Source organism: Lissotriton vulgaris, chromosome 10 (assembly GCF_964263255.1).
Source record: "Lissotriton vulgaris chromosome 10, aLisVul1.2, whole genome shotgun sequence".
In the NCBI taxonomy this organism is placed as follows: Eukaryota; Metazoa; Chordata; class Amphibia; order Caudata; family Salamandridae; genus Lissotriton; species Lissotriton vulgaris.
The window spans coordinates 1,123,270,888-1,123,342,976 of NC_141698.1; positions in this window are offsets into that span (position 1 = coordinate 1,123,270,888).

The following is a 72,089-nucleotide window of genomic DNA, read 5'->3' on the forward strand; positions in this document are numbered from 1 at the left end:
GCCAGGACTCAGTGGGGCCCCCTGGTCTCAATAAGGACTCAGTGGGGCCCTTGATCTCAAAAAGGACTCAGTGGGGCCCCTGATCTCAAAAAGGGCTCAGTGGGGCCCCTGATCTCAAAAAGGACTCAGTGGGGCCCCCTGATCTCAATAAGGACTCAGTGGGGCCAGGACTCAGTGGGGCCCCTGATCTCAATAAGGGCTCAGTGGGGCCCCCTGGTCTCAATAAGGACTCAGTGGGGCCCCTGGTCTCAATAAGGACTCAGGGGGGCCCCTGATCTCAATAAGGACTCAGTGGGGCCCCCTGGTCTCAATAAGGACTCAGTGGGGCCCCCTGATCTCAATAAGGACTCAGTGGGGCCCCTGATCTCAATAAGGACTCAGTGGGGCCCCCTGGGCCCCCTGATCTCAATAAGGACTCAGTGTGGCCCCTGGTCTCAATAAGGACTCAGTGGGGCCCCCTGATCTCAAAAAGGACTCAGTGGGGGCCCCTGGTCTCAATAAGGACTCAGTGGGGCCCCCTTGTCTCAATAAGGACTCAGTAGGGCCCCTGATCTCAATTAGGACTCAGTGGGGCCCCTGATCTCAATAAGGACTCAGGGCCCTCAATAAGGACTCAGTGGGGCCCCCTGATCTCAATAAGGACTCAGTGGGGCCCCTGATCTCAATAAGGACTCAGTGGGGCCCCCTGGTCTCAATAAGGACTCAGTAGGGCCAGGACTCAGCGGGCCCCTGATCTCAATAAGGACTCAGTTTGGGCCCCTGGTCTCAATAAGGACTCAGTGGGGCCCCCTGGTCTCAGTAAGGACTCAGTGGGGCCCCTGATCTCAATAAGGACTTAGTGGGGCCCCCTGGTCTCAATAAGGACTCAGTAGGGCCCCTGATCTCAATAAGGACTCAGTGGGGCCCCCTGATCTCAATAAGGACTCAGTGGGGCTCCTGGTCTCAATAAGGACTCAGTGGGGCCAGGACTCAGTGGGGCCCCTGATCTCAAAGAGGACTCAGTGGGGCCCCTGATCTCAAAAAGGACTCAGTGGGGCCCCCTGGTCTCAATAAGGACTCAGTGGGGCCCCCTGATCTCAAAAAGGACTCAGTGGGGCCCCCTGGTCTCAATAAGGACTCAGTGGGGCCCCCTTGTCTCAATAAGGACTCAGTAGGGCCCCTGATCTCAATTAGGACTCAGTGGGGCCCCCTGATCTCAAAAAGGTCTCAGTGGGGCCCCCTGATCTCAATAAGGACTCAGTGGGGTTCCTGGTCTCAATAAGGACTCAGTGGGGCCAGGACTCAGTGGCGCCCCTGATCTCAATAAGGACTCAGTGGGGCCCCCTGGTCTCAATAAGGACTCAGTAGGGCCCCTGATCTCAATAAGGACTCATTGGGGCCCCTGTTCTCAATAAGGACTCAGTGGGGCCCCTGATCTCAATGAGGACTCAGTGGGGCCCCTGATCTCAATAAGGACTCAGTGGGGCCCCCTGATCTCAATAAGGACTCAGTAGGGCCCCTGATCTCAATAAGGACTCAGTGGGGCCCCCTGATCTCAAAAAGGACTCAGTGGGGCCCCCTGATCTCAATAAGGACTCAGTGGGGCTCCTGGTCTCAATAAGGACTCAGTGGGGCCAGGACTCAGTGGGGCCCCCTGGTCTCAATAAGGACTCAGTGGGGCCCTTGATCTCAAAAAGGACTCAGTGGGGCCCCTGATCTCAAAAAGGGCTCAGTGGGGCCCCTGATCTCAAAAAGGACTCAGTGGGGCCCCCTGATCTCAATAAGGACTCAGTGGGGCCAGGACTCAGTGGGGCCCCTGATCTCAATAAGGGCTCAGTGGGGCCCCCTGGTCTCAATAAGGACTCAGTGGGGCCCCTGGTCTCAATAAGGACTCAGGGGGGCCCCTGATCTCAATAAGGACTCAGTGGGGCCCCCTGGTCTCAATAAGGACTCAGTGGGGCCCCTGATCTCAATAAGGACTCAGTGGGGCCCCCTGATCTCAATAAGGCCTCAGTGGGGTTCACAGATGTCGAAGGTTCAGAACCGTGGCCCTGGTGCCACGCTCGTTTCACGGTGCCCACCACACATACTTAAAGCCCACTCTCTGTGGGTCGCCGCGTGCATTGATTGATTTCGAGCATCTTTTATCAGATGATCTTGGGGGGAGGTGGGAGGGGGGTGGGAGCGGGGTCCAAAGGCGGCCATGGCGGGGCTGAAGGCTGCCCTGGCACCACGAGCAGATCTGGCACCAAGAGAGGCCCAGAGGGTGTCTTGTCGGCCGAGAGCATGGCACGAGCAGGCATCGGAAACAGTGGGTGTTGCACGGTACAACAAGTTTGCAACTGAACATAAAAACACACCACCAAGCAACAGCCGAAAATAAAATATGATCGTACCTAATTGATAACACTGCATGAAACTGTAACAAAAGTCAGCATAAGGGGGGCCGGTCTCTTGGGTATGAGTCCGCCCTGATGAAGTGCGCATGCCGCCTCCTCGGAGCTGTGCTCCACTCGGGCCGTACTGAATGTGCCTCTGTAGTGACACGCCCTCGGGACAGGTGTGATTGGGTTCTGCTCATCCTGACCCCCTCTTCATTCCTTCCACATACCAGCTGAGTGCTCTGGGCCCCGCCGCCCCCGCCCCGCCCTGTAATTATGCAGCGGGCCCCTTAAGTCTGACCTCAGCCCGGTACTAGGAGCTAATCCTCCCGTGACAGGGCAGCATGCAATTTTGAAAAATACAGGTCCCAACATTCCTCCCCCGGCACGTGCATTCCGCCCCCCAACAATAAAGCACATACAGAGCGAAACCCCCTCCAGCCACCTATTAACTTCCTAATAATCCCCTGTAATAACATACGGCTCCGCCTGGCCTCCAGAACTCAAGGGCCAGGCTCAACCGGACCGAGGGCCCCGCGGCACCGCGGGGAGAGGGGCCACAGTGTCCCAAACTCCCCACCTCAAGGGTATGACATGTCTCATCTCCTTCCTAAGGGGTCTACCTTACCCACCGGGGAAGCCATGATTATAGCGCTTTGATGCTGCGCTGCATCCCTCACGTGCAATCAGCTAACTTCAGGATCGACCATATGCAGCACCCCGCGGAGAGGGGGCCACCATGGCCCAACCCCCGTCTTATACCCTTCCTAAGGGGTCTACCCCACTCACAGGGGTAACTATAACTATAGCGCTTTGATGCTGGGCTGTATTCTTCACCTGTGCTCATGTAACTTCAGGATCGGCCATATGCAGCACCCTGAGGAGAGGGGGCCACCATGCCCAATGCCCCTATCTCATACCCTTCCTAAGGGGTCGTCCCGACCCACTGAGGTAACTATAACTATAGCGCTTTGAAGCTGCGCTGTATTCTTCACGTGTGATCATGTAACTTCAGGATCGGCCATATGCGGCACCCCGCGGAGAGGGGGCCACCATGGCCCAACCCCACCCCCACCCCCCATCTCATACCCTTCCTAAGGGGTCTTCCCCACCCACCAGGGTAACTATAACTATAGCGCTTTGACGCTGGGCTCTATTCTTCACGAGTCATCATGTAACCATATGCAGCACCCCGCGGAGAGGGGGCCACAGTGGCCCCATCTTCCCCATCTCATATGCTTACTAAGGGGCCTCCCCACCCACTGGGGTTACTCTAGCCATAGGGCTTTGATGCTGCGCTGTGTCCTTCACGTGTGATCATGTGAAACTTCAGGATGTTTCTATTATGCAGCACCCCAGGGAGCGGCTGCCACCATAACCCAACCTCCTCCATTTCAGGGGCGTCCCCTTCCTAAGGGCTCTACCTTACCCACCGGGGTAATCATATTTATAGTAGTGTGTTGAGGCTGCGCTGTATCCCTCATGTGTGATCATCGAACTTGCGTATGGGTCATGCAGACCCGTCAGTAGGAGGAATATCTACTGTACCCAACTCTACCTGCCTTTGCATGGGCTTGATATGATAGGACCCCTCCTGCCCTGTTCCGGGAGCATCCTGGGGTTTCACCTTCATCTTCTGAGACATTATCTAGTTCTCCTCTACCACCCATGGCCCCTTCCACCCACCATCCGAGTCCAGCTTCCACCTCCACCTTCCTTCTAGTCCCATAGCCCCCATCGGCTCCCTCTCTCTCTGAGCGGGTCCCCATCTTCTGCTATTTGGGGGCACACTTTCATCCTGGTTCTTTTAAGTAGCCCACCTTCTCCTCTGTGTGACGTCTGCTCCTGTGGTCCGTGGTGCTCTGTCAAGAACCACCCATTCGCATCAAAAGTTTCAGCTTAGCTGGAAACATCAACATGCACTCAGGGCCACTGGAAGTGGAATATGGGATCATTAGACAGGGTTGGCTGAATATGCAGCCATAAAAGTAGGCCTAGTCGCCCTATGAGGACCTCAGCAGAGTGGCTAAAACCTCTGCTGCTGTACACGGAGTTCCGCGGGCGGGCGGAGTTTTCCCGTGGACCAGTTTGTGTTTCGAAATGCAATGCGGAGTGTGTCCTCACGTTCCAATTCGTGCGCAAATGACACCAAGCAGTTCGCATGCGCGCGGCCATCTTGTTTTTCTTCTCTGTTTATGGTACTGGGCCGAATTTTCAATTCCTCTTTTATCTTTTTAATCCTTCACCTATCAACCTTGTCTACCCCTCATTTTTATTGATCATATTGGGTCATGAGTAGGTGGCAAAATAGCGGTCGGTAACGGCCGATTTCGGCCGTTACCGACTGGTATTTGTAATTCCAGATGTAGGGGGCCTGAAAATTACCGATTCTGTATATTTACCGATTCGGTAAAGTACCGATTCGGTAAATGTACAGAATCGGAAATTTGGGATGTATGTGGCACTGGAAACAGTGCCACAGGCCCTTAGAAATTCGTTATTTACCATGAAATACAATGGCATGGTAAATAACGAATTTCTGTGTACATGCACATCTGTGCATGTACACCTGTGCCATGTGGCACACATACATGCCCTAAAGGCATGTATGTGTGTCGCATTGCACACAAGCCAAAATCAGGGGTGCAACAGGGTGTCAAAGTGACACCCTGTCCCCCTTGACAAATCGGTAAAATTACCGAATCGGTATTTACCGATTCGGTAATTACCATTGATTCCTATGGGCCTCGAGGCCCATAGGAATCAATGGCAATTACCGAATCGGTAAATACCGATTCGGTAATAACCGCATATTACCGATTCAGTAATATTTAAAGAATAATTACCTACATGGCATTTACCGAATTGTAAATACCAAATCAGTAAAATTCGGTATTTACGATTCGGTAAATGCCATTTACCTACATATGGCCTATTATTGGGTGTTTGTGTAGTTTATGTTTTGTTGTAATTTTTTGGGTGGTTTTTGTGACTTTTTGTATTTTGTTTATTTTTCCCCTTACTGCCTTATTTCTTTTTTTCTTCCTTTTCTGTGTCTTTCTTTTCAGATCTTTCTTTATCCCACCCAGAGCCATACCAGAGGGTCACCTACCTTGCGGGCGGCACCGCCACCCAGATGTGCAGCCCCACACTATCTTTAGCAAGGAGGAGGTGGCTGCACTAGTTTTTGTTTGTGCAGTGCCACCCCTCCATGCTGGCAGCAGGCCCGGCACGGGATTTCCCCTGTGGGAGTGTCAACTGCACTTTTGGAGGGTGCGTCGGTGTGGGCTGCGCACCAGCCAGGTTCAGCGTACCGTCCAGCAGCTGACACACTCCTAGGCAGATATTCTTGACCAGGAGCAGGACCTGCTCGACCTGCTCGTTGTCGAGATTCCGGGGCTCAGTGAGTATTAATTCAGCTGTGTTTCTATAATGCTAAAAAAAAATTCTCGAATAACAACTCACACTTACAGATAAGTTATGTTTAGTTTATGTTAAGAATATTATTATTATGTGATCCAGTTTCTAGTTCCTGTTAGGCGTGTGCTCAGTGCTACCCAATTGCACTCATCATTGGCTCTCGTTTTGATTTAATTAAGAAGCCATTGCAGACTGTCCTCCTGTCACCACAGTGAATCAGAGATAGCAATGAGTTAGCGTTCTCCCTGTGACTTTGTTTATGTAGCTCGTACAGTTCCAAGCTATTTCACAGTGATGTGTAGTATGCATGTATGCTTTACAAACAAGCATTTGCAATGCAATAGGTCTCGGGTTAATTAAGTTTGAGCTATTGGCATTGCTAAATATTGCAACACAAACTGCAACAAAAGCTATTGGTGTTGCATTATTTAGCAATGCCAATAGCTCAAACTACCTTGGAGAGTGCGGCGCCGATGGGGCTCAGGGTAGCCATGGCACACAGCGCAGCTGCAGCAGGGCCCTTTTCCTATCCATCGCATGGCAGCCCAGGAAGTCCTGGTGCCCTACACTATGCATAGAAGGCAGCACTCGGCGCATATCACCCATGCCTCGTGCCTTCTGCGCTGTTCGTGGTGCACAATGAGAGGATTTCTAGAGGCAACGAAACTCAGGGCATGTGATGTCCCTGGCACTATATCCAACGGGCAGCCCTGGCACAGCTCAGCAGGAAGGCACTGGCATTCAATTATCACACCTGCACACTCAATGCAGAGGAAAAAGCACTGTGCCTCAATCCGAGAGATCTGCACTCGGAGGCAGCGGCTGCAGCTCCCAGTATCAGCGCAGAACTTCACGATGAACAGCAAACAAGATCCAGGTGACCGCCCCCTGCTCCACCTGAAAGCACTACACGGTACCGATGAGCACAGGACATCCATCCCCGCATCTCCCCGGGTGCACAGAGCAGCAAGGAACTAGAAGCACCACTTGCCCCTGCTATGCCCAGAATGCACTGCACATTGAGGAAGTTCTAGTTCCCGGTTCAAGCCCTGCTTCACCCCAGAGCGTTTTGTGCGGACCCGGTCTTCACTCAGCGGACCTATCTGGCAGTACCCAAGCTGGCTATGCTGGTGCGGCCAGATGTGCACCTTCCTCCCCTGCCACCAACGGGCCTCGGGATCCCAGCCCCCGGGGAAAGTGCTGATGGGAGCTCCGCTCCTGCCCTGTACCCGCCGTGGCACCTCCAGCTGCTGCTCTGAACCGCTACTGCCGCCGGCCTCTGACGTCAGCGGATGGCTTCGCCACCCCAAAGCGCTGCATGGAGTTGCTGTGCCTTGCTCCATTGGTAGAGAATGTTTTTATCCCCAAGAGAGGACAGGCAGCCGCTAGCAGTTTAGTGAGACCGAGAAGACGGGCGCTTCGTGTAAGTTCTTGGCAGGTGGGCTTGTTAGTTATCCGGGGATATATGTTTTGCAATGTCCTAAAATAGAAACATTGGCTGGTTGTGAAATTAGCATTAAGTCCCCCAGGGTCTACTCTTAGTCCCCTGCTTTTTAATATTTACCTGACCCCTTTGATTTATCTGGCGGAACAACTGGGGGCCAAAATGATGGCCTACGCCGACGATACCCAACGTTTGATCACCTGGCCAAAGGACAATTTGGATACGTCGGCGGTCCAACTCTGCCTCTCATCCGTCTTCCGTTGGCTAGCGCTTGCTCAGCTCAAGTGCAATGAGGACAAGTCTGAGGTGATCTTCTATGGCTCCTTCCCTGATAATTTTAGTGACCTCTTATGGCCCGCGACTTGCCCTGCCCAAAATCCATCGGTGGCCCAGCAAAAAACCTAGGAGTCTGGTTCGGGAATGACCTTAAGTTTGAAGACCATATTAAAAAACTTACGGGGGTTTGCTTTGCCACTCTCAAGGCCTTCCGCAGGTTTTTCCCCCTCCTTCCGAGAGAGGCTAAGGAGACGGTGCTGCGCGCCCTAATATTTTCGAGGCTCGACTATGCCAACGGTCTGTTTTGTGGTCTCCCAGCCTTCCTGATCCAACGTCTCCAGGTCATCCAAAATATGGCCGCCAGGCTTCTGTTCAATCTCCCCATCAGTTCTAGTGTCCGCTCTTGTCTCAAGACCCTTCACTGGCTTCTGGTTGCCCACCGGATTATGTTTAAAACCCTTGTTCTGGCCTTCCGCGCGGTCCATCTAACCGGTTCTGCTAACCTGAGAAAAAGGTTTGCCCTGTACATCCCTAACAGATGTCTTCGTTCGGCCAATCAGTGCCAAATGAGGGTTCGCAGATTTAAGCTCTCCCGATTAGGTGGCCAGTCCACCTCGGTCAGGGCCTCTAGGGCCTGGAATGCTCTCCCTTTCCATCTTAGAGTTGCTCCGAACATTGGCCTTCAAGAAGGGGCTGAAAACCCATCTGTTTAACATCACCCTCTAACTCTGCTAATTTCCATTTGTCCTCTGAATCTGCCCTCACCTTCCGCGCCAGGATACTATTCTAGTAACAGAGCGCGCTACAAAACCCTTTACATCATATCCTTTATATCATAATAGTGCATTATACCACTTAGTACTAGAGTTATACCCCTCTAACTATATACAAACTATATTGTCTACAACAACCTAAATAAACTTGCAGTAAGTTAGTTACTTACTTACTTACTTAACTAGTTCACTTTACTCCATAGTTGTCTTACCTGAATTTAGATGAAGCAATAACAGGGATGGCATAAGAGCTTCAAACCCAGGTGAGCTCCAACAGTAGGATTAATCGGAAGTAATATCCATCGCAGGCAACTAAATTGAAATAAAAACACTGAGTTAGTGGGTTATATCAAAGCTTTACAAAGAATTGAGACCAGGCTACCACATGATGACACATCAAGAATTCCTGATAGTGATAAAATACCTATACATAACAATAGTAGTAACTTGAGCAATGGGAAGCTGCTAGTAGTTACAAAATCCTTGAGTCACAAAACATTAGCTCAAAGTCTGGAGTGGACAAGCTTAGGTTAGATGTTTATGGTTATGCTACACAAGGCCTGAATGAAGATGCTGACGACTGAGGTTCTTCATTCTAGGTCTAAAATATGGATCACTTTTATGCGCAATTGGGTAAATGGGGTCAGTGTGGCCTTTGCTTAGAAGATCCTGCAGTGAGCTGGTGTTGCTTTCATCACATCGGCCACACCAAGAGTGTGATCCATTGATGGTATAAATTAAGCCACTCCTCAATAAATCACACAGCCCTGGGGACAAGGGTTAGGGGTTTGATGAATGGATGGGAAAGGGGATTTGGAGGAAGCTTAGACAAAGACAAACACTACACAAGGACAACATTCACCTGGGTAATGAGCAGCACATCATTCGTCATCAGTCTGTTTTGGAAGGAAATAAAGGAATGACTAAGGCAAAGTACAGTGAAATGCAGTGTAAACAGTCCGTCTGCCCGAGACCAACCCTATCAGATATCTACATGTTCTATTTTCTAGTCTTGGGAGAGAACCTGCCCCTCCAGTTCTCCAAATAGGATTGCTTAAAAAAATGATATTGTATTGCAAAATTAAGTGGGGCATCTGCATTCTCATTGGGAATGTACATCACTTTTGGGTGCCTGTCTTGACTGGTCCGGTAGGTATGAAGGAGTGTTGAGCTCAACTTTTGTATTTTGTTTGTGCCTGAGACTAGAAGGCCTGCTTATTGTAAAATAGAAACTGTATTTTAGAGTCAAGGAGAAGGACACAAGGAAGGCAAGATTCATGAGGAGTGGATCAAGAAGACTCAGAGGCAAAGCAAAACAAAAATAGGGGGACTCAGAGTTCTACTTTTGCCACCAGTGCAACACACACACATCAGCATTTCACAAATCAATGCACCTCTGTCCATTCCACATAGATGAGTACTAGGCCTAAGATTCTTAGTTTCCCTTTGAAGTCAATAACTTTTTGCTTCTAGCTGTTGATGAGGTGGTCCTGTTGCCCCCACACTGAGTTCTACCAGCCTCCTCCTGACTCCAAGTGGAGAAGTGTGGCTCAATGGTTAGAGCGGCAGACCCTGATGCAGAGGTCTAGCCCGGGACCAGGGTTCAATACCCCGCCTCGGCGGGTCTTGAGCTAAAAAATTCCACAGACCTGATAATTCTCACCTTGGTGCCTATTCCAATCATGGAGTCCCACTCTGCAACTCTGGACAATAGCTTGCTTAATCCCCACAACACTAAGGATGCCTGGCCTCTACCTTGGGGGTGCCCAGGAGTGGACGCCTCACAGGGAAAGACAGGATGGGTTCCACAGCGGTATTCGTACAAGCGCCTTGAGACCCTAGCGGGTGAGTAGTGCGCTATACAAGTATCAATTTACATTTACATTTACAAGTAACTCCGTCCTAGACCAGTCATGACATGAACAATATAGTTGTGTAGTGCACTGCTGTTGAAGAACAAGTAGAGAAACAGGTTTGCAGTATTTTGAATAGGTTTTTGTTAACTAAAGTAAATGTACTGATCTCTGAAAAACCAGAAAAAAGGAGATGACCCTGCAAGTAAGTCTGGCTAAGTGTCAAAGGGCCAATCACTGGCAGGGAAAAAAACTACTGCGCATCATTAAGGCACCAAACATTGCAAATAATTTCAGGCAAGTACCCAATTCACAGTTCAACACCCTCCCTCACTGTCGGCCAAAACATGAATCTTCAATCATCACTCACAAGCACTCAATAATCACAAATTGGTGCAATGGCTACCTGTTCCAATACGAGCATGGCCGTAGGTACATTATCTCCCCTTTGATGCAAGCAACATATTGGAACTTGGCAGTTTTATAACTCACCATTGCAATAGTTGTGATTACCTCTTCCAATCCAAGCACGTGTAGGTTTGGTGGTAGGTACACAAATCATCTTTGACACAGGTAACACATTGGAATTTGGGATTGACACTCTTGTAAATCAACGATGCTGAGGGGCAGCCCTGCTAGTGCTAAGTGATGCAAAAAAAGATAGGCATGCAAGTGGGGCAGGCATTGTCTTCAATGTCATTAAGGAATTTTGGAAGCTTCTTGAATAGAAACTTGGTAAACTGCAATCTGGCAATTTATGTGACTAAAAAGGTGGGGCAGCATAAATCTGACAAAAAATAATAATGTTCAGCTAGGTACTTTTTTGTTTTTTCAAAGATAATTCAACAAGAAATAATTCAAACATTTTATGGGGGCACTGGCATACTCAGCCTGGGAAGTAGTGTTTTTCCTCAAACTCAGGGGGTACACCCAGATGGTGGTCAGCTAACACACTTGATTCTGACCAATCATCCCCCCTTCTCCTGTTCTGTTTTAGGAATGGTGTAATTGTGTGGTTTGAAATGTTGGTTCATTTTGATCATAGTCAATCTCTCCACATTTTAAGGGAAGACTCTGGTCTTTCTCACTTTAACAACTGTGCCAGCTGCACTGAACACGTGCGCAGCAGACACACTGGCTACAGGACAAGCCATGCATTTTTATTGCCCGTCTGATGAGCTATGACCATTGGCACATCTTCCCATACCAATGCATCAATGGGTTTTGATCCACATAGACCACTTCTGGTCTTCTTCTGCCATTGTGAAGTCTCTGAGGTGGGTGATTCTGCTGGTACACTGCTAGAGACAGGGCGGCTTTGTGTGAGGATGTCACTCGCTTGTTCCTCATCATCACCTCCCACCATGATTGGACTTGTAGCTAATGTTCCTTGGCTTTCCTCACCACCACAACCTCATTTAGCAATTATTTAAAGGCGCTCCTCCCACCGGATTCAGTGGTGTTTTTTCAAGTGGATTCTTTGGCCTCCAGTACCATAATGTGAACCAGGCTTAGCTCGACGAACATTTGTGTTGCAAATGCTTAATACTGCAATGTGCTCCCCCTGTGTGCTAACAGTAAAAAAGTCCCAAACTGGGGAGAAGTACTTTTTGGGTCGAGACAAGCGCAGCGTGTATGCACTGCTCTATGGGAGGCTTCTTGTAACAACTCTAAACTACTCTGTGTGGGTCTGACTCCCCCCACAGATAGGATTGGCTTTTGTGTGTGTCTTTCAAGAATAAAAGCATGCAAATGGCTAAAGGTGGATGCATGTCCTACCTCTTTTAGTAATGTTGACTCCCACTGCGTTTTGCTCTCAGGAGCAAGCAGTGGCGCGCAGGGTGGCAGCTGCATTCCTGTGCCCGCCCACCACTCCTTTTGAGCTGCTTGTTTTCATTTGCAGCCTGCGCTCCATGATTGCACCCCCTCCCAACTTTCTTTGTTTTCTTAGTAAGTATCTTGGCTGACGGCTCCTGTGACCTTACTGTTTACTTTTCACGTGGCCTGTGGTGAATTAGTTTTGGATGGTCTCGGGTTTGTGTTGTATGTGCGTGTGAAATTCATGCTGTTCCCAGGCAAGCAATCCGAAATAAAAACCGAGGTGGTATCCTGCAGAACTCAGACTCTAATATGTTTCTAGATGTCTAGCGACTAACTGCTGAACCCCGAGGTCGATTCAACACGTTTTTTATCGTCCTTATTTTATTTAGAAATTTACCATGAAGCCATGTGCCAGCATTGATTGTTTTTTTTTCTTTGATGGCAAATGTGAGAACTTACATTCTGAAAATCACCATTCACTCAGCCTTGTGGCTTTTATGTGATTTGTTTTATTTTTAACTTCATTAATCTAAATTGATACTTCTGAAGATCTTGTTGCTGATGACGTGATGACAAAGGCTTGATTACGACAATGAAATGGCAGGCCTGCACAACGCATACACAGAAAATGCACCATTATATAAACTTTAATGCACCTGGAATACTAACTATCTGAATTTGCTTCAATTGTTCGTTCTGTGAGCACCAGCGCCCAATCATAGGCCTACTCACTAGGCGCACGCGTATTCCTGACATTTATTGTTGCATGCCAGTGACATGCAAGGAAGCAGTGATAAATGTACCCTGGAGTGTAAACAAATGCCGCGGCCCCCCCCATCCATGCACCATTAAACTGACCCATTTATTCTCCCAATACACCACTGATTAGTTGTCCTGCATTGTCCTGTGCAGGAAAGGGGAATAATGAACCCAGTCAGAAATGGCTCTCCGTGCTAACGAGGCCTATGGGCGGCATGTCTCCTCAGCCTTCAAGAATGACCTGGTATGAGAAGAGAAACCCAGAAACACCATTAAATCATACTGTAGTTGTATGCATTCAGCTCTCCATACTTTCAGATGAGGTACATTTGAGAATGGGGAACAGGCCTCCGTGCGGATCTGCATGGATGGATGAGAGTGAGGGTCTGTGGTGTGTGGTCTGTGTAGGCAGTGTTTCAATGTTGTTGATAAAGACCACTGTTGTGCTGGGATCATGGGTTTTTCCCGACTCCTAGGCGGGCATTAAGCAAAAGAGCTGACCGCTAAGAGGCTGTTGAGGCTTAACAAGGTGTTAGGTTGGAGGAAGATGTGTGAAGCCATTGAGGAATATGTGGTAAGTGTTATATTAAAGTTACTCATACCTTTTTTGGACCCCAACACCTCCAAAGCGTTCTCCTGACCCACACAGTTCCTCTTTACATCCTGTGTTAATCACGCTCAACTTTTATCTCAAGTTTTCTTTAAAGTGACAGCTTTAATGTTTCCCCTCCCCAAAGCATCAATACGGTGTATAGAAATATGGATGAGAAAATGGTCTCCGTAGCTTTGCTCTGTGCTTGTATCTTGGGGTGAAATTCAGAGATACAGCTGTATGGAAGTTGTGTAGACGATGTGTACAAGATTAGAGGGGATCTGTCTTTACTGCTGTACAGCAATAAAAACAAAATTCAGATCTGCACAGAAGCAATGGATATGGAACTAACAGAAATACATCAATGAAAAATGTGATTTTTTTGCCCCTGTCCGACTCTACTAGCGGCGTGCTCTATTCTCGCATTCAGGAGCTGGCCGTGCTTTCTTTCTGTGGGAAACCTGTATACACCTGTGGGGATGTTAACTGCCTTAAAGGTCAATGCTGACGAAAACTCACACTGTCAAAATTGCCAGCTTCCTCCTGTGGTCGACCTTGTTGTGCCATATCTGCTTAAGAGAAGCATGCACCTATTTGAGACTGAATAGTTGTGCCCTAGAAATATCGATTGTCCTTCTATGTCCCTAGACCGTGGGGTTTGAATTTTTGTGTTATTTGTGGATTTCCAAGTGGCATACAAAGCTAACCAGGCAGTGCAATCGATGTCCGAGTGGCAATGTGCCTGCTTCTTCTATGCTGCCGGCTTGCATCCCTGTCACTCTCTGTGTGTAGCTGTCGGTCTCCACAACCGCCTGCCTACTGTCCCTTGGACAGAGGCAACAGACCACGACCAACTTCTGGGAGCAACAGCGCAACTATCTGGAAGCACTTGAATACATTTATCTGGACTCCTTTAAAGGTAGGCGGAGAGTCAAACTACCACATTTGTTGCACTTCGCAAAGACAGCTTAAGTTCGCTTAATGAACTCCATAGAGCCTGACTCGCAGTAAATGTTCATGCTTTATGTCTTCCTGCATTCTTTCATGATAAGCCACAAACGTTGCAGTTCATTATCGTTTTATTTCCCTCAGCCATGCCTCTATTTTACCATTATGGGAAAACAGAGTTTCAGGCAAAGATTAACTTTAATGGTTTGTTTACATGCCCAGGACTAGTCATGTGCATTTTGGATTGCTGATAGTAGTGCTAAAGAGGGAACTGGGAATCAGATGGATTGTACTTCATAGAGGTAACATGAATGAACTTAGGTGGTTGCATTTACATATATATATTTTTATACCATCACTTACGTCGTACTGTATTTGTCCCAGGACAATGTGCTGCATAGCTAAACACTTATAAGGCCAAAAGGCGAGACCTATTGGATATGCCAATGCTTGTTTACTGTGCCACTGCCAATGCCTGAAGAAGAACTAGAGCTAGGTGGGCGTGTCGTCGATTGCCTCTCCACAGTAAACAGGTGTCCTGAGGTAGGGGTAGGGGTTGGCTCAAGTCTCAGCTCTCGTTTGCAAATATGGGAGCTGGTGGCGGTGCTACCTGTGTCACATCCCTCGGAGCAGGTTAAATATCAATGTCAGACTGCTCTGTGGCACCGTCCACAATGACTGCTTTATCATCATCATCTTCCTCATCGTCCTCTTTCATATGTCTAAGGCTTACAGGAACTTTTCTTTTCCCTTGCGTCTCCTGTTGTCTCCTGGACTCTGCCGGGGTCCACTTCATGTCCCTATCATCATCATCAGAAGTGGTGCTTGGAGAAGATGGTTCAGTAGTACCCTTCCTTTTCCTTGCTGGAGATCTGGGAGCCAATGATTCTAAAAGAGGAGGCTCTTGCTTGAAGGAAGAACAATCTCCTGTTCAGCTCCAGCATTAGGAAAATGTACTATTGCTGGATGCTGCGGCATTCCCCTTTGCTCTGTTTCCTGAAACGATTGGGTACTATTTTGCGAAAGGGACAAATCTATTCAGTGTCACTGCTTGTCGGGTTCATCAGGATTACAGTGGCCCATTCACTGACAGACGTGGTCCTGGGCTTAGGTTGGGGTGCTGCTGTTGATGCGGGAGTGCTGCTCTCAGCTTGGTCTACGGAGGCTGGTGCGGAAGGCACACAACGTGGGGGTCAAAACAGATTTGGGGCAACATGCCACTGGTGGGAGGCTGCTTCTTCTCACTGACCACTTTCTTGGAAAAATGTTTCTTTAGGGCCATCTTGAAGTTCTCAGTTCTCTATTGCACTAAGCTGAAAAACTGGAAAAGATTGGAGCACTGACGTGTGACTGCACAGGCCTTCCGTTTGGCCACACTGCGGGTGAGGTTTCTTCTCTTGTGCATCTAAAGGCAAACAATCAAGAAAAACATTTAGTGTGAAGTGTCACATGGCATTCCTTGCAGTTTGAATTAGTGCAGACAAAGGCAACATTAGTGTGGTAATAAATATTAACCACATTAAAGTCAAACCACACCACCATACCATAAAATGTAATTCCCCATCAGAATAAGACACAATATACAGAATGGTAGAGCTCTTTCCATTATGTCCATGTATTCTACAGGAGACACCTGTGGCACTCAAGAAACTGCATGAGTAAATGGAATAGTAATCTTCAAAAAAATAAAAGTTAGTGTGCGCCTATGGCAGGCAATGTGGTCTGAGGAAAATGAAATAATGATCAATACACAAATGGATGACGCTGATGTGTCTAAAGTGTACCGCAGCCAGGGTGTCCAAGAGAAAATTGAATTATATATCTAAAAAACTGAATGTTGTTTCACAGCTGTGCACCTATGGTTTATGAGTTGGTGGATGGATGCATGGATGAGGGATCCACTGAGGCAAAATGGGGAGAGATTAAAAGAAAAATATTTTATTTACAGAAATTAAAATAAAAAGAAATAGAAATGTAAAAACAATTGAAAACAATACAACAAAAAATATCAAAATTAAAAAAGAACATTACAAAATGTACATGAAAACAATTGAGAACATTACAACTTAAAAACAATTCAAATTCCAATTTAAACATTAACATAAAAAAAATTAAAAATAAATAAGCAACATTAAATATGTAAATATATATATATATACCAGGACTCTTGCAGTTCATTTGTTTCACCAGCGGTAGCTTGACAGGCTGGCAGTCCGCCATCAACACCGGGGAGAAAAGAAAGCAGTTTTGGGATTATCAATCCCATGCCGGGTAGAGCACATTGTGGTTCATCCCCTGCTCAATTGGCTCTCTGGTCGAGGTGGCTGCGGTGGTATAGGGGGACCGGAGGTGACACTGGACAACTGGCACACCAAAGCGGGACTTCCACACTAGTTTCCTTGGGGCTCACGCTGTTCCCTGCCCCCCCGGAATGACATTTTCACTAATTGGTGACTTACTCCTGCACCGTGGGTCCCGGATCTCACTACGTTGCATTCTGGGACTTGCAGTTTTGAGCCACACTCAGGACTGCTCACAGGTGCGTGGAGTTGATTACTGGGGGTGGAGCTGGCTTGCAGCAGCAAGCATTCAAAAGAGGGACTGACATGCAACGTGAGACTCCACTCACGGATCGTTTTGGGCGCTGAAGAAGGCAGAAGGCTGCCGAAATGCATTCGCATCTGTGCTGATTAAAGGTGTTGCCTACCGTTTCCTCCTGGGTCTCTGTCTCTTCTGTTTGGAAGGTTTGGTGCATATATATATATATATATATATATATATATATATATATATATATATATATATATATATATATATATATATATATATATATATATATATATATATTACCTACTGGCGGTCGCCAGTAGGTAGTTATAGTTAGGATTTTTTTCAATGTTAAATCTCAAAATTCTATTTGGAATAACTTTGGCACCGGTTGACGAATCTGCCTGAAAATTTCCTGAAAATGGCCTCGTCGAGCTCGGGTCCTTCCTTGAAAGTTTGGGGGGGATACGTCAAGCGGGGGCCGAGATAAAAGGGGGGTCCCAAAACACGTTTTCCCCATGTAAATTTCCATAGGGCGGTCGATTTCACTTTTAGCCCGAACGGCTGAATGGATTTCCAGCAAACTTGGCAAAATTGAAGGGACTGGTAGCCCGATGTGCCTTTGCTATGTCTCAAGATATGTGCTGCAGTGGATTTTGAGTAATTTAGGTTCAAAAAAATATATATATCTATAGGCGCTCTCCGGTGCGCGCACCGGAGTGCGCTCCAGGCGCGACACGCGACTTGCGCGCAGGAAGCTGATTGGCTCTTGGGTGTCTGTAAACATTCTAAACAGTCTGGAGCGGCCGCCATCTTGTGTCTCGGTAAAATCGAGACACAAGGGATTTGAAAAAAAAAGGGGCAAATGACCATAAGGGGGAAGAGTAGACCCCCTCTGACCCCCTAGGTTTGATGTAGGGGCTAAAATAGGGTCCTGCAGGGCATTAAATTATTTTTTTTTTTTTTCGTTTTGCGCGGGGGAAGCGCATGGTACGCGCACCGGCGAAGCACGGGGAAAATCCAGGACCATATTTATGAAGGCCTTGCGCTGCTAGTTTTGCGCCTCCTGTGCGTCAATTTTTGTGACGCACCAGCGGTGTAAAAAAATGCGCATTGTTATGCAAAATTTAAAAAGTGACGCATCTATCTAGATGCGTCACTTTTTAAATATAGTGCAACGAGGCACATTTTTTAACACTGCTGTTGTGATGCGTCACTTTTCTGTGCGCACTCCTTATGACATTCCAGATGTGTCATATTTAATGTATGACGAATCATGTTGCAAGGAGTTACAGATACATCAGTATTTCTGACATATCTGTAAACATAAAAGTGATGCGAGGCAGGTGCAAGATTTTGACGCAACAGCATCCTAAAAGTGACGCAGAGAAATCTTATAGATTTCAGTACGTCGTTATTACCAAGCTTTTTGCGGGGGAATGCCCCCTTTGCATACATTATACCTGACGCAGATATAATGTGGCGCAGAGTTTTAAAAAGTGACCCATGTACCTAGATGCGTCACTTTTTAAAAATAGCGTCAGGTATAATGCATGCAGAGGGGGTGTTCTCCCGCAAGAAGCTTTGTAATAGCGACGCAGTGAAATCTTTGAGATTTCACTGCGTCACTTTTAGGATGCTGTTGCGTCAAAATCTTGTGCCTGCTTTACAGCAGGTGTTAGACTGACGCAAGCCCTTTCACATGGTGCTTTTTCCATGTGAAAGGACACATTACTGGAGTTGCATCACTTTTGTGACGCACTCCAGCAATGCGTTACTTGGAATGTCATAAGGAGTGCGCACAGAAAAGTGACGCATCGCACCAGTGGTGTAAAAAAATGTGCCTCGTTGCGTTATATTTAAAAAGTGACGTATCTAGGTAGATGGGTCACTTTTTAAAATCAAGCGCCACATTATATCTGCGTGAGGTATAATGCATGCAGAGGGGGTGTTCCCCCGCAAAAAGCTTTGTAATAGCGACGCAGTGAAATGTTTGAGATTTCACTGCGTCACTTTTAGGATGCTGTTGCATCCTTTAAATATAGTGCAACGAGGCACATTTTATTACACTGCTGGTGTGATGCGTCACTTTTCTGTGCGCACTCCTTATGACATTCCAGATGTGTCATATTTAATGTATGACGAATCATGTTGCAAGGAGTTACAGATACGTCAGTATTTCTCACATATCTGTAAACATGAAAGTGACGCGAGGCAGGCGCAAGATTTTGACGCAACAGCATCCTAAAAGTGACGCAGAGAAATCTCATAGATTTCAGTACGTCGTTATTACCAAGCTTTTTGCGAGGGATTGCCCCCTCTGCATACATTATACCTGACGCAGATATAATGTGGCGCAGAGTTTTAAAAAGTGACCCATGTACCTAGATGCGTCACTTTTTAAAAATAGTGTCAGGTATAATGCATGCAGAGGGGGTGTTCCCCTGCAAAAAGCTTGGTAATAATGACGCAGTGCGTCTTTTTTAGGATGCTGTTGCGCCAAAATCTTGCGCCTGCTTCACAGCAAACCTTTCACATGGTGCTTTTTCCATGTGAAAGGACACATTACTGGAGTTGCGTCACTTTTGTGACGCACTCCAGCAATGCGTTACTTTTGTGTTTACAGATATGTCAGAAATACTGACATATCTGTAACTCTTTGCGAATTGATTAGTCATATATTAAATATGACATATCTGGAATGTCATAAGGAGTGCGTCTAGAAAAGTGACGCATCGCTGTTTTCACGTAGCGATGCGTCACTTTTCAGAAATGAGGCCTCCAGTTTATTCACTGTGTCATAACTTTCTTTTCTAACACTCACCTTCTTTCATTCCTCCTACTTCACTTCCTTTCACCTCTCATACCTTTCTGTTCTTTCTTACTCATTCTCCTTTCAATTATCAATGCACTATATTCCACTTACTCTTCATTTTTTTAAGAATATAGCTCTTTGATGAGAATTGGAGGTAGTTCTGAAAAGAACTTTTGGTTTTCTTCTTTTAACTGAACAGGAACAAAAACAGGGAATGGAAACTGCTCAACAGGAGCAAAAAGAAAAGAAAAAAATTAGGGGTGGGAAGGGCAGCGATGGTTCTCCAATGCTCGAACCATGAGCAGGACACTTTGCTCCCCATAGGTGAGGAGTTGATTGCAGTATCTGCATCTGACGACCCCATGGTTAAATGCAGGTTGTATGTTTGCCACCTGCTCCTGCGATTGTTCTCTCCCAGAAGAAGTTGCTCCTCCTGTTGATGTAGAGGCCCCATCTCTGGGAACCTCTTGTGCCAGAGCCCTGACACTTTCCCGGGCAAAATTCTGGGGGTGCCTCCTCTCCACATGGCGAATCATGGTGAAGTTGCCAAAAGAGTATTTTTTTGGGGGGTTACCCCGTGACAGGACCTGTTTGCAGATCCTGCACTCTACTTTTGGTGCATTCACCTTCTTCTGGTCTGCTGGAAACTTAAAAAATTTCCAGATGAAATGCTCTTTGACCTTCGGCTGAGGAGGCTCTTCATCAATGAAATCATTGGAGTCATCTTCACTGCTGGATGGTCTGGCAGCCATGATTAATCAAGAAATATGGAACAGCAAAAAAGGCAGGTCTTTCAGTCACAAAAGTGAAAGAAGAAGTGAAGGAAATGGGTGGGGATTTCATTCATTGTAAAAAAAAACTGTTAGCAACCAATGAAAAGTGTTATTTTAGGGTCACATGACCCGACGCGTTTACGCTGCGCGCTCCGGTGCACTTCCGGTGCGTTTACGCAGCGCGATCGTAGGCGCTTCCGGGGCGCAAATGTGGCGCGATCGTAGGCGCTTTTGCGTGCGTTTATGCGCCGCGTACGTAGGCGCTTCCGAGGGCACTTACGTTGCGCGCCGAAGTGACGTCATCAAACTTTTACAGAAATGCATAATCATTTTCCTTATTAAAAAAAACTAATTTTATTTGTATGGTACGAAATGTTTTGCATTATTATTAACTTTTCATTCATATTTTTTTTCACGAACGACAGTTGCGCTCTGGGTGCGCTTTCAGATGAGCTCACGGAAAAGCTTACCGGAGAGCTTTGCTGAAAGCTTCCCGGAGCGCGCACCCAGAGCGCAAAAGAAAAAAATTATATAAAAAAAACATGAATACTTTAAAAAAAAACAGCAAATTGTAAAAAAAAAAAAAAGGTTAGAAACTCGATATACAAAGGAATTAGCATTTAAAAAACCTATGAAATTCACTGAAAAAACCATAGGTTTCACACCAGTTATAGTTAGGAATTAGCATTTAAAAAACCTATTAAATTCACTGAAAAAACCATAGGTTTCACACCAGTTATAGTTAGCTGGAAATTTTACTGATATAAAACCATTGAAATTCCCACGTTATAGTTAGATGGACTCACTATAACTTGCGCGTGCAATGCACTGCTGATGATGTCTTATTATGCCAGTTAACCAATCAATTTTTAAAAACCATCCATTTAGACACTTATTTAAACATTTATTCTTCCATCAACTTTTACATATACATATATAAAATATATTTATTTTTCAGAAAGACACACATTCACTGGATGGTGTCATCAGTGATGTCATGAGTGATGTCACTGACCATGTCATGAGTGATGTAGTATGTGACATCATCAGCAGTGCATTGCACGCGCAAGTTATAGTGAGTCCATCTAACTATAACGTGGGAATTTCAATGGTTTTATATCAGTAAAATTTCCAGCTAACTATAACTGGTGTGAAACCTATGGTTTTTTCAGTGAATATATATATATATATATGAAGAACTCTGTTTCACTCCCCCAGTTTTCCGTCGGTAACAAACAGACACGGACCCAATCAGGTACTTTGCGTTAGTTTATTCCGTGTACAACACAATTGCCGCCATGACGTGTTTCGGGCCCTTGAGCCCTTGATCACATGACGTTAGTGAAAAACCCTATTATACAGTGCAAGTGCTAGTCACCTGACCCTGGGCCTAAGGACATAGAAAAAAGCCTGTCATTTTATCTTTTTTCATTCCTCTTGATCCGCTATAGTGCAATCATATGTCAATACATTGCCACTCATTTAAGATGCCACGATTATTTCTAGCTTGACATTTTGAATGTTTCATATAGTATGTGCAAATTTCCGCAAATATAAAAATGCATAATTATTTCGGTAAAACACATATATATAAAATCTGATGTACAAAATGTATAAATAAGTATAAATACTTTTTGTTAAAAACATTCCTATTACACTCTTAGTACAGAAGTGTGCAAAATCGCAAGATATTCAGTGCAACATGGCATTCTAATTTAGTGCAAAGTGGGCAACAATTAGCAGCTTTAAACATGTCATATTGGCAGTTTGGCATCCTTAATATAGCCCCAGTGGGCAACATTGTTTGATTTGGCACTATTGGTGTTGCCACTATCGGCACTAATGCGCCACCTAGAATTGTCATGTCCCAACTGCCCCTTACTTTAGGTCAACTGGTGCTATGCATTCAAATCATAATGAATACAAACAAAAAAGAAGAAAAAAGAACCAAACCCAAATGTGTACCCTTCTACGTGATATACATACATTTTTATGTTGTTAAAAAGTAATCTAAAGGGCCTTCCTTAGTGATGTTATCATTTCTCCCTTTTACCCTTTAAAAGAACTCGGTTTCATGTTCAAAGAAAATTTGTGACTCAGTAACAGTTACTACTCCCCCAGATGATATGAGGTCCCGTAATTAATTCGCGGGTACACCGTTCTCAATGATAGAGCTCATCCCAGGCAAGTATACATATCTTCCCCCATGTTGAGCCCATTTGGAGTCTTGGTATTAAGTTCGAGAATATACTGTGTTTCCAATGTCCTCAACTGGTCCTTCCTGTCACCTCCCATGCGTAGTGGCAGTAATGTGTCGATGGCATAGTACGTCAAACAACTCATGTCATTGTTGTGACATGAGTTGATATGCCTCGCAACCGGATAGGACTCATCCCTATTAACTACTGCGCGCATGTGCTGGAGTATGCGTTTGTGGACCTGCAACTTCGTGCTGCCCACATATCGCAGGCCACACACACACTCCAGCACATATACCACAAAATCTGTTTTGCAGCTTGTCTTCTGGGTTATCGGGATGGGTAAAGCAGATGCATTTTAGGAGTCTCACCAGCATTACTACAACTGACATTGGAACAGATTTTTACATTTGTTCCTGCCTCCCACACCACCGGCCCAGCAACACGATCATGGTGAATGCTGGGAGTTGGAGTTCTCCTACCTTCACGTGACCTCCAACAGGTGAGCCTATTTGTTAGGGGAGGAGTCCAGTGTCGACCGCAGCACACAGCGAAGCAGTAATGCTGAAGCCATTGCAAGACTTTTGTTTTCTAGCTTGGGCACTGAGGAAGGCATTGTTATGCAGAAATGCATTTGCCGCTACCAGCTGATGTATTCGTGGAATAAAGGGCTTCCAAAAGACTCCCCTCTGACCTTCGCGCTTTTCTTTCCGAGGGAAGTGGTTCTTCATATATATATATATATATATCCATCACTACCAGTTCCCAAAAAGTGAAGGGACCACCAGGAAGATTCTTGAGAAAACACTGGTTTATTAACAGCATGCTCGTGGCAAGGAACAGGTAACCATTCCGCAAAGTTGTGGCAGCCAGACGCGTTTCGGGAGGAACCAACTCCCTTCTTCTGTGGCTAAAAGTGCTTGTCAGGTGAACCTGCTGGTTAAGTTGCTTGCTGCCCACCACGCCCCTGGGCGGGGACGCGACCGCTCCTGAGGCATTGTGGGTGTTGTAGTTTTTTGCACTATAAATCCCAAGTGGGTGCAGGGTTCAATTGTTATGGCACAAATGTTTGTCCCAAGTGGGTAGAGGGGGTGACTTGCTTCATGCCACGCTGCTTTATCGCTGTCAAAAGTGTCCGCGTGAGCACTTACTGGAATTGTGCTCACACGTCTCCCATCCGATGACGTCAGACATCCGGGTGGAGCTGACTCGAATCCAGAAGCTGGGGGGTCACCTTCGCGACCAGGGCGGCCGCTAACATCCATCACTACCAGTTCCCAAAAAGTGAAGGGACCACCAGGAAGATTCTTGAGAAAACACTGGTTTATTAACAGCATGCTCGTGGCAAGGAACAGGTAACCATTCCGCAAAGTTGTGGCAGCCAGACGCGTTTTGGGAGGAACCAACTCCCTTCTTCTGTGGCTAAAAGTGCTTGTCAGGTGAACCTGCTGGTTAAGTTGCTTGCTGCCCACCACGCCCCTGGGCGGGGACGTGACCGCTCCTGCGGCATTGTGGGTGTTGTAGTTTTTTGCACTATAAATCCCAAGTGGGTGCAGGGTTCAATTGTTATGGCACAAATGTTTGTCCCAAGTGGGTAGAGGGGGTGACTTGCTTCATGCCACGCTGCTTTATCGCTGTCAAAAGTGTCCGCGTGAGCACTTACTGGAATTGTGCTCACACGTCTCCCATCCGATGACGTCAGACATCCGGGTGGAGCTGACTCGAATCCAGAAGCTGGGGGGTCACCTTCGCGACCAGGGCGGCCGCTAACATCCATCACTACCAGTTCCCAAAAAGTGAAGGGACCACCAGGAAGATTCTTGAGAAAACACTGGTTTATTAACAGCATGCTCGTGGCAAGGAACAGGTAACCATTCCGCAAAGTTGTGGCAGCCAGACGCGTTTTGGGAGGAACCAACTCCCTTCTTCTGTGGCTAAAAGTGCTTGTCAGGTGAACCTGCTGGTTAAGTTGCTTGCTGCCCACCACGCCCCTGGGCGGGGACGCGACCGCTCCTGCGGCATTGTGGGTGTTGTAGTTTTTTGCACTATAAATCCCAAGTGGGTGCAGGGTTCAATTGTTATGGCACAAATGTTTGTCCCAAGTGGGTAGAGGGGGTGACTTGCTTCATGCCACGCTGCTTTATCGCTGTCAAAAGTGTCCGCGTGAGCACTTACTGGAATTGTGCTCACACGTCTCCCATCCGATGACGTCCGACATCCGGGTTGAGCTGACTCGAATCCAGAAGCTGGGGGGTCACCTTCGCGACCAGGGCGGCCGCTAACATCCATCACTACCAGTTCCCAAAAAGTGAAGGGACCACCAGGAAGATTCTTGAGAAAACACTGGTTTATTAACAGCATGCTCGTGGCAAGGAACAGGTAACCATTCCGCAAACTACTCCTTAGTCACAAGGGAGAAATCTTGAGAAGAGTCTCGAATGTCCTTTCGTAGAAAGTAGTTCTTGATTCAAAGATGATCTCCCTTGTGACTAAGGAGTAGTCACCCTGCATCAGCGGGCACCATCTAAGAACTCTGCGGTTTGCTGTAAGTCCTTCCTCAGGAATCTGACGGCCCAGCTCGACGAGAACCGGCTTCCCTGGCACCTCTGACTTCTACCCACGTCATCAGCTCAGCTGTGATCTGTGGGTGCGACGAGACCTCGAGGGACCGGCCATCATCAAAACCTGCACGCTTTCTTAATCAGCACGACCATCGAAGTAATTCTCTGGTGAGTGCTCTGGGGTCCGAGAAGCCCCGACCCTGAGCCGCTCCAGCACCGAAGTGCAGTCTCCCAGCATCTCCACGATCTGCGTGGGGCCCTTCTGCTCGCTGCTCAGCACGTTGTCCGGTCACTAGCCGCTGGCTTGTGCCCTTCTGTGACGACATCCGACAAACCAACGCTGCTGGTCTGGTTGCTCCAGACTGGCCTTTGCTTCCATCTTTGAGAGAAGCACCCCGGACCCTCCTGGTCCACTCAAGACGCCATTTTAGGCCCACCACGTGGTCCTGAAATCTGCCAAGGCTTGTTGCCCCAATCCTGGGCCCAGCGACGCCGACAGCATCATCCTTCGTGGGACAGCTCGCACCTCCACCTTGGTCGCCGACAACGCCTCCTGGTCCGTGAGACTGCAGAACCTAGCGTCGCCCACTCACCTAGTCGAGGTGACGGCCAACCGGTGCCCCTCCTGGTACCCTCTGACTACTGGCTAGTAGTACGAACTTGGTCCCCTCTGCTTTCAGGTGTCAACGATCTCTGATCCAGGCTTGGATCTCTACGAACTATTCATCACTGGTCGCCGGCCAGCAACTCCTTTTCCTTCCGGCTCCTGGCTCGTCAGCGAAGACCCCGACGCCTGTAAGACTTGTGCAGCCGCAGCCCTCGTGGCTAGGTAACTCGGCATTTCGGTGCCTGCATAGCCTCTTTACTCTAGGGTCCTGAGTCCCTCGCTTCCGACTTGCCTTATCGGGTCCGCCCGAGACCACTAAACTTTCCGTGTCCTCGGACACTTGTGTTAATTGTGCACTTGAAGTATTTTCCTAAGAGATTTGGTTTGTGCTTAGTACCCTGTCCTCATAAAGAGTACAGGGCTGTTGTGAATCTTAATAAATATCCTGTTTATTTTCATAACACTTGTGTGGTGTCCTTTCACTTTGTGTTCAAGGGGTACATGTGTGGTAAACAGCTGGCTTAACACGCCCTCTCGAGTCTTTAGCCTTAGACTGCTCGTATCCACGCTACTAGGATAGCTGGTCTATAGGTTGACTTACAACCAATCATCATAAGGGTCGCTTGGAACGATACATAGCGGTCGCTAGAATAGCGAACGCTGCATATCGGGCCAACTTCTCACATTGGTGGCAGCGGTGGGATTTGAGCTTGCTGTTGTTTTACCACACATATCCTAAGAATATCTTGTTGAAAGATCACATAAGTACTATTAGTACATATAACTAAGCTTAGAATACTCTGAGTTCTACTGAACCAGCTGTTGCAGCTCCTCAAGGCCTAGCACACCTTGGCTGCAACTCTTAGCAAGGGATCAGTAGGTAAACACATAGTGTAGGTAGGTGCATCACTTACACCACACTAGAAACAGTATGTCGGACAAAGGAGGAAACTCTGAGTCTCCCCTTGTGTCAGTTGACCCTCCACAGGTCATCCCTTCAAGATATACTGTGCTTAGCTTCCGCGAGTTACGACAAGTATGTAACTCTAGGAAGATTAAGCAAGGGGCTAACCCCACCACCTCCTTTCTGATTGGTCTCCTAAAGACTTATGATGCCAGAAAGGCTGAGAAACCTCTTAGCCCTTCTAATCCAGAAGGAGACATGCCTCCCCCCGAGGGAACCAGAGATGACCCTGACCTAATCCTCCTCGCAGCCGAGAATGAGAATGTGGAGGAAGATGAGGATGAGGATCTCTCTGGGGATGAGGCAGATAAGGGACAGGTAGAAGTCGGTAGACTAACCAGGTCCAACTTAAGCAAACATGATAGCGGTACTGGGGGACCCCCAGGGCTACTGTCAGGTCAGCTTAACATTGGGAATGGACGAGCCAGATCTCTGTCAAGAGGCTCTGGCAAATCCCTTCAAACCAATGGCTCTCACAACTCTTCTCAAAGAGGGATGACGTCCCCTCAGAGGAGAGTGTACGAAGCTAAGGAAAGGGCAGCTAATCTGAGGATTGAAAGGGAAGAACTTGCCCTGGCCAAAGAAAGGCTTGCCTTTGCTCGAGAGCAACAGTTAAGTGGGGAAGTCCCCACTGGTGGCAGCATTGTACCTAGCAATAGGGAAAGGAGTTTTGATACAAAACACCTTGGAAAGATAGTGCCCCCCTTTAAACAAGGGGACGACATCCACAAATGGATTACTGCTTTGGAGAGGGCCTGCACTGTGCAAGGTGTTCCCCAGAGTCAGTGGGCAGATATCTTGTGGCTCTCCTTTGAAGGTAAAGGTAGAGACAAGCTCCTCACCACAAGGGTAGAGGATGCTAATAATTACCACGTCTTGAAGAATACACTGGTTGAAGGGTTTGGCCTAACCACTGAGCAGTACAGGGTGCTGTTCAGGGATACCCAGAAAACGCAGTCTCAAGATTGGTCTGACTTTGTCGATTGTGCCACTAAGGCTTTTGAGGGCTGGTTGCTGGGCAGTAAGGTTACTGATTACAAAGGATTGTATAATTTGATGATGAGAGAACAAATTTTAAACAATTGTCAGAACCATTTGTTGCAACAGCATCTTGTCGACTCGGATCTGACCTCTCCCCAAGAATTGGGAAAGAAGGCAGACAGATGGGTTCGAACAAGAGTTAAACAGAACCAGGGCCAGAATCAAGGTGGTCAGAAGAAAGCAGACCAGAAGGGTAAAGATTCTAAGGGGGAACAAAATGACCAGAAGTCTTCGACAGGTCCCCAACAACCCAAAGAGGGTGGGGGTCAGGCTCCCCAAAAGAAGAAAGAAGGCCAATCTAAAAGATGGTGCCAATACTGCAAAAGTAAGTCTCACTGGTTTAGTGAGTGCACCAAGAAAGGAGGAGGGCAGACTCCTGCCACTGCAGCCCCTAAGGCACCTGTGCCCCCTAGTACAGTCAGCAGTGGTAGTGCACCTCCCAAGGGTTTAGTAGGGTTAACCCTGGGTTCTGAGGGGCGTGACAACTTAGTTGGTACACTCACTCAGGCTGTCCTTGTCAGTACAGGGGATATGGATATGTCCTCTGACGTAAGTCCCAATACTTTGGGCAAATACAGACAGACACCTTTCATAAATGGAAAAATGGCTCAGGCCTATAGGGACACTTGTGCCAGTGTCACCATGGTGACACCTAACTTTGTGGACCCTGGACAGATCATGCCAGGTACAGAATTCCTGGTGACCAATGCAAGCAATGTCACTACCAATCACAGTATGGCAATTGTAGCTTTCTCCTGGGGAGGGGTAACTGGCCAAAAGAAGGTTGTAGTTAGTTCGGACCTCCCAGTGGATTGTTTGTTGGGCAATGATTTGGAGTCATCACAATGGTCAGAAGTGGAGCACCGGACTCACATGGAAATGTTAGGCTTGCCAGCGCATGTGTTCGCTGTGACCAGGTCACAGGTCAGGAAATGCCCCACTGAACAGGTGCTGGATCCTGGAACAACGGACCAGACACCTCCCAAGAAAAAGAGCAGTAGGGTTAAGGCTGTGCCTTCCCCCTTGCCCCAGGTCGTGGATCAAGTCTCAGAGGAGGCTGACCTACAGGAATTGAGGGAAACTGAGCCTAGGGAATTCGAACTTGATCAAGTTGAATTCTTGGGTTCAGGAGGACCCTCAAGGGAAGACCTGGGGAAGGACCAGTTAGACTGCCCTTCTCTTGAACCCCTCAGACAGCAGGCTGCTGCTGAGGCTGCTGGGAACGCCACAGGTACCCACAAGGTATACTGGGAAGATGGACTCCTGTACACTGAGTCAAGAGACCCCAAGCCTGGCATGACCAGGAGGCTGGTTGTACCCTTGTCTCAGCGAGGTTTCCTACTTACCTTGGCCCACGAGATTCCCTTAGCAGGTCACTTAGGCCAGACAAAGACATGGGACAGGCTTGTCTCACACTTTCACTGGCCTCATATGAACGAAGATACCAAGGAGTTTTGCCGCTCCTGTGTCACTTGCCAAGCCAGTGGTAAGTCAGGTGGCACGACAAAGGCCCCCCTTATACCAATGCCTGTGGTGGGGGTGCCCTTTGAACGGGTGGGGATTGACATCGTCGGTCCCATGGAACCACCAACAGCATCAGGGCACAAGCTTATACTGGTGGTAGTGGATCATGCCACCAGGTATCCTGAAGCTATTCCCCTTAGGACCACTACAGCACCTGTTGTGGCAAGAGCCCTTGTTGGAGTATTCTCCAGAGTGGGCTTCCCTAAGGAGGTCGTCTCCGACAGAGGTGCAAACTTTATGTCGAGCTACTTAACTGCTATGTGGAAGGAATGTGGTGTCAACTACAAGTTCACTACACCCTATCATCCACAATGCAATGGGCTTGTTGAGAGATTCAACAGGACCCTGAAAGGGATGATTCATGGACTACCTGAAAAGCTTCGGCGTAGATGGGACGTCCTGATCCCCTGCCTTTTATTCGCTTACAGAGAAGTCCCACAGAAGGGGGTTGGCTACAGCCCTTTTGAACTTTTGTACGGGCATCCTGTAAGAGGACCCCTGTGTTTGGTGAAGGAAGGATGGGAGAGACCTCTCAAAAAGCCTGCAACCAACATAGTGGACTATGTGCTTGGCCTCCGCTCGCGGATGGCTGAATACATGGAGAAGGCGTCTGAAAACCTTAAGGCCAGCCAAGAACTCCAAAAAGCTTGGCATGACCAAAAGGCTGTCTTGACTGTTTACCAGCCCGGACAGAAGGTGTGGGTGTTGGAGCCAGTGGCCCCAGCAGCACTCAAGGACAAATGGTCCGGGCCCTACACCATCCTGGAGAAAAAGGGAGAGGTCACCTACCTGGTCGACCTGGGAACTCCCCGGAGCCCCCACAGGGTGCTTCATGTCAACAGGCTCAAGGCATATGTCGACAGGAAGGACATGAGTTTGCTCATGGCCCTAGATGAGGGGCAGGAGGAGGAGAGTGACCCTCTCCCAGACCTGCTCACTCAGAATCCTGACGATGGATCGGTAGATGGTGTTGTCTTTTGTGGCAGCCTCTCCGAACATCAACGGGCTCGACGGGTCTCTGCCCCCTGGTTCACGGAGGAACTAGCCCATGCCCGTAGGCAATGTAAAATTGCGGAGCGGGCTTGGAGAGCCCAGTATGAGCCTGAGGCCAAACAACGGTATAGAACCATGATGAAGTCATACCATGATCTAGTCCTTCAGAGCAAGAAATGTTATTTCGCCAAAAGGATTGACGACGCTGCCAACTCTTGTAAGGAGATTTTCTCTATTGTGCGTGAATTCACTAGCCCCCGATCCATCTCTACTCAGGGTGCTCCAGCGGAGACCTGGGCCAACACTATTGCCAACTTTTTTACCACCAAAATTAGGCAAATCCAGGTTTCTTTCCCGTTGAGAGCCCCAGATGATGTGTCTGTGGTGCCGATTGAGACAGCTTCTCTGTCTCCCTCAGGCCCAGCTTTGCTTGATTTTCCTCCCCTTTCGGTTGCCACATCTTTAGCCTTGATGAGGAACCTTAAGTCGGGCTCACCGTTAGATCCGTGCCCAGCAAAATTTCTAGCAAAAATGGCAGATGCCATCAACCCCATAACCAATCCCATCCTCAATTTATCCTTGAGCGAGGGCTTTTTGCCCCAGACCTGGAAGCAAGCCATGGTCATCCCCCTGATTAAGAAGCCCAACCTTGACCCAGAGGCACCCTCCAATTATAGGCCGATCTCGCTCCTTCCAGCACTGACTAAGATCTTGGAGAAACACGTGCACAGCGTGCTTTCCAACTTCCTGGAGTCTAATGATTTACTTCATGAATCCCAATCGGGCTTTCGCTCCAACTTAAGCACCGAGACGGCGCTCTTGGAAGTCTCGGAGATCGTTAAAGAGGTGCTGGACACGGGAGGCAGGGTGATGTTAGTTATGCTAGACCTGTCGGCGGCGTTTGACACGGTCCCCCATGAGGATCTCCTCACCAGGATCCGTGACATCGGGCTAGGGGGGACGGTGCTCAACTGGTTTTCTTCCTTTCTGGCCAACCGCCGCCAGACGGTCTGGGTCCCACCCGGATCCGCCGAGATGCCGCCATTGGGAGTCGGAGTGCCTCAGGGCTCTATTTTGAGCCCCACTCTATTTAACATCCTTATGACCCCTCTGGCGACATTGGCAGAGTCCTATGGGGCCCGGATCGTCTCTTATGCTGACGACACTCAGCTCCTTTTCACCTGTCGCAAGAGCGAAGAGTTCGATGGAGAAAGGATCCGTGAGTGCCTTGGGGCTGTTTTTAGCTGGTTTTCACACAACAGCCTTAAGTGCAACTCGGACAAATCTGAAATACTATTCTTTGGATGCCCATCAGAACCAGATTGGCAGGGATGGTGGCCTGCCGACATGTTCCCTCCCACACAGTCTTCTAAGTGGGCTAAGAACCTGGGAGTTAAAATTGACAACGAGCTCTCGCTCAAATCCCAGGTCTCCACTCTTACTGGAACATGCTTTGGGATTCTCAGAATGTTGCGCAAGTTCTTTCCCCTTCTCTCGGAGCAACATCGGAGGATCACTGTTCAGGCCCTCATAGGGTCCAGATTGGACTATGCCAATGTCCTATATCTGGGCTTGCCTGAATATCTCCTCCAACGTCTGCAGGTCACCCAGAACGCTGCTGCGCGTGCTATTTTTGGCCTTCATCGCCGCACTAGCGCCTCTAATCTCCTTGTATCCCTTCACTGGCTTCCGGTGCGGAAGAGGATACTGTTCAAGGCCATGACCCTTGCCCATAAGGCCTTGCATGGCAAGGGCGCCAAGTATCTCCAGAGGAGGCTGGACTTCTATCGACCTGCACGATCCCTCAGGTCAGAAGCCTTGGCTTTGGCTCGGGTGCCACGCATCAAAAGGGCTCGGCTAGGCGGCCGGTCCTTTAGTTTCCTTGCTCCTCAGCTATGGAATTCGCTACCGGTGTCCCTGCGAAACACCGCAAATCTGCTTGTCTTCAGGAAAGACTTGAAAACCTGGCTGTTTGCTGGATAATCTGTCCCCTCCTTTAGGCCCCTGTTCTGTTATTGTTATGTTTTCCAGCTCTTTTCTATGGTCTGGAGCTCAAAGCGCCGGGACACTCCTTTGGAGTAGCCGTTGCGCTATAAAAGTCCCATTTTAACATAACATTAACAGAAAGACTGTAAACAGGTTCTTCAGTCTTTCAGACATATGTTCTCTCTAACACCCAGTCAGACCGATTGGTGCACCCATGAGGTTGACACTGGTGACAGCTTGCCCTTCAAGAGTAAAATCTACCGGCAGCCTGATCACGTTAGAGACTGCATCAAGAGTGAAGTGCAGAAAATGTTGGAGCTGGGAGTCATTGAACCCTCGGATAGCCCTTGGGCTAGTCCCGTAGTTCTAGTGCCGAAACCTCACACCCCGGGCGGTAAGAAAGAGATGAGGTTCTGCGTAGACTACAGGGGTCTCAATGCAGTCACTAAGACTGACGCCCACCCAATACCAAGGGCAGACGAGCTTATCGATAGATTGGCTTCGGCCAACTACTTAAGTACGTTTGACCTGACAGCTGGGTATTGGCAAATCAGGTTAGCTGAGGACGCCAAGCCCAAGACCGCATTTTCTACCCCTGGTGGGCATTATCAGTTCGTGGTGATGCCCTTTGGTCTGAAAAATGCACCTGCCACCTTCCAAAGGTTGGTGAATCAAGTCCTTACTGGGCTGGATGACTTCTGTGCAGCGTATCTAGATGATATTGCTGTCTTTAGCTCCACCTGGGAGGATCACCTGGTCCACCGGCGGAAAGTGTTAGAGGCTCTGCAAGCAGCAGGCCTCACTATCAAGGCCACCAAGTGCCAGATAGGGCAGACACAGGTGGTATACCTGGGCCACCTTGTAGGTGGAGGCCAGGTTCAGCCACTGGAGAGCAAAATACAGTCAATCAGGGACTGGGCTCCTCCAACCACCCAGACTCAGGTTCGAGCTTTCTTGGGCCTGACTGGATACTACCGAAAGTTTGTCAGAAACTATGGTTCCATCGTGACACCATTAAATGAACTGACAAGTAAGAAAATGCCAAAAAAGGTTCAGTGGACAGCAGACTGTCAAAAAGCATTCAATGACCTAAAGCAGGCCATGTGCACAGCGCCTATCCTTAAGAGTCCGGACTACTCCAAACCATTCATTGTCCAAACAGATGCTTCTGAGTTGGGTGTGGGAGCTGTTCTTTCTCAACTGAATTTTGATGGTCAAGACCAGCCCATTGCTTTTATAAGCAGAAGGCTGACCCCTAGAGAGAAGAATTGGTCAGCTATTGAGAGGGAGGCCTTTGCTGTGGTTTGGGCCCTGAAGAAGCTGAGGCCATACTTGTTTGGCACTCACTTCAAGATTCAGACCGACCACAAGCCCCTCTTGTGGCTAAATCAGATGAAGGGTGAAAACCCCAAACTGCTAAGGTGGTCCATTTCCCTACAGGGGATGGACTTTACAGTGGAACATAGACCTGGTACTGATCATGGCAATGCCGATGGGCTCTCCAGATATTTCCACTTAGAACAAGAAGACTCACCTGGTCAAGGTTAGCTTATTGTCCCAACGTTTGGGGGGGGGGGTCATGTAGGAGAGTAGGGTCTGCAATCCTATGATCACCCAGATTTTTTGCTTTTGTTTCACTGGTTTACGACTTTCTCTGGCTGTGGGCCTGCCAAACAGACCCACAGCCTGGCTGTTCTCTTTCTAAATTACAACATGTACCCTAGGTACATTTACCAATTGGTACTGGGCCACCTTATCAGACCCCGTAACGCAGGGCATGGGTGTACCCAGGGCCGCCAGGGGCTGCAGCATGTATTATGCCACCCCTGGCTGGCCTCCTAAATTTGACACAACTGGCTGCATGACAGCTGGGGCAAAGTCGTGTAATCACCCTTTGCTTTAGGTATAGTAGTCCTATATCTAACCGTACAATGGACACCCGAGTTCCTATCAGTCACTCCTATAGCAGGCCTTGACAATCCTGAAGGCAGAGTGCGTGGACTCGCGTGAACTGGGTTCTGGCCCGAGCCGAGCCCGGTTGCAGCTTGCGGAACCAAGACCCAATGGCTGTTCCATGATAACGCGTACCATATCGGTAACTTCGGTACCGCGTTATCCAGACATGTCGAGTAAGGTGTCATACGAATCGGGATACTGCCCCCTCACCAATTCTGGCGACGAGGTTAGCATTCCGCCCTTCTAGAGGGACACGACATGTACGTAACTGTGAACCCCGGTTAAAGTTAACTAAAGCCTCAGCTCCACAAAATGGATGCTGCCACCACAGACACGAGTCTGACCTCCTGCTGCTGGGAGTCCTTCCAGCGAGGAGCGCTTGGACAAAGGGTTTCCTGTCGAGGGCGGTGTTCGCACCGTCCCAGACGGGGTTTGTGTATTCTGGGTAGGTAGGGCTTTTGCGAGAAGGTGACTGCGGAGTGGCACCCCGGTGCTCACTATGCATCTGCCGGTCAGAACCAGTTCCAGGGGCGCCAGCCCTGGCCTGGGGAAAGTCCAGCAGGGGAGAGGGGTGTAACTAGCCCCCTTCCTGGTCCCACCCTTAGGGCAGGACCTAGTCATGTACCCACCCCTTCCTTTAGGATAAAGGCCGGAGCGGGGACCCTTCCAATTTAGATCATCTTTGAATCAAGAACTACTTTCTACGAAAGGACATTCGAGACTCTTCTCAAGATTTCTCCCTTGTGACTAAGGAGTAGTCACCCTGCATCAGCGGGCACCATCTAAGAACTCTGCGGTTTGCTGTAAGTCCTTCCTCAGGAATCCGACGGCCCAGCTCGACGAGAACCGGCTTCCCTGGCACCTCTGACCTCTACCCACGTCATCAGCTCAGCTGTGATCTGTGGGTGCGACGAGACCTCGAGGGACCGGCCATCATCAAAACCTGCACGCTTTCTTAATCAGCACGACCATCGAAGTAATTCTCTGGTGAGTGCTCTGGGGTCCGAGAAGCCCCGACCCTGAGCCGCTCCAGCACCGAAGTGCAGTCTCCCAGCATCTCCACGATCTGCGTGGGGCCCTTCTGCTCGCTGCTCAGCACGTTGTCCGGTCACTAGCCGCTGGCTTGTGCCCTTCTGTGACGACACCCGACAGCGAACGCTGCATATCGGGCCAACTTCTCACAGCGAACACTCTACTACAATGACCAGAGTCCTTAGGGGCAACTTCCGCCGGTGTGTGAGTAGTGTGCGACCCCACCCCTCTTTGAAACTTAAAGCTCCCTTGAGCAGCGGGCTGACGAGCCTGGGATCCCGCACCTACGCGCCGGAGTGGTACTATACCTGGCAGATATTGGCAGCCATCGGCGACCCCAGAACACTGCCTATCCCTACTGACGAGGGTTGATAACCCGAAACACGTGTCCAGGGATGGCAAAGACAGCGAAGATAGCAAGATCGAAAGATGATGCATCGCGAACACTCTACTACAATGACCAGAGTCCTTAGGGGCAACTTCCGCCGGTGTGTGAGTAGTGTGCGACCCCACCCCTCTTTGTAGCTTAAAGCTCCCTTGAGCAGCGGGCTGACGAGCCTGGGATCCCGCACCTACGCGCCGGAGTGGTACTATACCTGGCAGATATTGGCAGCCATCGGCGACCCCAGAACACTGCCTATCCCTGCTGACGAGGGTTGATAACCCGAAACACGTGTCCAGGGATGGCGAAGACAGCGAAGATAGCAAGATCGAAAGATGATGCATCGCGAACACTCTACTACAATGACCAGAGTCCTTAGGGGCAACTTCCGCCGGTGTGTGAGTAGTGTGCGGCCCCACCCCTCTTAGTTATAGATGGTAACTTTAGCATTCCTTAGGGAGTACAGTAGTGGGCGAAGGTACAAATTAAAAAGTAAAGGTGATAAAGATGAGCCTTGGGGTACTCCACATGTGGTGGAAATAGTGGGAGCTGTAAAAGGGCCCAATCTTACTGATTGCGTGCGGCCTGTGATAAAGGAACTAATCCAGCTCAAAGCGGGCCCCCTAAGGCCCGATTGTTCGACACGGTTGATCAGAATGGAATAGTCAACCGTGTCGAATGCTGCAGAAACATCGAGAAGTACCAGGGCCTGGTGGATGCCTTTATCAGCATTCCGCCTTAAAGTATTTTGTACCGCCAATATTACAGCTTCCGTTGAATGACACGAACGGAAGCCTGCCTGATTGGGTTCAAGATATTCCGTTTGTTCTGTGAAATTAGACACATTTGCACAGACGTAGGCTTCCAGTAATTTAGATGTATAAGGTAGCAATGATATAGGCCTATAGATCAAGCGGATCTGCTCCCACTTTCTTGATCAGAGGGATGAGCAAGGCCTTCTTAAGGCAGCTAGGGACTTTACCCTGTGAAAGTGATCCATTTAGCAGAGGGAGCACGCCCTCAGGAATGGCTGTCGCCACCTCTCTCAGTATGTGCGGAGGGCAGGTATCATCAGGTGAGCCAGATTTATTTTTTATTTTTTTTGAAGCTTTTATTCGATATGCAAGATATCTTGTAAGCGTACACAAAAGCCAGATTTAACCCTTGCGAAAAGGTCAGACAAAATCTTTTCATCAATAGGGGGGAAGGTTTCTAATGTATGAGGATTATAGTAAGCATCATCCAGAGGAGGGGGAGGTAGGGAATTTAAGATACTCTGTTTTATAGTGCGAATTTTGTTGAAGAAAAAAGCATTCAGTGAGTTACAGAGATCCTGGGTGGGGGTGACCGATGGAGCGGTTCTATCACTACTGCTAAGATCATTCACAATATTGAACAGATCTTTCGTCTTATTTTGAGAGTTCAGTATTTTTTCAGAAAAATAGTCAGTTTTTTGTTTTAGAACAAGTTTTTGGTAATCTTTACGGGCCTTGCAATAATTGACTTTATCTTGTGTTAAATACCCAATTCTCCACTTCCTCTCTTTTTGACGCACTTCCAATTTTAGAATCTTCAAATCTGGAGTAAACCACTTATGTGCGTCATTAGGGCGGGAGCTGGGAAAGTTTATGCAAGGAGCGTAGACGTCAGCTGCCTGACGTAACCAGTTAGAATAGGCTTCTTCAGTGGCATCGATGTCTTTGGCCATGGGAGGGAGGGACAAAGCCTAGGTCTATGTAAACGCAAATATAGACCTTCATTTCATCTAATTGTTTACACATTGCGATGTTTGCACTTATTTGGTAAGCATTTTTTGCACAAAATTGTCCTCTAATGGCACTTTTTGAGCGACGCTTTGCACACTACAATATGGCGTGTTATTTGTACATCTGGTTAACATGCTTATTTTGCACAGGTAACAATGAATATGGACCACAATTAATATTCTAAGTACAAGGTTATTTGGTTATATGCATTTTATGCTATTATATGTAAATGGTCTCTATTTTTATACATTGTTTTAACATTTTCAAAGTATATTTATTTGCTCTATTTATTACACATCAGAATTTAAACAATACTGATTTTTATTCTGTCTTTGCACCATACACTTTGAAATGTTTGGAAGAGGTACTCAATATGGTTTTTACTGAGTAGTGTGTCCTCACTTTCCATTTACACGTGGTTGTAATGAAAGAAGAAAATGCTTATGTGTAAAAAACTGTGGAACAAGTACTATTTAAGTGATGGATATTTCATTTACTGACTGTCTGTGAGCAAGGGCGGATGCCCGAAACGCGTCAGATTTTGGAAACTCTTACCTAAATAAACTTCGTGCCAAAAGAAACGTTGGACTTGCGTGGTTTTCTCTGTCGTGGAAATCGGCGTGTTGAGAGACTGCAGCTGTTGGATATACATATATATATATATTCACTGAAAAAACCATAGGTTTCACACCAGTTATAGTTAGGAATTAGCATTTAAAAAACCTATGAAATTCACTGAAAAAACCATAGGTTTGACACATGTTATAGTTAGCTGGAAATTTTACTGACATAAAACCATTTAAATTCCGACGTTATAGTTAGTTGGACTCACTATAACTTGCGCGCCTACAATGCACTGCTGATGACGTCACATATTACAAAACTCATGACATGGTCATGTTTTTTAATCATTTTTTTTAAAAAACTTGGATTATGTATTTTACAATAATGTTTACTGAAGAAATACTCAAAGTATTTTCTTTATGCCTGTTATAGCACTGTCACTTTAAAATGAGATGTATCTCACAACACTGTTGTCATGTGATCAAGGCAGGGATCTGCCGAAACGCGTTGTGACGATATGGCAAGCATAAGAATAAATATTTAAAATTGCACTGAACCTGTGTCTTCCTCGTCTTTTCAAGTTTGTGAAGCAGGACGAGCCTTGCAGCATATAGTGCTGGACAACTTTCCCCAGCGACGAAGACCCCCACCTCGACAAGTGGCTCTGTAGACAGAAGGAAGGTTGCGGGTACTGGCGTTCCGTGAACTGCTTTACGGAACAGAGGTGCCCTGCTGTAAACGCGGTGGAAAACGGAAACCTTCAGAGCCCCCTGCTGCGGTAGAAGCCCTGCCGAGACCAGGAAGAAGGAGTCGCCCATTTTCGTCAGCCAGGTGAAGCTCGGAGGAGCGGGAGCTTGGAAGCTGTAGCAAGCGGTAACGGAACCTGTAGCGAGGCAGCCCGAGATAACCACCAGGTGAGGAGGTGTGCGCCGAAGTAGCTACGGATGAAGAAGAGTCCGATATCTGTGTGCAAAGTAAAGCAGTGGCGAAAAGCGGCAAAACAATAATCTGTGCAATATTACCATGTCGGCGGCAGCAGTTAAGAACCGCGAACATGCAGCGGCAGGAATGTTCTCTGACGAGGCAGTACAGCCAAGAGCGAAAGAGACAGATACCACTGCCGGAGGAACGGGAATAAAAGAGAAATACAAGGCGCTTGAAAAACTAATGCACAGGGAAACTGCTAAATGGTGGGAGGCCAAATCATTACGTGGCTATCTGGATGTTAACCGCATACCTCGGGGGCTTAGGTTAATGATAGCCCCTAATTACGACACACTCAATCCCCGCCTAATGGCCGAATGGGCAGAATGTAATCTAGACTCCTCCAGGAGGTTGGTGGAGATTCTAGTGAAGTATGCGGAGAGTGACCGCGAAGAAATTTTGCCCAACATTGATATGCTGCGCAGAGAAATAGAGGCGCTAAGTGACCCACAAGGAGTCAAAGATAAATATGAAGAGGAAATGGAACAATGCTTACAAAAAGAGGAAGATAAAATCAAAGTGCGAAAAACGTACAAATTCAGACTGGTCAAAGAGGATTATGAGAACGGAAGGATCTTTACCTTCTCAAGGAAATATGATGTGGTGAGGAAGAATGCAGGAAAGGTGTTCAATCAACCCACTGTGGCAGTACAACAGTCGGCGAGCTCTGCACCCGAGACCTCTTTAGTCTCAGGGTCGAGTGTGTACACGGAAAGTGGTTCAGAGGATGGTGAGGAAAGTAGCAACGCCATAAAACCAACGATGGGGGAAGAGCTGGAATATATACAGCAAAGCAGGCGGGAGACCCTACGCTCAGCAACAACAGTGCAACTGGCAAAAAACGGCGCACGAGGAGCAGGCGGGAGAGGAGGGCCGCCGAGAAGGAAACGTGACAGTATGAGGAGGTTGGAACCGGGGTTCGTGGAAAAAGAAAAACAAAAATCAGAGTCAATGAGGGGAGGAGGAGATAATATGGTGGATGTTAGAACAAACTCAAATACCATCATAAATTTGTCTGAAATAGCCCTCACAGTGGCAGAGAAGCAACTGTTGTCACTGGGTTTGTCTTTTTGCCCGGAATCAAACTTCCAATATACAAGAACCAGAGCCGACATCTTTCTTTTCATCCGTAAATTAAAGCTCCAGAAATTTCACAAGTTGCAATCGAGGGGCAAATTGAAAAATAACACCAATGTGGGTACAGGAAATAAGAATACCAAGCTTACATCAAGTGACTTTGAAACCCTGGTAGTGGCTCAAAGCATCATCAATACATCCAGAATGGTACCCAACAACACCGCATCTCAGGATAGTGAGATTTCCTTAACACCGTTCCCAGTATTGACCACACAGGAGGTAAGAAGCCTGGGCAATACCAAACCTGAAACACTCTTTAAGATCAAATCTAAATTTGTGCCAATCATGATAAAGGACTCGATAGATGTTTTTAATGAAATTGTAGTGGCACAAGTGAAAAAACTGAACAGGGGAATGCAAGCAACAAAAAGACATCGTTCAAATGAAGAAATCAAGTATGGTCTATTGGTTGACAAACTGAAAAAAGAGAATAAGGTCGTAATAAGGAATTCGGATAAAGGAGGGAACATTGTGTTGTGCCCCTTTCTGAATATCTTATTGAAGCAAACAAACATCTAGGGGATACTCAATGTTATGTCAATAGCACCCCACTCAATTATAAGCGCTTGCAGGATGACCTATGTACTAAATTACTGGCATGGAAGAGCTTGGGGTTATTAAACAACGACGAGTTTAGGTTTCTAAAAAAAGAATTCCCCGGGGGGCGTGGCTGGCGGCCGAACATGGCGGCAGCATAGAGGACTAGCTCCGGCAGGGAAGCGGCCTCTCCATCTATCCGCACGATAATCCGTGACTAATTCTTACCTCCAACGGCGGCACCGAACGCCCGAGACCGGGCAGAACTGGCGGCAGGCTCCCGGACGGAAATCGTGAATTGGATGACGGAGTTATCGTCGAGTGCTGATCCGACCGGAATACAGGCCCACCTCCGGGCACTCTAGTGGCGACTGAGGCCGACCGGAAGTGCAGCCCGCTCGGCTAATGCAGACAGGAAGTGGTCGGTGTTGGAGGACCACATCAAGTGACGGCCCTGCCCAGAAACAAACTGCTTGCTATACCCAGCGGAGGTTCATAGGAAGGGTGGCCGTAGGTTATCAAGACAACCATCCGAACTTTGTCCTGCAGTCTGCCCTGCCGGGACCATTGGGGCGTCTCCCTTATTGCAACGGAAGCCCTCTTCACATTAAACTGAGGAACGCACCGTGACGGTGATTTCTCTTGATATCCCACCGAACCGACGAACTGTATTCTCTCCGCGACCGAACAATGGCCGGGAAAGGTGTGAAAGGCGGTACAACCCAGACTCGTATTGACCGATTCACAAACGATAGAACCGCTTCCCCTCCGGCGGATGGGAAGAATCCCCCCGTAAAACCAGGTGAGCCTGCGGGGACGAAGAAGGCGACGTTGGATGACGTTATGAAGGCACTCTCGCAGGTCCAAACGACGGTGGGCTCTATCTCGGCCGAAATCACCCTTATCCGAGCGGACTTTCACAAGATGGCCGAAAAAGTAGGCTCGCTAGAGCTTGTCACGAAATCGCTGGTGGAGGATGTCTCGGAAATGCAGACGGCCATGGAAGCGGTCATGGCGGAAAACAAGCTCCTTAAAGATAAACTCGACGATCAGGAGGGTCGTTGCAGGTGGAACAATGTGCGCATTCTTGGCGTTCCGGAGACTGAGGGTGTGAGAGCGATGGATTTGTATGTGGAGGGCCTCATTAAAACTCATCTTCAACCTAAAGGCCTGTCGGCCTTCTTTTCAGTGGAGCGGGCACACAGGGTTCCCGGGGGTCAACCTAAACCAGGGGCCTCGCCTAGGCCGATCCTAGCAAGACTGTTTAATTACCGCGACCGGGACGTCATCCTCCAGGCGGCACGAGTCTCACCACCGGTGAAAATCCTCAACTCAACGGTGCGTTTTTCCCGGATTACACGGCGGAGGTGGCCAGGCGGCGAAAAACCTTCTTGGATGTCAAAAAGGAACTTAGAAAATGTGAACTCCCTTACTCCATGATCTTCCCGGCCAGGCTCCGGGTGGTGGCGGAGAACAGAACCTGGTTTTTTGACGACCCTGGAACTGCACGAGACTGGCTGGATGGCTGGCGCCCTGCCTCCCACTCTCGCCGCCCTGGACGGACTAAGAACGGCTCACATCAACCTGACCGTAACGATGTTGGGGACGCTGGTACGAACAGTGGCAGAAGCTCACCGGTAAGGGACGATGCTGACCTAAATCAGGAGGTGGACCCATGAACACGTCTATGGGACATTGATGTTTGGGACTGCGGCTGGAACCGCCAAGGACACTGGGCCTCGGGCCTCCGTGGAGGGTACGAGGGGTCGCTAATTCCGGAGTGCTCCTCACCCCCAACGAGCAAGTAACTGTGTGTTTTCTTTGGGATGGGTTTAAGCACTCTGCTAAATTGGGGTGGCGGGCAGTTTGGAGTCCGTGTAGCAGGGAAGCAGGGTGGGTGGGGGTATTGGGAACGGGGGGGGTTATGTTGGTTTGCTTGTTTGAATTGTTTGGCTCTATTCATCATTTTGAAAATGCTAGTAGTCACATATGACCGTGTTCCTGGCACCGGGTGTGTCGCCTCTGATCCTCTAACACTGCTATGGCACAAACGTGTGAATAATTGCACAGGGATGGGAAATTCTTTGATCACTATGGCTCCGTTCTACCCCATGGGACACCAACTTGCACGCATGATCACAAAATGGCGGATCTCTCACGGCCTACTACCGTAACGCCTGACACTGGGGTGGGGTCTGTGCCACCGCTACAGGTAATGTCGTGGAATGTTCGGGGGTTAGGAGATAAGTGAAGAGGGGACTGGTCCTACAATGTATTAAGAGACTGAATTGTGACATCGCCCTTCTTCAGGAATCGCACTTAGTGGGGGCAGCCACCAAAGCTCTGGATAGGAGAGGATATCGCATGGTAGTACATTTGGACTTCACTTCAGGGTCCCGGGGGACGGGTGTTTGGGTGAAAAGAACATCACGTTTCATACATCACTCCACGAAAGCAGACAATCATGGCTGCTTCGCGGCAGTGTGTGGGCAGTGGGAGGGCGTGCCCATTAATGTGGTGTCTGCGTACATCCCACCAGCGCTACACTCATCGGCACTTCCGGACCTGGGCAAATTTCTTTTGGAACTCCCGGAGGGGGACCTGCTGGTGGGCGGAGATTTCAATGCACTGGCCAATACTGACATGGACAGGTTTCCGGCTCGCTCCCTCCCCACTGGCCCAACGAAATTCAGGGACTTCTTGGAGGCACAGGGTCTGGTCGACATTTGGAGACAGCTCCACCCTACTGATCGCCACTATTCCTACTATTCATCCACTCAGGACTGCCTGTCTCGCATTGACTATTTTCTCACATTGGGGGGTGGCAGACTCACATTTGCTGATGTACAGATTGCGCCACGGGGTATATCAGACCACTCCCCCTTGATCGCTACACTGTCCTGCACAACCATGGCTCGCAAACGACTCTATCCCATTTACCCTGGTTATCTTAAAATCCCTCCGATCCAAAAATCCCTCAAAACAGCCACCAAGCATTACTTCCAGTAGAACTCCGGCTCAGTGTCCTCACCGACGATACTATGGGGGGCGTACAAGACAGTATTGAGGGGCCAGGCAATCGCGACCATAACCGATCATAAACATAAACAAAAACAAGAACTGGTAGAGCTGGAACTGCAGTTAAAACAGGCTAACGTAACTCATACGACACTCGACACGCGCTGACCCTTTGTCAGCAAAGACATGACGACTTTCTCCGTCGAAGGGTGTTAGAACATATAGAGTCGACTGCATGCAGAGTTTATGATGTGGGCGACAAAGCCAACAAATTGCTGGCCTGGTTGGACAAGAAACGGGACGGAGGCAGGCACATTCTGCAGTTGCGGGACCGGGAAGGGACGTGTCACACGCACCCTCCTAAAATCGTCGACCTCTTAGCAGACCACTTCCAAGGGGTATACACTCCAGAGGTGGTGGTCACGGCAGAGGCGGCAGAATTAGCACTCCAAGATGTAGAATTAGAGACATTATCACCGGAGGCGATGACCGAGCTGGAAGCGGACCTCACGGTAGAGGAGCTCCGTATGGCGACAGGTGCACTGCATACAGGCAGAGCATTGGGCCCCAATGGGATACCAATCGAATGGTTTCAAACGATGTCAGACACACTGGGCCCGCCAATGCTGGCCATGTTTGAGAACTGCCGTGAGACCGGAACACTGCCTTTAGACCAACGCTTGGCGACGATAGTAGCTATCCCAAAACCTGGCAGACCTCCAGAGGACTGTACATCTTATCGCCCAATCTCGCTCATTAATGCAGAGGCGAAGATCCTAGCGAAATTGATTGCTTATAGGCTGACTCCATATCTCTCCCAGTTGATCCACCCTGACCAATCTGGCTTTATGCCACACAGGAGTACAGCACTAAATCTCCGTAGAGTGCACGGCGCACTGGCACGAGCACAGTCCCTGAAAGAACCGGCGGCCATCTTGTCACTGGACGCCAGAATGGCTTTTGACATGGTAGAATGGCAATACCTGTTCGCAGTTCTGACTCGGATGGGCTTCGGACCGAAGTTTCTATCATGGGTCCGACTACTCTACACGGACCCAATAGCCCACGTGGCGGCCAATGGCCACATCTCACGAGCGATTCCTTTAGCGCGTGGGACTCGCCAGGGCTGCCCCCTATCCCCGTTATTATTCGCACTGGTCCTTGAACCTCTCGCGATTGTTATCAGAAAGACACCACTATTGAAGGGTATTAGATGGACGGAGGCCTGGGAAGATAGAATATCATTGTATGCCGATGATATGTTGGTCTACTTAATTGCCCCCGAATCGAGTGTTCCGATACTACTGGCACTCTGCGATAAACATGGCTCGGCCTCCGGCTATACGATCAACTGGACGAAATCGGTCCTTTATGTTCTGAAGGGCCCCTGGCCAGTCCTCCCTGAACACTGCCCTTTAGTGTTGACCGATGTCTCCTTCAAGTACTTGGGCATCCATGTCACCAACGATACGACCGTATTCTACGACCGGAACCTGGCACCCCCCCTCCTCCGTCTAAAGGCAGACGTACGACATTGGTCATCCCTGCCACTCACGCTCCTGGGCCGCGCTGCCCTGTTTAAAATGATGGCGCTTCCGCGCCTCCTGTACGTTTTGGAAAATACCCCAGATGTAATCCCGCCCTCCTACTTTCATAGAATCACCGCAGTTATCACCACCTTGCTATGGGGTGAGCGTCCTCCGAGAATAGCTCACCTTAAACTTAACCGTGGTTGGTACGATGGGGGGATAGTACTACCAAATGTGCAGCTCTACTACTGGGCATCTCAACTCAAGGTACTCAACCAGTGGCTCCATGCATCGCACGATGACCCGGCATACCTGGCTGACAGGGCCCAACTGGGAACGCAAAGTCTGTTGGCCCCCTTATACAACCCAAGTCTCCTCAAAGACCTGATTGGCCCTACTAAACATACAGTCACCTTATGGTACAAGGCGCTCACTAGGCTACAGTGGAAGGGGATCATCACGAAGCTTACCCCGCTTTGGGATACCAAGAAACTGGGCTGCCTCAGGACCAGTAAGGGGTTCACCCAGTGGGATAATATAGGCATTTCTACGGTGGGGGATCTCTGGACGTCCGCAGGGGTGATTCCCTTCGAGCAACTTCAACAGCAATATGCCCTAGGCCCCACTGAAACATACAGATACATCCAAATCAGGCACGCTCTCCTGGCGGTGTTGGAACCAGGGACTACGGTCCCGGAGTCCTCACCCCTGGAAGACCGGCTTCTTACGGATTTTTTACAATCACGGGCCACCTCACTCACATACCGCAAACTGATGAATAATCTTCCAGACCCCCTACAGAAACTGCGAGAAAAGTGGGAGGATGAGTTGGAAGCTATGGATGAGACGGACTGGAATGCTGCTATGGCGTCTCCAAGGGAGGCTGGGGTGTCGGCTAGGTTCAGGTTTATACAGTTAAAAGTGCTGCACAGAGTGTACTATACAAGGACCACCCTACATAAAATACACAGGGCTGATTCCCCTCACTGTCTCAGGGGATGTGGGGAGGACGGCACATTGTTACATACGCTGTGGGGTTGCCCTCTCATCGCCAGGTATTGGCAACAGGTCATGCGCACAATCTCACAGGCCCTTCATACCTCCCTCACACCAGAGCCACGCCTCTGTCTCCTGAATATATGGGAGGGCACTGATCTTAACCTCAGACAACAGCAGTGGGTTACAATTGGTACAATGGTGGCTAAGCGCGATGTGGCGCAGAGATGGGGGGTGGCGGAGATACCTACTTTGGCGTTATGGTGCAAGACCATGGACAAATTGATGCTAACTGAAAGAACTGTCTATAAACTCAGAGCGAACCCAAAGAAATGGAATAAGGTATGGGAGGCGTAGAATAGGTACAGAGGGGACCTGTGCGACCCGCTGCAGGAGGATGAAGACGAAGACTCAGATGATGAGGAGGAAATGATTGATTAACCTGTAGGGTGCCATGGGGTGGGATTAGAAATGTAACCTTGTTGTTAGGAATTCAGTTCACACTGTGCTTGGGGGTGAAGGGGATACTCTTCCACAGAGAATGGACTGTATTCTGCTTTTACTAAACAGAATAGTACTTTAAAACAATGCCTGCAAAATAAGAATCAGTCTCCTAACACCTAGTCTATACAATCACACGGAAACCTCTTGTGAAACCAACTATGCCCAGAGTCCGTTCAAAAAGCCTCTCTGGCAGGCTTCTGCTAGGGGCAGAGCTGGGCACTGCCCCTACTCCGTCGAGTGCAGTAAAAAGTCTGGGTGTCACCATTGACAAAGACCTCTCCCTGAAAACCCACGTCGGAGCCATCATCTCTGCTAGCATGTTCCAGCTACGCAAAATTCGAAAAATTTCTCACCTGCTTTCCCACGAGGCCTTGGTGCAAATTGTTATTTCCCTTGTCCTCTCCCGCCTCGACTTCTCCAACTCCCTTTACTGGGGCCTACCCAGGTCCCTGCTCCACCGCCTCCAGATGGTGCAGAACCAGGCAGCAAGACTCAGTTGTAAAGTCCCCAAATGGCAATCTGCTAGACCCCTTCAGGCCAAGCTGCACTGGCTGCCCATTGAACAAAGGGCTGCCTTCAAAATTGGATGCCTAATCTACAAAGCCTGGCATACCAAATGCCCGGCCTTCCTGAAATCCCTCATTAATCCTCACTGCCCGACCCGCAACCTCCGTTCTGCCCATCTTCACCTTCTCACCTCCCCAGCGATCAAGTTAAAAAAACTGGGTGGCCGGAGATTCAGCTTCCTGGTACCCAAGCTGTGGAACTCCATCCCCCTACACATCAAAACCTCTGACACCCTGCTGAGTTTCCGAAAAAGCCTAAAGACCTGGCTCTTCTCGAACTCCCACTAGCTCTCTTTCCTACCCCAATTTCAATCTTAGCGCCAGGAAACCTCCGGTGTCAGTGCGCTTTATAAATGCAGCCTAACATTAACATTAACATTAACATTCTATTGTCCATCAAATCTTCTTTTGTTGTTTTCTTCCGCATGGGCCTCTTCATTCAGGCCTTTCATGATCCGTTGGAGTGCCCTCCTGGCAACCACTCATAGCTCATTCAAAAGTCTCAATGTCTCAAGGCCGTGCACCAGTATCTCTCCTCTGCGGCAGACACTACAGATATTGTGCTCTTCATTGGTCATGGGCACAGATCATTTTATGCAGATCCGGGCCTACATTCTCATGCTCCAACACTCATTACTCAGTGTCAGAGAATGCTCAAGCTGCTCTTTCATGGGCACCATAATGTAATGCCTTTTGCCAATCTCGAATCCTCAGGTGCACTGCACTTCCGTTGGAGCAAAGGAAAAAAGGGGGGGCGTGGCCAAAACTCAGGCCAAGGGGCTCAAGGGACTGCACACTGTCAGAGGTTACCAGCACATGACAGGCGCTCTTTTGCACTGAAATTAAGGGGCTCAAGGGACTGCACACTGTCAGAGGTTACCAGCACATGACAGGCGCACTTTTGCACTAAAATTCTGGTTCTGTGATGTCCAATGCTGTCTGATGGAGCAAGTGCCATGCTTTAAACAGTTCATTGTATAACAAGGGGACTGCAAACAGGTGGCCTGCGATCTTCAAAGGAGTGGCCACACGCCATGGGACAATTCTGGTCTAGAATACAGTAACCTCAGCTAATGTTCCAGTTCCTTCTTCAGGGAAAAAAAATGAAACCTGGTTTCCTTTATGGTACAAAGCCATACACTACGTAGGAAGCAGAACAAAACTGAGTAATGTAATATAGAAATTAGGTCACCATGTACAAGAGTCACAGATCTATAATTTTCTCCTTACGTCCAATCAGGATACATAAATTTAGGGCTGCCTGTTCATTTAAGGGAAGAGGGGGCAAGTGACACATTTTGATCCTGTATATCTCTTTTATTTTTCTTGAATACTATTTATAGCCAAATTTGACATACACTGATGAAGTGTTGTCTGTGTCGTGTTCACAAAAATGAAAATATCATATTTGTGAAATTTAGCAAATCAACCCAACTGTAGTGTAGCGATACACATCGTCATGCATATCCCTTCACAATACAGGTAAACTTGTAATAGTATCAAAAGCAGCAACATAAAACAAAAACATGCATAACGCACATGTCAAGCCATCAGATATACTTGCTGTATATCAAGCATCAAGCACAAAAAGCATAGACAAAACAATAACATATGTAAATGAGCGGTGACGCACAATACCATGTCCCAAAACCCAATATTTGGGCCATTCAGGCCTTCTTAATTTGTCAGGTTTAAAATCTTCACCCTCCTTTTGACAGTAAATCACCAGTTAGTGGATATCTGCTGTCAAGTACAGCTTTCTAACATACAGGACCAGCAAGAACAATTCATGATAGGACCAAATACACAAACATAAAAGTCATATGAACATTTCTTTCCAAAGGAGTTACGCAAAAACACATCTCCTTTCAACCAACCAAACTCCCGTGTCTTGACAGCTTTAAATCACCAAGAACAATCCATGAATGATCTGTAGGCAGAGGCAAAAAAAAAATACACAACACACAAAAGAGGAACATTTCTCATAACAAACGAATATCAATTATAACTTTTAATCAGAAGACAAAACATGATACACATTAACAAATACAAAAATAGATTTCCATTACTTAACTGTTACCATCTTGTCAGTCAGCTTGCAACATTAAGCCATTATCACTTTCCAAAAGTAAAATTCTTTCACTGGCACACCATGTTATCTTTGCGCCACAATTCGTTCTCACTTAGGCATGTAGCCTTCAAAATTTCAATAAAAGACTTCGTCTTATTTTCTGTCTAAGACTTAATGCAGTCCTTCATTTTCTGTCAAATAAAAGCAACTAGCAAACATTATTTTTTTAGAGCAGAGATACAAATGTATCAGTTCTGCGGAGCATTTAACATGATTTTGGGACTTTCAAAGAAACCTTGTTTTATATTTTCCCTTTGGAATTAAGTTCTTTAATGTATTGATGTTCTTGTGGAGAAACCAGAAATCCCACCTTTCAGAGGCCTATTTAGCAAGGTCATTCTGCATTCCACAGAGACAAGGCCCTAATTTAAAAGGTCACAAATGTCAACATGAGAGCCTCCTTCCATTGTTTACAGGAAAACTAAAGATAGCATCTCAGCGTGACTTCACAGAACCTTAATAACACACATACCGGTTTTTAGAAAAAAATGCTTGTTGCAGTGGTACTCATTTCATCTACCTTAAATGGATCTCACTGGGTCATTTAAAAGGAAAACCCCAAAATGGGGACAACCTGCAAATTTGTATTATACCTACATGTAAGCATTTACTGAAGCCTAAAGCACTTTAAAGCTATTATAAATGGCAAGAATGCTGTTTTAAATGGTCTATTTTACCCAAATTCGACTTTGAGAGTAGGGGCACTTAAAAATAAATATCCTATAATTGTTTTACATATTAATCATCCTCAGAATGTTCTCTACAAATTGCAGAGATTGGACATTAGACATATCTCATGTAAATCCTTAGAAAAATGAGTTTTGTACGCCTGCGCTAAGTGAAATTCCATATGCTAATGTTCTCATTATGCAGTGTAACACAACTTAAATTAAATTAAATTATAATGCTAGGAGGTCACAGTATGAGCATTAAGCTTCATGAATAGTAAAAACCGAATTTTGTGGCACTTATTTTTTAATAATTATCATAATTAATAATTATTTTTAATAAACCCAATCATTTTTCATAATACCACATATAAAAGCAAGCTGCAAACCCTTATCTATCATTTTAAGACGCATTAATTTAGAAACCTAAGCACAGAAGCCTAACTTAAAACATGACAAAATTTGGCGCCACATTTCTTTTTCTTTCTAAAAAGGACAATTTTATTTAGCAACAGACCCACGAATATGCTTACAAAAATGCTTAAAGAGAGAAAACCCTTAATTGAAATGCCTTCCTGTAATACAAAATAATGAACCTTAGTTTTGGAACCTTTTTAAAACGACATTCTGAAATGTAAAAATGTACCTGTGCAACTGAGGGCAAAGTCATGGCTGAATAAATATTCCTATTTATTTAGCTTGTCTCTCAATGTTTGTAACGTAAGCACGGTGGCTGTCTATTTAAAACTAAAACTAAGACATTTCAAGTTTCAAAATGCGTGTGCAATACAGTAAGGTCCAATGTATTCAGATGATGTATTTGCCTGTTAATATCTAATACAATGTATCTAAGAAAAATGCTGTAAATTTATTTATTTTTCGCAAAACACCCAATTTTGTTTTTTTTTTTTATTCCTAGTGAATGTGGATTTACATTTTAGTTTTTAAGCATTTAGACATTTTGCTTAATAGACTGAAAACATCAAAAAGAAACACAAACACACATTTGAGCTTATTGCAGACATAAACAGAAAGGGGTCAAACACTCAGGACACACAATACGGCGCGCCATGCATTAAGTGAATAGCGCCATCGCTATTCACTTACAGAAGTTGCACTAATGGGAAAACCACATTGACATTTAAACACATATTTGACGCACAAACCAATAACCATTTGCAAATACTAGTTGTAAGTCATATTTACAAGAAACGTTTCTCAATAGTGTTCCAAAAGACTGCAAAAACAGCCCAACAAACTGATGTATGTCCAAGAAGTGAAAATGCACTCAATTCACTAGCTTTGGCTAGCAGAACACCAAACAAAATCGTTCTGCATATCTTCGTTCATAAAACTGCGCAGAACAAAGGATCCTTGTTTTGTATTATGTCATATTTTAATTCCCTGGGGACACAAAATCACCAAGGAAGAAATATGTTTTTAAATCTAACCTATTTAGATATTCCCTTTAGAGGAAGCCGGCTAATCCAAATGTATACAAAGTTGGCCAACACAAAGCTTCAAATTTGCTAAGATCAGGCATCTTATAGCTCACTAATCTAGCTTCAAACTTCAAGGGGCTATCTCTATTGATACACTCGTAAATATACAAGACCCTCGGTTTTTGGAAATTGCAATCTTCAAATAAAACTAAGGACCAAACAAACTAAGCAAAGAACCACAGAACCAAAGAACAAAGGACTGGGAGCGACCCACTTATACTTAACTCTTACTTTTACTAATCAAAACGTTATCCAAATTCTAACTGTCAAGTTCTACATGACCTAATGGTCTTTTTATAATACTCACGCCAAAACGGTTCTCAGTCAGGAATGACATCATGTGGAGGATCAAAATCAGGAAGATCAGAAATATACTGGGCTGCAAAAACAAAGAATCTCCAGAATCCCTGTACACAGAGTACCTTCTTTGTCGAATCCTGTTCTGTCCTCCTCAGTAGATTTCAGTCTCCTGACAAGATCACTCCCACAGAAAGTCACTTCTCTGATGAGCCCCGCGTTGGCTGCGCCATTTGAGGAAATTTGAAAATCTCCATTCTCAGGGGTCTTCCTAATATCAATAAAGAACTTGGCACAGAAGCTGAAATATAAAAAGACATCTTTCTTAAATGTAATAAATGAGGCCACGTCACACAGAAACCGTAGTAACTGAATGAGGTAGTCTGAGGAATACAGAGAACAGAGGCCTTAGATATGTTTTAGAGTTACAAAACACAGCATAAAAGAAAGGGGGCAGTCCTAGCTTTTGCAAGGATGCAAAAAACCCAACATTCCTTCTTACACAAGCTGGGAAACCCATAATAAAACACCACAACCCATATCGTAAATAGGTCATAAAAAGAAGGAACAGAAACAGATGAGAGGTAGGAAAAGGGGTGTTGATTGATTGATTGATTGATTTTGGGTTTTGTAGAGCGCACAGCTACCCTTGGGCATCCCGGCGCTAGTGACCACAGTCCTGGAGGGTGGGAAGTCATGGGGGGAGTGCTCAGGGGAAGAGAAGGGTCTTCAGTCTTTTCCTAAATCTGAGGTGGTTTTGTTCTTGCCTCAGGGAGAGTGGGAGGGCATTCCACAGTCTGGGGGCATTGTATGAAAACATGCGACCACCTGTTCTGGCCTTCCTAATTCTGGGGACTTTTGCAAGGGAGAGGGACTTTTGCAATCTCCTGTGCTCTGATCCTTAATCTAGATCAGCTACTGGGCAAGAAACTGGTCTAACAAGGTCAGCTTCAGGCAACAGGGTAGGTTCACTCAGGTCATCCAGCAGTCAGCTAAAGTCATCAGCCTATGTGAGGGCAACTACAAAATGGCTGCCATGCACAAAATGGAACCCATGGTTCAGAACGAAATCTTCAAATACACAGTGAATCCATCGGTGTAACATGATGAAAACACTCATACTTGCTGAACTCACTGTTTACGGTTCGCTGTTACCAAAATCGTAACAGAACCACGACCTTTATGACCCAGGTTCAGAATTCACGGAACCCCAGGGGAACTAGAGACAATGATATCTGTAGAAGAGGGGACCTAGAGGCAATGAGATCTGTGGAAGAGGGGAACTACGGACAATGAGATCTGTAGATGGGGGAACTAGAGACAATGAGATCTGTAGAAGAGGGGATCTAGAAACAATGAGATCTGTAGAAGAGGGGAACTACGGACAATAAGATCTGTAGAAGAGGGGAACTAGCGACAATGAGATCTGTAGAAAAGGGGAACTAGAGCCAATGAGATCTGTAGAAGAGGGGAACTAAAGACAATGAGATCTGTGGAAGAGGGGAACTACGGACAATGAGATCTGTGGAAGAGGGGAACTAGAGACAATGATATCTGTGGAAGAGGGGAACTAGAGACAATGAGATCTGTGGAAGAGGGGAACTAGAGACAATGAGATCTGTGGAAGAGAGGAATCAGAGACAATCAGAACTGTGGAAGAGGGGAACTAGACACAATGAGATCTGTGGGAGAGGGGAACTAGAGACAAGGAGATCTGTGGAAGAGGGGAACTAAAGACAATGAGATCTGTAGAAGAGGGAAACTAGAGACAATGAGATCTGTGGAAGAGGGGAACTAGAGACAATGAGATCTGTGGGAGAGGGGAACTAGAGACAATGAGATCTGTGGAAGAGAGGAATCAGAGACAATGAGATCTGTGGGAGAGGGGAACTAGAGACAATGAGATCTGTGGAAGAGAGGAATCAGAGACAATGAGAACTGTGGAAGAGGGGAACTAGAGACAATGAGATCTGTGGGAGAGGGGAACTAGAGACAATGAGATCTGTGGAAGAGGGGAACTAAAGACAATGAGATCTGTAGAAGATTGGAACTAGAGACAATGAGATCTGTGGAAGAGGGGAACTAGAGACAATGAGATCTGTGGGAGAGGGGAACTAGAGACAATGAGATCTGTGGAAGAGAGGAATCAGAGGCAATGAGATCTGTAGAAGAGGGGAACTATGGACAATGAGATCTGTAGAAGAGGGGAACTAGAGACAATAAGATCTGTAGAAGAGAGGAACTAAAGACAATGAGATCTGTGGAAGAGGGGACTACGGACAATGAGATCTCTAGAAGAGGGGAACTAGAGACAATGAGATCTGTAGAAGAGGGGAACTAGAGACAATGAGATCTGTAGAAGAGGGGAACTAGAGACAATGAGATCTGTGGAAGAGGGGAACTAAAGACAATGATATTTGTAGAAGAGGGGAACTAGAGACAATGAGATCTGTGGAAGAGGGGAACTAGTGACAATGAGATCTGTGGGAGAGGGGAACTAGAGACAATGAGATCTGTGGAAGAGAGGAATCTGAGACAATGAGAACTGTGGAAGAGCGGAACTAGAGACAATGAGATCTGTGGGAGAGGGGAACTAAAGTCAATGAGATCTGTAGAAGAGGGGAACTAGCGACAATGAGATCTGTGGAAGATGGGAACTAGAGACAATGAGATCTGTGGAAGAGGGGAACTACGGACAATGAGATCTGTGGAAGAGGGGAACTAGAGACAATGAGATCTGTGGAAGAGGGGAACTAGAGACAATGAGATCTGTGGTAGAGAGGAACTAGAGACAATGAGATCTGTGGAAGAGAGGAATCAGAGACAATGAGATCTGTAGAAGAGGGGAACTACGGACAATGAGATCTGTAGAAGAGGGTAACTAGAGACAATGAGATCTGTAAAAGAGGGGAACTAAAGACAATGAGATCTGTGGAAGAGGGGAACTACGGACAATGAGATCTCTAGAAGAGGGGAACTAGAGACAATGAGATCTGTAGAAGAGGGGAACTAGTGACAATGAGATCTGTGGAAGAGGGGAACTAGAGACAATGAGATCTGTGGAAGAGGGGAACTACGGACAATGAGATCTCTGGAAGGGGGAACTAGAGACGAGTTGATCTGTAGTAGGGGGGAACTAGAGACAATGAGATCTGTAGAAGAGGGGAACTAGAGACAATGAGATCTGTGGAAGAGGGGAGCTAGAGACAATGAGATCTGTAGAAGAGGGGAACTACGGACATTGACATCTGTGGAAGAGGCCAACTAATGAACTAGAGACAATGATATTTGTGCAAGAGGGGAACTAGTGAACTAGAGACAATGGGATCTGTGGAACAGGTGAACTAGTAAACTAGAGAATGTAAACTGAGAAAGGGGTGTAATAGTGAGCTAGAAATAATTAGATCTGTGGGAGGGGGGACTAGTGAACTAGAGCATGGAGATCTGTGGAAGAGGGGAACTAGTGAACTAGAGAAAATGACATCCATGAAAGATGTGAACTATTAAATTATAGACATTGAGATTTGTTGAAGAGGGGAACTAGGGGCAATGGCAACTGTGGCAGGGGTGAACTAGTGAACAAGAGCTATGAGATCTGTGGAAGAGAGGAACTAGTAATTTTGAGACACTTATGTCATTGGAAGAAGGGAACTAGTGAACTAGAAACAATAAGATCTGTGTTAGCTGGGAACTAGTCAACTAGAGACAATGGGAATGGTGGAAGGGGTGAACTAGTGAGCTAGAAACAATTTGATCTGTGGGATGACGAACTAGTGAACTAGAGACAATGAGATGTGTGTAAGAGGGAAACTAGTGAACTAGAGCCATTGGGAAATGGGAGCAGTGACAAAATATCGAATTCAAAAATATAGACTTACCAAAATATTGATGCCAAAATATAGAATACAAAAATATCGAATTCCTATCTACAAACAGGTAAGTACAAAAATATCGAAATAAAAATATTGTTGTAAAAAATATAGTTAGTCAAAATGTCGATTTTTTTTAAATGTCTTAATAGAAATTTAAAATTAATGAAATATTAAATATAATTAACGTAAACATACTTAAAAATACTTAACCTTAAAATTATTAAAAAAGTAATTTAAGTTATAAAAAAAACATACAATTAAATTTTTTAATAAATATATATGTATTAACGCAATATTAATAAAAATATATACAATATTTTTACCGCAGGATAGCGGGAAGGTAACATTTACTATTACCACTCTAGTGAGTACAACAATAGGGAAAACGTTGGATAGCATAGGGGTAAAAATTACTATTCCCACTCCAGAGAGTGCAACAGTAGGGAAAGCGTTGGATAGCGTCGGGGTAAAAATTACTATTCCCTATCCAGAGAGTGCAACAGTAGGGAAAGGGTTGGATAGCGTAGGGGTAAAAATTACTATTCCTACTCCAGAGAGTGCAACAGTAGGGAAAGCGTTGTATAGAGTAGGGGTAAAAATTAATATTCCCACTCCAGAGAGTGCAACAGTAGGGAAAGCGTTGGACAGCAAAGGGGTAAAAATTACTATTCCCACTCCAGTGAGTGAAGCAGTAGGGAAAGTGTAGGATAGCGTAGGGGTAAAAATTACTATTCTCACTCCAGAGAGTGCAACATTAGGGAAAGTAATGATTTAAAATATCAATAAAAATAAATTAAATATCAATACCAATAAAAAATGTATTAAGGGGGCATGGCCAAGATGGCGACCGGGACGGAGGCATAATTGCAGAGCTCCTCGCCCTTGATCCCCGAATCCCCCACGATCGCCCCTAATTACGTTTAAATTGGCTCCCCTGCTCACCCCATGGTGTGGAGAGACCCACAGCCCCGCAGAGTGACCTGGGGAAGGAGCAGTCGCCTGACTTCACCGCAGCAGCCGCAGCCGCCTGCCGCGGCGGGAGACAGCCTGAAACGGGGCCGAACGCTACCTGGCCCCGCTGCACGGAGGAGACACACGTTCTCTGCAATCCTGCTTCCCCCGCGACCGGAGTGACCTCCCGGGACTACCGGCCCTTCCTAGGCCATGGATTGCCTGCCAGGTGAGTGAGAGACCTGAGTACCAGCCACGCCACCTGGGCCGGCCGCCCCTCTACCCGAGTCCCCGGCTTCGGCCTGCTCGGCTGCGGGGGAAGCCTGCAACGGCGCGGCCCACACCGCCGGCGCTGCCTCCCAGCGCAGGACCCTTGCTGGAGCAAGTGGGTAGCTGCCTGCCCCCCCTGCACCATAGCGCTATTGCGTGAGCACGAGAGCGACCTGGGCGGACTGCGGCCCGGGTGCGATTTGCGCAGGTCCCCGGCCTGGGCCTAGACTGAAGGGCAGCCTGGGCGGGAGCCCCCATCAGCCTGAATCCGGCGCTGCAGCAGGAGCAGTCACATTGCCCGTCCACTTTAGTGGGCCCCTACTACCCTGTGCCACCTGTGGCCTGGAACCTCTGAAAGGCCCCTGCGGAGCCACGCATGCCACGTGTGCGACGCTGCGGCCTACGACAAGACGCTTCACCTCCAGTGAGCGACCGGGACTCGCTCTCTTCTAAGGTGTTGGACCCTTCCCCGGCTGTGAGCAGACCTCTTGGTGACATCTGTGAGGTGCCCAGCGAACCATGTCTACAGGACCCCGAGGTGAGGAGAGGGGGTGCTCGGGGGGCCTGGTGGTCACGCCCCCGGCGGGAGGAGAGCTGACACATACCTACTGCTAACCCCCCTTTAGACTCACTGGAGCTCGCACTGGAGAAAGGGGCGGACACGGCCTGGGCTCAGCCAGCACCCTAAGCAGACACTGTGCCCTGGACACCGACCTGTACGGCGACACCTGGCCCTCATCTACACTCGGGGGGCGCGGATCGGGCCCCCGGTGCGGCTCGAATCCGCCCACGACCCCTCCGCGCCAAGAATTGCTACGCCGGTGCGAGCCGCGCCCGGTGACTGTTTCTGGGCCTTCCCGGGACTGTCTTTTGGTGCTCACACTCTAGCGGCGCGCCCCTGATCACTGAGGCTCAGGATTGATCCCCATCTCACACCACGATGTCTTCCACCAATCGCAGAGGGGGCCGACCGATTAACGAACTACTCATGAAAACGTCTTCTAAATCCGAGAAATCCCATGCACCCACATCACCGTAGACGTCGACGGCCACCCCAACCAAGGAAGCTGAAGATGCCCCTATAACGAAGTCGTTTCTGAAAAGCCTCTTCAATACGTTGCACATGGACTTCCAGACCCTGAAACACGAACTGGTCAGTGAACAGAGAGAACTGCGCAGGGATCTGGATGGGCTGGGGGAGAGAGTGGTGGCAGTGGAGGAATCTAGTCAGACCCGTGGCGAAGACCTGGCGCTCCTCCAGCAAGAAGTTCTCTGCCTTCAGGAACAGCAGGTGGGCCTTCAGGCACACGCGGAGGACCTCGAAAACCGTTCCCGACGGAATAACATACGGGTCAGAGGCGTGCCATCGAAAGCAGAAGGGAATAGCGTCACGGAATACCTCCAAGACCTCTTCGGAGAGATCCTTATTGAATCCGCTGAATTCCCCATCCGTATTGACAGAGCGCACCGAGTGGGTCTACCCTGCCGTGCCCCTGCACCCCCACCGGACATCCTGGCTTTCCTCCCAGACTTTCCCTGAAGGAAAGGATACTGAGAGAAGCGCGCCGAGCGCAGCACATCCGCTTCCGAGACAATTCTGTTCAGCTCTTCCAAGACCTCTCCGCCATTACCCTTCAGAAACGCAAGGACTTCAAGGTGGTCACCATGTTTCTGAGGGACAAGGGTGTGCCCTACTCCTGGGGACATCCGTTCCGCCTGATTTTTAAGTGGGAGGGCAAATTGCACCAGCTCCGCTCGCTGCAGGACACATGCGCCCTGTTGGGCCTGGAACTGCCAGATGATGTTTCTGACGGAGAATCCACCCTGGGATCTTCCCCAGCTAACCGCCCGCAACCCCCAGTCAATGACTGTACGAAGACGCTGTGCACCCAAGCATCGCCTCCGCCCAGATCTGGGGACCATTGCCAAAGACAAAGCTGCAGCCATAGAGGAAGTCGTTAAGGACACCGCCGCTCCTTCTTAAGCCTGATTCAACGGGGGAGCCATAGCAATCTCACTTCTTCTGAGTGGGGGGGGAGGGGTAAGGGGCGGGGGGCCACATGGGTCGCCACTGCCACAGCCTCTTCTATTTTTTCACCCCACGGGCCTGAACTGACTCTGAATAGGCCCGGGACTATGACTACTGGTTGATTGTTGGAAGTTGGGGTTAGGGTGGGAAGGGGAGGACATAGTTGCTGGGTGGTGGGAGTGGGGACAGTTCTGACCCGGCGGGACTGCGGACAATGCGCCACTCCGGGTGAGGTTTGGGATCCAGACAAAGTTCGTTCGGATGGGGGGGTAGGGGTGGGATTGAGGGAGGGGACCAGTTTGCCAAGGGACATGAACAAGCTTCGTACACTGCAAACTGTTTGCCGCGCAAGAGGATAGAACTGCCATTGCGCTATGCTACACCCGCAACACCCCAAGATGCCCGATACACTTAAGATATTATCTCTCAATGTAAAAGGCCTCAACAATCCCATTAAGAGGCGGGCTGAGATTTCATATCTAGAACACTCAGGGGCGGACATATGCCTTTTGCAGGAAACCCACCTCTTAGCTAAGGACTGGCACAGGATGCGCTCCAGAGCCTTTCCTCAACAATTTTTTTCATCACTCACCACTAAAAAGGCGGGGGTGGCGATGCTTGTGTCCCAACGCTTTCGGGGCCGGGTGGGGGTCAAAGCGGGAGAAATCAAGGGCCGCCTCCTATCATACACCCTTCTGGTGGGCACTAGTACAATGACAGTTGGTTCCATATACGCCCCTAACACTGGCCAGGAAGCCTTTCTTAAGAATGCACTCTCGGAAGCGCTGCAGCCCCCTAGCACCCACTTGCTCATTGGGGGGCACCTCAACCTCGTTATGGACACACATAAAGACAGGTCTGTACACCGCTATGGGGACACTGGAGCGTTATCTGAAGCAGGCGGGTTGTGGCTAAAAGAAAGGGGCCTGTTAGATCTCTGGAGAGCGGTACACCCCAACTCGACACAGTTCACATTCTTCTCCCATGTCCACCCTACGCGCGCTTAGATCACTTCCTGGGCTCCTCCGGCCTAGCAACCCTCATCACCGACGTCTCCATAACCCCAGCAGCTCTCTCCGACCACAACGCGGTAGAACTGACGCTCACCATTCCCACCACCGCACGCACTCCGGCCTCATGGAGGCTCAACGAAACCATGCTGCAGAGACCGGCTGTCGCTGCGCAAATCCGTAAATGCATTTCGGAATATCTTGCCACTTACGATGGCTCTGTCACTTCCATCTCGGCCCTCTGGGGCGCTTTGAAGGCTGTGGTAAGGGGGGAACTGATCGCTATAGCGGCAGCAGACGCCAAACTACGAGTGGAAAAAAGGGACGACCTCACGGCTCAGGTGGCTGAACTTGAACGGGTTCACAGCCGCACTGGAGCCCCGAGAGTTTGGAGGCAGTTAAAAGCTACCAGGGCCCAATTAGCTAGCCTTGATACCCACAGGGCTGAATTCGCTGCCCTCAGACTCCGCCATTCCTACTATGTGGGGGGCAACCGCACCGGGCGACTTTTAGCTAGTGCTCTCAAAGCCAAAACCCAGCGCTCTAAAATCACCACTCTCCTGAATGACTCTGGGGAGACCATCACTGACGAGGCAAAGGTTGCAGATGCCTTCCGCTCTTTTTACGCTTCCCTATATAGGGAGGACAAAATACCACCCATGGATATCGATGCATATTTGCACTCGACGAATATCACACCATTGTCCAAATCGATTTCAGACGCCCTAGATGTCCCCATTCGATTGAACGAAGTCCTGCCCGCAATCTCCCGCTTACGGCCGCTCAAATCTCCGGGCCCTGACGGCTTCTCATCAGGCTTCTACAAACTATTTGGCCCACTTCTGGCGCCGATACTCACGAGGCTATTCAACTCGTTTGAAGGCCCGAGTTCCATACCCCCAGACATGCTCGCAGCGGATATAGTAGTGGTGCCTAAACCAGGCAAGAGCCCTACACATTGCTCGGCATTCCGTCCCATCTCATTACTTAACCTGGACTTGAAGTTACTCACTGGGATACTGGCAGCACGCCTAGGCCCCTGCCTCCCGGGAATCCTCGAACCAGATCAATCGGGATTCGTCCCGAATCGCCAATGCAGCGACAACACTAAAAGGCTCCTGCACTTGGTAGACAAAACACATTTTCAGAACTCGGATTCGGCACTGTTAGCCATAGACGCAGCGAATGCATTTGATCGTGTCGACTGGACTTCCCTGCAGAAAGTCCTGCAACGATATCAGCTGGGCGACCGATTCCAATCATGGATAGCGAGCTGCTACTATCACCCTCAAGCCAAGGTCCGCTTAGGCAGTCTTAAATCAAACCCCTTTGAGATGCAACGGTGAACGCGTCAGGTTTCCCTCTCCCACCCCTCCTGTTCGCCCTTTACGTGGAACCGCTGGCGCAGAAACTTAGAGATAACCCTAACATTCACGGTATCACCTTCGGCCGTGAATCGCACGTGGTGGGCCTCTACGCTGATGATATCATTGCCACTCTCAACGATCCATCCCGCTCTATACCCGCCTTCCTAGAGGAATTGGACACATTCGGAGCAATCTCTGGCTTCAAGATCAATCGGGGGAAATCTCTGATTCTGCCTCTGGGTAGTAATGCCTATTCGCACACCCCTACACCAACTTTTGGGTGCGACCTCCAAACCTCCTCATAACTCCCATACTTGGGAGTCACCCTCACTTCCAGCTCTGCCGCAACGGCATCCCTTAATTATAAAACGCTCACCTCCCAGATCCAAGCTGATCTTGCCCGCTGGTCAAAACAACCCCTTTCCCTGTTAGGTCGCATAGCGGCGGTGAGAATGTCAGCCTTGCCTAAGATTCTGTACATCTTTCAAACCCTCCCAATCTCCCCGCCGGCAGGCGCATTGTCGAATCTGCAAACCGCTCTCCACCAGTTCATCTGGGGAAAACAGCGCGCATACCTGCACAAACAAGTTGCATACAGAACGGTGGATGAGGGTGGTCTGGGGGTCCCCAACCTCCTACAGTACTTCCGCGCCTCGCAAATCCACTACCTGGTGGAATGGTATAGACCGGAATCCGAAAAAAGGTGGCTGTTCCAGGACAGAGCGATGGCCCAGACCTCCCTATGGAAGATACCATTTCTCGCCCGTCAACATAGGCCGAGGTATCTCCTTAATTCCCCCATTATGCGTACCATCATGAGAGCTTGGGACGTAGTAGCGGTCAAAAGAAGATTACCAACTTTCCCCTCCCCACTTACCCCGATTCTAGACAATCTGGATATCCCACCAGGCAATAACCCCCGCGCCTTTCCGCAATGGCGCGGTACAGAATGCTGCTCGGCTGGTTACTTTTTTGAATCCGAAAGTTTCCTCTCCCTTGCCAACATTGTGCAGGACTATGGGGTAACCAAACCTCACATATTCCAGTACTTCCAGTTACGTCATTGGATGTCGAACCCCGATCGTGCTCCCTTGATGTATCAGCTGTTAACACCGTTCGAAAAATGGCTGATCACAAAAGACTCCGACAGACACCTTATCTCAGACATTTACAAGATGCTCTCTCCGGCAACTAGCCCAAACAAAACGGTGGGGCAGAAACGCTGGGAATCGGAACTTGGCAGGACATTGTCACCCAAGGAATGGGGGTTTATCTATTACAGAGCAGCGCATACCACCCGTAACACTGCTGCCAGGGAAGCAGCGATGAAACTGGCCATATATTGGCATCTTACCCCAGTCAGACTCAACCGGGGCAACCCCCTTCGGAGTGCGCTGTGCTGGAGAGGCTGCGGTGAGCAGGGTACGTTAACTCATCTACTGTGGGACTGCCACATTGTCCGGGACTACTGGAAAGAGGTCCTAGATGACATCGACTCCACCTTCCAGACCGAAATCCCACGCTTCCCCGCATATGCTGTTCTAGGATTACCCAACGCGCTCACATTCCCCCTGAGGTCCATGCGCGGCAAACAGATGGGCATCGCCATGCAAGCAGCGTCACAGCATATCCTATCACTCTGGGGCTCACCCACTGCCCCTACCCACGCAGGCTGGTTACACAAATTATGGTTTACGTTAGGCATGGAGCGCATCCAGGTCACGTTGACACACTCCACAGACTCCTTTCAGAAGGCATGGCAGCCGCTTCTATCCTTGTTGTCCAAAGAATTTAATGAAATCACCTGCCCCAAGTATCTTCGCATCCTGCGACTCACAGGGCCACCGCGTAACCCGCTGTGAGTTCGAACACCCATTAATACGCGTCTTTAACAGCGTCATACCACAGGTCTCATGTGCACGGCATACTGGTCGGGGTGGGAGGAGGGAAGGGGAGTTGGGAAGGGGGGGGGGTTGGGTTCCTTTTGTTCTGGTCAATTGACCCTCTCGCATGGCACTTTGGTTATAGCACGGGCTCTACATCTCTACGTTGGTGTATTACTCTTGCTCGCTTGCTGATTTCTAGAGAAGACGTGCCTGTCTGTCTCGCTCGCTTTATATACCTGCTATTCACATGCTGTTTTGAACTGCCTTTCGCAGCTTTTGCTTCCAATAAAACAAATTTGAAATTAAAAATGTATTAAAATTAATTACCAATTAAACATTATGTAATAATTAATCAATTCAAAATACAAATAAATATTCGTTTTTTTCATTTGATAACTTTATTTTGGTCATAGACCATAAAGGTGCAGATAAAATACATACAAAGCAGAGTAATAAAATCCATAAATATAAACAGTTAAAATAGAGGATAAAAAGTTATTAAACAGTAAGTTATCAAAAGGGAGCTCAGCTGAGAAAAATTGTATTTAAAAAAAAAAGGGGGACAGTTGATCCAAGTTATTTCTGTTTGAACTTAAACAAAGCCTTTCCTTCTACGCCACATACCATGTAGGAAACGGGAAACAGCAAAGACAATAGGGGGGGAGGTATCATATGTTAAAACCCTACACGCCTGCACACATTGCCTAAGTCCCAGGTTTCTACATAGGGCGAATCAGCCAACATTTTCGTATTTTACTATACGCCGGGCAAAAGAACATAACATGCACAACATCTTCTCGGCTACAGTTACAGGCTGGGCAGGTTCCCTCTTCTGTGTTGGCCCATTTAGAAGTGAACGCCCTAATGGGCAGGCAGCCATGTCTCAATTGGGTATATAATTTCCTCGCGAGGGGAGGTTGCACTACATCTAGGAATTCCTCCCTCTGGGAATCAGTTTTTACTAACAGAAACTCAGCAGACATCCTGCCCAGAGTTGTCGAGCACTGTAATGCATGGAGGTTTTGATACCTCACAGAGGCCAGCAACTCTGACCTAGGTATCCTCGGGCAGCTCAGCTCGGGGGTCTCCCATAGCTGAGGCAAACCTACGTAATAGGAAAGAGCCTTGATGTGGGATAACCAAGGAATGTTTTTGTTCTTTATTTATCCATAAATCTCAAAAAATTCCGCTCTATAGGCTGAAAGCTCCGGTACAGACCCGAGCCTTCTCCAGTAGAGCAGGGGTCGTGCAGCTACCAATTCCTTAATGGACTCCAGGCCCAAATCTAGTCGCAGGGGTGTGAGCGGTGTACTTTGAGGTAGGCCCACCAGATTTCTCATAAAGGACTGCTCAACCTTTAAGAGGCTCAGTGTATTCTTGTGTCCCCAGAGTTCTGCGCCATACATGGTTGCTGTCCTGGCCTGGAGTCCATAGATCTCAAGGACAGGAGTAACCGGTTTGAAATCCGATGTTTTGTGGAGTTTACCGATACCCCCCAAAGTCTGTGAGAGTCTCAGGGTAGATTTAGATACTTGGTGGCCCCAATCAAAATCTTCTGTCAACGTGACACCAAGGTAGACAAAGGTTTTCACCCGTTCAAGGGGGATACTGCTCAAAACAGGGTTAAGGCGGGTGTGCCTCGGGGATTGAAGATCATAAACTTTGTTTTCTCCAAGTTTACCTACAATCCCCGCGAGGCACAGAAAGTTACAAACCCAATCTAGAACCCACTGGATGCCCGTTGACGTTCGGGGTAGCAGGAGAGGATCATCAGCGAACATCAGAGCGGGCACCCGGCCATTGGCTAACCAGGGAGCGTCATTATCCTTGACACCATTTAGGGCATCCACCAGGCCGTTGATGTAAAGGCTAAAGAGTGTTGGAGCCAGGACGCACCCCTGACGAACACCCCTGGATACAGGGAAATGGGCCGAAAGATCCCCATGCCTCCACACCTAACCTGGGCATAGTTCCCTGCATGGAATCTAATCAAAATATTGAGTAAATAGGACAGGAGGCCCAATTTTTCCAACACCTTCCGCAATCTTTCCCTGGGCACAAGATTGAATGCGGCCCGCAGGTCCACAAAGACAAGGTAGAGGCTGCCACCCTCTACTCTTGCAGTTTTCCAGAAGAGGACCAGGAGCCTAAAAATTTGGTCCAGGATCGAAATACCAGATTTAAATCCGGCCTGGAGAGTAGTAAGTATTTCATGTTCCTCCATTCATCCTTGTATCCTTTCCAGTATGATCCTACCCATTAGTTTTTTAGTTGTATCTATAAGGCTAATGGGCCTATAATTAGATTTCCTATACATAATTAGGGCTCCCAGTTTTATGGTATTTATTTTTTTAGCATTTCCGTCTGTATTTATCCATGTTTATTTTGTGTTTTGCGGATAAATGAAGTTGTAAAACTGTACATTTCCATATTTATTTAACTGATTGATGCGCACTTATGCTTTCATATCTGTCTGTTTTTTTGCTTTTTCAGCTGCAAAATATTATATAACAAAACATCCACTGGCAAAAATTAGCATTATACCACAAATGTATTATTTGATGAAATTGCATTCTGTTTTTTTAATTTCCATTTCTGTCCATCTGCTCAGCTGTTGTCCTATAATTCATGAAACACAGCCCAGAGTCCCTTATAAGAAGACCAATTTTCTGTATTTATCCACTTTTAAAAATAAATGCAGACAGAAAACACATTATTTTCTGTCTGTATTTATCTGTAAAAATCAGTAAGAACGGAAAACCAGGAGCCTCATTCATAATTAATTAAAAACTAATTAATTTTCAATAACAAAAACTAATTAATAATACAAATTAATACCAATTAATAATAATTTAACAGTAAATTAATTGTCAATACACAAAAAGTATATTTAATATGTAATTATTTACAATTAAATTACTTCCCACCCTATTCCCCTATAAACACACAATCCGCTACAGAAAATAAATTAATACAATTATCGTAATTATCAATTAATCAATTAATAAAAATAAATTACCAATTAGAAATTAATGAACAATTAATTCAATATGAATACCAATAAATAAATACTAATATTTAATTAATTACAATTTAACTGCTTTCCAACCTATTCCCCTATAAACCCACAACCCGCTACAGAAAATAAATTAATAAAATTAACATAATTATCAATTAATCAATTAATAAAAATGAATTAGCAATTAAAAATTAATTAGCAATTAATTAAAAATAAATACCAATAAATATATAAAAAAATGTAATTAATTACAATTAAATTACTTCCCACCCTATTCCCCTACAAACCCACAACCTGCTACAGAACTAAAACGCAAAATTAAATTAAAAATAATTAGTAATTTCTAAAAATTAATATTTAATTTAATATAATTAAATTACTACCTACCCTATTTCCCTATAAACCCACAACCCGCTACAGAATTAAATTACACAAAAATTAAATAAAAAAATGAATTACCTAAAATAAATTACAAAAATAATATACACTTTTCACACACATACTAACATACAAAACACTATAAAAAATTGATATAATTAATAATTCGATATTTTGACTTTCTATATTTTAAAACTCGATATTAAATTACTTACCTTCAATTTGATATTTTTCACCACTATATTCTGTCTATTTGATATTTTGTCCATTCTATATTTTGACTTCGATATATTGTCCATTCGATATTCTGAATTCGATATTTTGTGTAGTTACCAGAAAATGTGGAAGAAGGTAATTAGTGAACTAGAGACAATGAGATCTGTGTAAAAGGGGAACTAGTGAACTAGAGACAATGATGTCTGTAGAAGAGGGGAACTAGTGAACTAGAGACAATGAGATCTTTGGAAGAGGGGAACTAGTGAACTAGAGACAGTGAGATCTGTGTAAGAGGGGAACAAGTGGTCTAGAGACAATGATATATGTGTAAGAAGGGAACGAGTGAAGTAGAGACAATGAGAACTGTGGAAGAGTGGAACGAGTGAACTAGAGACAATCATGTCTGTGGAAGAGGGGAACTACTGAACTAGAGACAATGTGAGCCGTGGAATGGAGAACTAGGGAACTAGAGATAATGAGATTTGTGTAAGAGGGGAACGAGTGAACTAGAGACAGTGAGGTCCGTGGAAGATTGGAACTAGTGAACTAGGGACAATGGCAACTGTAGAAGAGTGTGACTAGTAAACTAGAGACAGTGGGGAATGTGGAAGAAGGAACTAGTGAACTAGGGACAATGGGATATGTGGAAGTGATGAACTAGTGAATTAGAGACAATGAGATCTGTGGAAGAGGGGAACTAGTGAACTAAAGACAATGGCAACTGTGAAAGAGGTGAATTGGTGAACTAGAGACAATGAGATCTGTGGAAGAGATGAACTGGAGACAATGTGAGGTGTGGAAGAGGGGAACATGTGAATTAGGGACATGTGGAATTGTGGAAGAGGGGAACTAGTGAACTAAAGACATTAGGGCATGTGGAAGAGGGGAACTAGTGATCTAGAGACAGTGGGAAATGTAGAAGAGGGGAACTAGTAAACTAGAGACAATGAGATCTGTGTGAAAGGGAAACGAGTGAACTAGAGACAATAATGTCTTTGGAAGAGGGGAACTAGTGAACTAGGGACACTGTGATCCGTGGAAGAGGGAACTAGTGAACTAGAGACAATGATATCTGTGAAAGAGAGGAACTAGTGAATTAGAGACCATGAGGTCCGTGGACGAGGCGAACTAGAGCCAATGATGTCTGTGGAAGAGTGGAACTAGTGAACTAGAGACAATGAGATCAGTGTAAGAGGGGAAGTAGTGAACTAGAGACAGTGAGGTCCGTGGAAGAGGGAAACTAGTGAACTAGAGACAATGATGTCTGTGGAAGAGGGAAACTATGAACTAGAGACAATGAGATCTGTGGAAGAGGGGAACTAGTGAACTAGAGACTTTGAGAAATGTGGAAGAGGGGAACGAGTGAACTAGGGACATTGGGAAATGTGGAAGAAGGGAACTAGTGAACTTGAGACAATTATGTCTGTGGAAGAGGGGAAGAAGTGAATTTGAGACAATGAGATCTGTGGAAGAGGGGAACTAGTGAACGAGAGACATTGGGAAATGTGGAAGAGGGGAACTAGTGAACTAGAGACAGTGGGAAATGTGGAAGAGGGGAACTAGTGAACTAGAGACAATGAGATCTGTGTAAGAGGGAAAGTAGTGAACTAGAGACAGTGAGGCCTGTGGAAGAAGGGAACTAGTGAACTAGAGGCAATGAGATCTGTGGAAGAGGGGAACTAGTGAACTAGAGACAGTGAGATCTGTGTAAGAAGGGAACAAGTGAACTAGAGACAATGATGTCTGTGGAAGAGGGGAAGAAGTGAATTAGAGACAATGAGATCTGTGGAAGAGGGGAACTGATGAACTAGAGACAATGAGATCGTTGGAACAGGGGAACTAGTAAACTAGAGACAATAAGGTCTGTGGAAGAGGGTAACTAGTGAACTAGAGACAGTGAGGTCCGTGGAAGAGGGAAACAAGTGAATTAGAGACAGTGAGATCTGTGGAAGAGGGGAACGAGTGAACTAGAGACAATGATATCTGTGTAAGAGGGAAACTAGTGAACTAGAGACAATGAGAACTATGGAAGAGGGGAATGAGTGAACTAGAGACACTCATGTATGTGGAAGAGGGGAACTAGTGAACTAGAGACAATGTGGGCCGTGGAAGGGGGAATTAATGTACTAGAAACAATGAGATCTGTGTAATAGGGGAACAAGTGAACTAGAGACAATGAGATCTGTGGAAGAGGGAACTAGTGAACTAGGGACACTAGGAAATGTGGAAGAAGGAATTAGTGACCTAGAGACAATGGGATATGTGGGAGTGGTGAACTAGAGACATTGAGATCTGTGGAAGTGGGGAACTGATGTACTAGAGACAATGAGATCGTTGGAACAGGGGAACTAGTAAACTAGAGACAATAAGGTCTGTGGAAGAGGGTAACTAGTGAACTAGAGACAGTGAGGTCCGTGGAAGAGGGGAACGAGTGAACTAGAGACAATGATATCTGTGTAAGAGGGAAACTAGTGAACTAGAGACAATGAGAACTATGGAAGAGGGGAATGAGTGAACTAGAGACACTCATGTATGTGGAAGAGGGGAACTAGTGAACTAGAGACAATGTGAGCCGTGGAAGGGGGAACTAATGTACTAGAAACAATGAGATCTGTGTAATAGGGGAACGAGTGAACTAGAGACAATGCGATCTGTTAACAGAGGGAACTAATGAACTAGGGACACTAGGAAATGTGGAAGAAGGAATTAGTGACCTAGAGACAATGGGATATGTGGGAGTGGTGAACTAGAGACATTGAGATCTGTGGAAGTGGGGAACTAGTGAACTAAAGACAATGGCAACTGTGAAAGAGGTGAATTGGTGAACTAGAGACAATGAGATCTGTAGAAGAGGTGAACTAATGAACTTGAGACAGTGGAAACTGTGGAAGAGGGAACATAGTGAACTAGAGGCAATGAAATCTGTGGAAGAGGGGAACTAGAGACAATGTGAGGTGTGGAAGAGGAGAACTTGTGCATTAGGGTCAATGGGAATTGTGGAAGAGGGGAACTAGTGATCTAGAGACAGTGGAAACTGTGGAAGAGGGAACATAGTGAACTAGAGGCAATGAAATCTGTGGAAGAGGGGAACTAGAGACAATGTGAGGTGTGAAAGAGGGGAACTTGTGCATTAGGGTAAATGGGAATTGCGAAAAAGGGAAGCTAGTGAACTAGGGACAATGAGATTTGTGGAAGAGGTTAACTAGTGAACTAGAGACTTGCGTGTTTTTGCTTCCTTCTGCTCTCACCTGTGCTCTCTTTCACTCTTGATTCCATTATTGTGCCAGTTTTGTGCTTTGCCCCATCCTTTGTGCCTATTTTGTTCTTAGTCTTGTTTTTTGTGCCCGTTTCAAGCTCTGCCTACTGTTTTTCTTGATGTTTTTTCACTTACATATTTTTTTTTTATATGTATCTATGGTTCTCCTTATAAATGTTTGGCTTTTTGGTGTCATTTTGCTCTTTATATTTTTCTCTATTTTATGAATTGGAGAGCGATTTTTTTGTGTTGTGTGTTTGCCTTTTTTGCTGAGCTGGTACTTCTGTATGCTTTAGACAAGTGCTCTGCTCCTTCCCTTAGATACCAGGGTTTGAGACCAGGTTTATATTACTGAAACCTTTGACTGGACCTAACAGGTTAGTGACTTTGTTGCTTGTGATGGACTACCATCCACCCTTATTAATAATTGACTTTCTTACACACAGTTTTTGCCATTTCTCCTAAAATCCATGGCTTGATCTGTAAACATTCAAGCCTTTAGTCCCTGTTGATTCCTGGGTTTATCTGATTGTCTCACAGTGGTTTGTATCTGATGGAGAGCTAATGGTAATTAGCCTCCAGGACCTTCAGACCGGGAAAGGGTAATTTTCCAAAAGTTAGCTATCCTAAATATTTATTTTAAAAATCCAACGTCATCATTAAATGTGTTTTTCAATAACTATTAGAAAGACGTTTTAATGATGTTCTAGCTGGTCCCAAACTTCAGATAGCAGAATTCATATTTTAATCTGTACTCTGGATTTCTCATCGGACAGGCAGGGGCTTTCACAATGAAATAGATTTGGGGTATTGTCCCTGGAGGGAAATTCTAACATTACAATTCTACATGTCCCATTTTTAAATAGTATGTGCCCTGCCTTGTGGGCTACGATGCCTACATAGGAGTGACTTCTCAATATTTAAAAGGAAGGTTTTTCCCTGTCAAAATGATTATTTTGGCATGTCAGACTGCAGGGTTAAAGTGCAGCAGTGAAGCCACGTTTCTCTTGTCTCACCAGTGGAATTGCACACTAAGTGCTGTAGTCCACAGGCGACCTTTAAATTTCCATGCCATAGGTAGATTTTCTACACCATATACTATGGCCGTATAGGAGACTTTATTCTGCCAATCAGGGATTAGCCAATTTCTACATGTTTTAGCGGTCTGAGCACAAGAAACCAATAAAAAAAATGTGAAACATGGGGTTGACCATGCACAAAGTGGCATTTTTCCATACCCAGGCCGAGCACCCCCTACAGGCTGGTGTAGGGCTGTTCTCCTCGCTGATGCCTGACAACATGCGCGGTGTTCTAGTTATTTGATAAAATTACATTACTCTGGGACCGTGCACCCTGCTGAGCTTCCCTAACCAACAAATAAAGAGGAAGTATACAGAGCTGCGGGGGTCTCTCAAAGGGGTGTGGCCAATTTATTAAGGGTGTGGCTTAAAAACACAGAAGCTACAAACCTATGCTTGGCATAGTGTACCGCCCGACTTGTATTTTGCCGCTTCTGTCATTGCATGAGATATATAATACATGTAACATTACACCTACAACAAGCCAGGACTATTGGTTTTGTCAATGGTTGTTAGTTGCATAAGATAAATAAAGAACAACTATGGCTCCGTTGCATATAATATTGAAAGTGCTTCAGTTCTGGAATGATGAGGCAGGGAAGGGTGGCGCTGCTGCCGAGGTAAGAGTTTTCCATGCACCCTGAGGGTGAGGGCAAAAATGGAGAGCCCGATCGGGGCCCGTCTCAGCACCTGCTGTCTAGGGCTGCCGGTGCTGAGCACTGGCAGGACCCGGCCCACTTAAAGCCCTGGTTGAAGTTGTAAGTTTGCAAGGCACGTGACTTTCTGTAGGAAGGGTAACAGATCGAATAATTTAAGTTATTATAATTAGACTAGTGACGCATTTGTCAAATGTTTGAGTTTAAATTATAATAAGACTGAAGAAAATAAAGTTAACTTGTTTGAAAAGCTTTAGCCCACAAAAGTAGTTTTAA